Source organism: Xenopus laevis, chromosome 7L, assembly GCF_017654675.1.
Source record: "Xenopus laevis strain J_2021 chromosome 7L, Xenopus_laevis_v10.1, whole genome shotgun sequence".
NCBI lineage: Eukaryota > Metazoa > Chordata > Amphibia > Anura > Pipidae > Xenopus > Xenopus laevis.
The window spans coordinates 25,068,941-25,141,029 of NC_054383.1; the positions used below are offsets into that span (position 1 = coordinate 25,068,941).

A 72,089-nucleotide genomic window follows, 5' to 3' on the forward strand; every position below is an offset into this window, starting at 1 on the left:
CACCAGACTTAAAGGAGAATTCAACCCTTTACCAAAAAAAAAAAAAGATTCAGGGATAACAGTTCATGGCAGCCATCTTCCGGGTCTTCGGTAAGCTGAGATGGAGTCCGGCGAAACGCTGCATGCGCACTTGGAGTAATTTACTGGTTTGCGACAACTGTGCATGCGTAGAAATGGAAGGAAATTGCCGAAGCGCCGGAAGAAGACACGGAGACCCCGAAGATGGCTGCCATGAGCTGCGATCCCTGAATATGCACCGAGGGATAAGTAAAAAGTTAGGGGCATTTGCCCTGGGGGGCAGCTAGGCTGGGGGGCGGAGGGAGGGGGTCTATGTGTTCTGTTGTGGTTTTGCAGGAGTCTTGTTGAGAACGCTTCTGCCAAGGCAGAGGAGCATAATAGCCCCCACTCATATTTATATAACGTATGGCCTTGAAGTAAATAGATTTGCCACAAAGGGGTTATTTTTTCATCACTGAAAATCACAAGTCTTTGAATGGACTCTTTGTAATTGTGTTACACTTCCCACAATTGCATGTTACTCAGCAAACATCTTATAAAGAAGAGCTTCATTTAACTGGCCCTGATGATTAAATGGCAGATGACGCCATTTTGTGAGCTTTATTATGTAAATATATACAGTATATTTTTTTATTTTTCAGGTTTCGGTGACAGGCTTTTAAGTGAAGTGAAAAAATTAGCACCAAAAGATGTCAAAATAAGAGTAAGTCATACTTTTATTGTCTCTCTATATAGTATATAGGTCTGCACTAGATGTTAAATGCCAAGCTTTCTGATGGTGTTTCTCTAAGCTGCTACATGGTCTGTGCCAAGTAAAGGATCTGTTCCTTTTTTAATACCTTGAGTCTTTGCCACAGCTTCCTCATACTCTGGGGATCATGCTCCACTTTGTTCTTTTAGTTCTGAGAATTCTATCTTGGCCTTGATCTACCGGTCACAGAGGAGGTTCACATATATTTATGTTTATTTGTATTTCTTTTAGATATCAGCTCCTCAGGAACGATTATATTCCACTTGGATTGGGTAAGCGCTCTTTTAATTTGAATGCTACAGATGCACTAGGTTTTAGCATTGTGATATGCAGCACAGGGAACACCATTTACTTCAGCCCATCTGTTTGGAGGCACTTTCCTACACTATTCACTCTTGCTCTGAACTGGCAACCAGTTTGCAGTCTCTCTAAAATGAGATTTGCACCATTGGAGCAGGCCATGATTCATTATATGGTGACAGTTCTCCTTTAAAGTTTCACCTTCCACACACTGTTTTCGGTTCAGTTGTTTTTAGATTGTTCTCCTGAAAGTAGGGATGCACCCTTAATTTGCATATGCAAATTAGGGGTGAGAAGGGGAAAACATTTTTTTACTTCCTTCTTTTGTGACAAAAAGTCATGCAATTTCCCTCCCGGTCCCTAATTTGCATATTCAAATTAGGATTCAGATTTAGTTCGGCTGGGCGGAAGGATTTGGCCGAATCCAAATCCTGCTGAAAAAGGCCGAATCCCAAACCAAATCCTGGATTCGGTGCATCCCTACCAGAAAGAAACATATGCAAATTAGGGTTTGGATTTTGTTCAGCTGGGCAGAAGGATTCGGCCGAATCCGAATCCTGCTGAAAAAGGCCGAATCCCGAACGGAATCCTGTATTTGGTGCATCCCTACCAGAAAGAAAGACTTTGTTCAATCACTTTCCATTTTTATTTTTTACCATTTTTCCATAATATTACCGGTACTTTAAATTTTAATGTTCCAGTGTGGCAGCTCAGTAATTCAGCTGCACTTACAATTACAATTTTGTAACATTCAGTTAATACATCTCTCAGCAGCATCAGTGGAATATTAGCAACTATTGTATCAATTCTAACAGCTGTCTGTAATGAAACTCAGGGATTCTGTTTAGGGACAAAGATAGGAAATGTATCAACTAAATGTATCAATTTAGAACAGTTTACAGGGTCGACGACCCCCCCCCCTCCCAGAGCTGCTTTAGAAGGTGAAAAATTACACTTTACACTTCAATATTAGAAAAACTGTCACACATAGAAAGTAATTGGGAAAAAGTCTTTATTTCTGGGGAATTATCTGAAACCAACTGAACTGAACTGAAAAAAAAATGTTGGAAGGTGAACATCCCTTTTAAGCCCAACATTATTAGTGAATCTGTATTTTGGGGGGAAATGCCTTTAGGTAATGTTCAATACAAATGGCAGCAGGCAGTATTCAGTGTTTACCATTTTTCCCTTTGTTCGCAGTGGGTCTATTTTGGCATCACTGGACACCTTCAAGAAAATGTGGGTGTCAAAGAAGGAATATGAAGAAGACGGAGCCAGGGCGATCCATAGGAAAACCTTCTAACGGCCCAAAAGACCCAGTCTCTTTATCTATCCACTAAGTTTAAAACTCGCTTTCCAGAGAATGAGAGTGTCCACGGGAGATGACTGTGGTGGGTGGGTGTGTATGTATGTGTCTGTATGCGCTCTCCAGCATGCCAAGAAATGGTTTCATGAGGGGGAAAAGATCTGATATTTATAAAGGCCAGCAGAGATCCAAGGAGAAGAAAGCCTTTATTCCATTCCTATTTATGTTTATTATGGCCTGATGCAAATAAGCACAGCAGGGTAACATACATGTGAGCTAGAACATGAAGGATCACACTGCAATCAGAGTATGTGCAATGGCTCGAGCTGCAGTCACTTGTTGAGCTGCACTTAAATCTCCTTCCTGGTGTCTAGATGATTTGCATTTACTTGAGTCTACAAAGCTAAATTGTCCTGTCCAACTGGTTTGAAAAACACAATTTTAGGAAATATTTCTACTGCATGATAATAAATGAACAGAACAGTTCAACACTTACAATTGTGTCTTGTTCACATGGCCTCCAGGTACCGGGACGCGAGGTCCTTCTCAGCGGGGTGATTTTATTTAAAGGGGAACTATCGCGAAAACGAAAACTTAATATAAACTTGAGCATACTGAAATAAGACGTTTTCTAAATATAATCAATTAAAAATTTAAATAATCAAGTTTATCTTGACTGTCCCTCTCTCAGCATCTGTTTCTCTTCATTCTGTCTTCATGCAGCAGTTGGGTGTCAGATATTCATTGACATTTAGATCCAATATATCTTATAGGGGGCTCCTTTTGCCTAGAATATGTATTAGAGCTCACTATAGAGTTCTGCGCGGGTCCATTGTTTGGAACCTGTACCCGCAACCTGCAATCCGCAACCCACATTCTTACCCGCTTGGACACACTACCCGACCCCGCAAGTACCTTATCCGCAAGCCGAACTATCGACCCGCTGACCATCAAGAATCAGGAAGTGCTGTCATTGTAAACCGGAAGTGACATCATCGGAAGTAGGCGTGAAAAAAAAAGAGTAAAAATCGCTATTCAGAAGACCCGCAGCCCGACCTGCAAACCCACAGAACCGCCGAACCCACGTCTATACCCGCACCCGGAACTTCTACCCGCAGGTTTTTGCGGGTACCCGACCTGCTGCAGGACTCTAGCTCACGCTATTAAAATTACCAGACATGTCTCTCTACACGCAGGATTTGTACAAAAGGCAGTTATTTTAAGATTTTTTTTGTACTGGAATCAGTTATTAGAGTGAGCTCTAATTTATCTGCTAGAAAAGGAACCGTCCCCCGTTAGATATATTGGATCTAATTGTCAATGAATATCTGACACCCAACTCCTGCATGAAGACGGAATGAAGAGAAACAGATGCTGAGAGAATAATAGTGAAGATAAACTTAATTATTTCAGACACGATGCAGAATATTTAGTTGATTGTATTCAGAACGTTTCTTATTTCAGTATGAGGAAGCTTATATTACATTTTCGTTTTCGTGATTTACTTTCTAGCATCTTCCACCCTTTTCCCAACACACGTTGTATCTTATTTGGAGCGTTGATTAAGCTGTTGCTCTCCAGCCCCTGTAGGATTCTGGGAAAAACCTCGGGAAAGCCGTGGCCTGGAGATCCATAATGATGTAGACTATTGACTTGTATGTGTAAATCCCCCCACTCCACCTTGGCATGCATCCCCGGCATACCTCTTGGAAAGTCTTGGAAGTGCTGGAGACATATGTATATTTACCGTCAGCTTTACACTAACGTAACATTTATGAACTATAAGTGCTCTTGCCTTACATATCCCAAAATAGATTTGGGCTTGTGGAGATGTTTGTAGATTATTAGTTCATCCATCCATTTGTAGACAGTGTTGTTTTATGACCCCCCGTCCCAGATATCGTATGTTGTAGGACGATAATGTCTAAAGGGCCTTACTAGAATGTGGGAATAGCAGCTATTTCCTTGTGTACAGAAATCTATGGGAGAGAGGATGGGCCAAGCTTCTAGCTTTGCCTGTCCTTTCCACTGAGAATCCCAGGACACTGTTATTAAACACATATGGACTGAACAAATCCTGAAATATTAAGCTTTCTGCATGTAACCTTAAGCAGCAGCACCTCCATGTATTTATATCTGTATATATTCGCTAACCACTAAGCAAATGCTAATAACTGACCATACCCACTGCTTGCCTGAAGCCTCCTGCAATGGGAATGGCTGTTTCCCTGGACTGCATGGACCACTGAACTACATAAGGCCAGAACATTTGTACCAGATAGGCCACAACTTAGCACCACACTGATTTTGGTGAGCTGGCTGTTATCAGGATTAGCTAGTTCTGTAAAATAGTTGCTGGCTAGATATTGTACGTGCTGCTGCCATCAGTATTTTTTGCTCTTAGTAACGATTCGGATTTTAACCGGTTTAAAGGATAAGTAAACCTTTAAAATAAGTGAATGTAAAATTTATGAGGGTGTTATTCTAAGCACTTTTGTCATTTACATTCATTATTTGTTTATTTTTTATTCCAAGATATTAAGGGATACATGTGCTGTGAATATGAAAGAGTTTTGTTACAACAGCGCCACCTGGTGGTCAGTTTCCGACTTTTCTGACCACCAAGTAGAGTCCTGCACGGAACCAATTTCTAAGACCCGAAACCGCAGCCCACGACCCAAACCACAACCCGCATATTTACCCACTTTGACCCGCTACCCGCAACTGCCTTATCCACAACCCGCTGACCACCATCAAACCGGAAGTGACACCATCAAAAGTGGGCGGGGACAGAAACAAGTTTTGTAAAATATAAACAATATTACATAAGATAAGAAATTTAGATGAGACCCACGGGTATAACCCGAACCTGAAAATCCTCCCCTCATTCCGCAGGGTAAACTGTGGGTACCAGACCCGCTGCAGGACCCTACCATTAAGTAGTCAGGAGAAAAAAGAGGCTTCTCTGATGTTCTTCTGCTTAGGGAAAGAATTACAAACCTTTCTCACATCTTTCCTAAGCAGAAGAACATCAGAGCAGCCTCTTGTTTTCTCCTGACTACTTGGTGGTTGGAAACTGACCAGCAGGTGGCACTGTTGTAACAAAATTCATATTAACAGTACATGTATCCTTTAATGTCTTGGAATCAAAATAAATAATGTAAATGACAAAAGTGCTTGGAATAGCCCCCTCGTCAATTTTAAATTCACTTATTTTAAATGTGTACTTATCCTTTAATCTACAATTGTATGAATCAAGTGGAGGGGAGAATATAATAAACCTTTCAGACAGTGTTCCGTGCAATGGGAGAACAACCATTGTGTTTGTATTCTTGCTTTGTACTGTCCACTTGTGATCGACATTCTTTATTCATGTGAATAATAAAAAGTGGCATCAGTTTTCAGCGCTCTTGCAGTTTGATCTGCTAATTGTGCACCAGCTGCAATGGCTGGGAACGTTGTGAGTCGCCGGTTTAGTTTTGTAGGTGCTGTTTCTTAATCATCAACAGAGATTGTAGTGCAGGATTGCAATAGTCTTGGAGGCAATTAGTCACCTTTTGTGTTGCCCTAAAACACAGTGCCCTGTGGTACCCACCAAACAGCTGGAATACGGGCACAATATGGGTCCTGTAGTTAAAGGCCTACAAGCAACTTTTACATAGTCCTAATTTATTTACGTTACTGAATTATTTGCCTTACTCAATTAAAATATCAGGTTGTCTCTGACCCTAGCTACTTTTGTTTGGTTATTGTCACTTTGTATTCAGGCCCTCTCTGAATCATCTTTCCAGCCTGTTATTCATATATCTGGTTGCTAGGAGCAGTTATACCCAAGAAACCAGTTGAAAGTGCAAACTGTCTTAGAATATAACTATCTACATCGCACCAAAAGGCCATTTTAAGATAAAACTGTCCATTCCAAATTGGACGTTATAAGAGAGCCATTATGGAAGCCAAAGCACCTTTATAGAGAGGATTCCCTTTTCTAACATTTCTTCCCACAGGATCAATGTTGGACAGACACCCAGATGGCAGGACAGTGCATGTTCAGGCTGCATTGCTTAGAGCAGGGGTGTCCAACCTGCGGCCCAGGATAGATATGAATGTGGTCCAGCTTGAAACGCTCAGTTCCCGAGGAAATGCCATAATAATATAATAATAAGTCTATTTAATATCCAGGTGTCCCATATTCCAGTGTATAGCTCCATCTGGTTATCCAACTGGTACTGTAGTTCTTTTCTGTGTATTTTCTTTACTTTTACAAATCAAAAATGTTTTGTGTATTTCATGTGCGGCCCCAGACAGTTTTTCTTTTTCAAATGTGGCCCGGCGAGCCAAAAGGTTGGACACCCCTGACTTAGAGGCACATTTATTATGGTTCGAATTCATGTGAACTCCCATGAACTCTAAATTTAGTAATAAAATTGAATTTTTAAAACTCAGATGAATAGAATCGAACCCGTAAACTCGAATCGACTTCGATTTGAATGTAAAAACTTGATTCAAATTTCTCCCAAAAAAACCTTGAATGTCAGGAAGACTGCAAACAACTCAAAATTGATCCCTGGACCTCTCCCATTGACTGAAACAGCAATTCGGCAGGTTTTTAGGTGGCGGATATTCACATTTGAGTTCCTAAAGGACCAGAGTATGATAAATCTTGAAATTCGAATCTGGAACTCAATTTGAATAACTCCAATAACTGATAGTTTTGAACATAAAAATTAAATTCAACCCTTGTTAGTATGTCCCTACAGGTCAAGGCACTGCTCAGATTCATGGAGATTAGTAGGCCGGTGACAAACCTCCTCTTCTTCAGGGCGACTAATCTCCCCGAACTGCCTTCTGCTAGCTAGAATGTAAATCGCCAGCGGGATGGCACTCGGAAGTTGCCCGAAGTTTCCTCGTGAGGCAACTTTGTAAAATGAAGCGTTCCGAGTGCCATCCTGCCGGTGATTTATATTCTTGCTAGCAGAAGGCAGTTCGGGGAGATTAGTCGCCCGAAGAAGAGGAGGTTTGTCGTCAGGCGACTAATCTCCCCGTATCTGAAAGTTTGCCCTAACCCTTAAGGTGGCCATAGACGCACAGATAATATCAAAAAAAAATTTGTACGATATTCGTTGCGTGTATGGTGGGAAAAGAGCCAATCGATATCGGCAGAAGACTTGGATATCGGTTGGCTCGTCGATTGGGCTGGACGGAAAATTTTGATCGGGGCCTTTGAAGTCACCCAAACATCATCCATTGTTAGTGCTGAATCGTCAGATACTATTCTAATTCTATTGTTTCTACCTGTATATCTGACGATTCAGCTCTACACGTGTGTATTGAAATGAACGATCTTTCTTAGAAAGATCTTTTCCAAGAAAGATTGTAATTGTTACGTCTATGGCCACCTTTATTGTGGACTAACTCCACTCACCTACCTCCCATATAAAGTATCTATACCTAAGCCAATCTTATCTCAGATCTTGTTTGTGTATGTATTGGGCCGCAAGTGTTGAGTGTGTAAAAGAAAGACTCTAATATTGTGTATTTACAGCACTAGAACTAATGTAGACTTGACCTAGAAACAGCAACAGAGTTGGTCCATCCAGGCATCAATTTCCAGGATTTTTTTCAATATACTGTTAAGATGTATATGCAAAGTACTGGTGAAGAAGATTCTGTAAGGACATTCAGTTGATAATGGACCCGACCTAAATAAATGCTAGCCTGGGAAATATGTCATTATGGAACAAAATAAAAAGCTTAAGTGTAGAATGGCTGCTTTATTTAATGGGACTTTGTGACAAGTAATTGCCCTGTGAGTGTAAAGGACTGACTGTATGTTATTACCATGGTTCTGCTGTTTTGTATCCAGTAGGGCTGCATATAAATTAGGGATAAACCAAATCCAGGATTCGGCCTCTTTCAGCAGGATTGATATTCAGCCGAATCCTTCTGCCTGGCTGAACCGAATTTTCACTTTTAATATCCTCATATTTTACAACTGGGGGTACTTTATTTATTATAATACACAAATTTCAGTGAGTCATGTGACAGAAATGACATCACTACTCACCGTTTATAACTGATGACATCACTAGTCACCGTTTATAAGGATATAATTTACAAGATATTCATGGCTTTTGTGTATTATAACAACTCTATTGTCTTTCTTAAGGTTCCCTGGACTTGTGTAATTATCAGTGTAAATGGAATGTATTTGCTGCAACATCTAACATAAGAACATTCCCGCCGTATGCAAATTAACCTGAGAGCAAGACCTCTAGTGAATTTGTGCTAGGCAGAAAGGAACACTAGATCATCTTCGCTTTGAATTGCTCACATTGGCAAAGTAACGCTAGTGGAAAGTCGCCAGCATTCGGTGCCCACAACGAGACTCTTAGTGAATTAGCGACTGAGTGGATTTTCGCCTGGCGAAGTGTGACGATGGGTGCAAAGCGGTCACTGGGGACTTTTTGCCGGTTAGTGAATCTGCCCCCCCAAGATTGAATTTCCCAGCTGCCCCAAGTCATGTGACTTGTGCTCTTTACTGCTGTACTGCAAGTTAGAGTGATATCACCCCCTCCCTTTTCCCCCCAGCAGCCAAACAAAAGAACAATGGGAAGGTAACCAGATAGCAGCTCCCTAACACAAGATAACAGCTGCCTGGTAGATCTAAGAACAACACTCAATAGTAAAAACCCATGTCCCACTGAGACACATTCAGTTACATTAAGAAGGAAAAACAGCAGCCTGCCAGAAAGCATTTCTCTCCTAAAGTGCTGGCACAAGTCACATGACTGGGGGCAGCTGGGAAATTGACAATATGTCTAGCCCCATGTCAGATTTCAAAATTGAATATAAAAAAAATCTGTTTTGCTCTTTTGAGAAATAGATTTCAGTGCAGAATTCTGTTGGAGCAGCACTATTAACTGATGTATTATTAAAAAAATGTTTTCCAAAGACAGGATCCCTTTAAATGGCACATCATTTATGTATTTAGAAAGTGTCTTATTTCAGTGAGATGAAGCTTATATTAAATTTTCATTTTCGCAATAGATCCTCTAACATTCTACCATGAAAAGAAAGCATTATCCTTTTCACCAACTATATCTATTTCTCAGTAATGCCAGAAACACACAACTGCAGAGGAAAAGGTATATAATGAGATTTTTATAAGTTAAGCACTCAAGCCCTACTAATTAAAGGAGCAGTGTAAACATTATTCATATCAGACACAGAATACAGTTCTTATGAAAACACCACGTTAAAGTGCTAGTCACATTTGTATGGTATAAAAGATTAAAAATTGCACGCAATGGATTATCCTGGTTACAGACAGCGAAGCTCCGTTATGTACCAAATGTACAGCTTTGAACAAATACATCCGAGTCATAAAAATAAAGACCTTTACAAACAAGGGATTAAAAACAGCATTTTACCGTTAAGTTAGGCCTCTGCACTGTGCAGCTTTGCAGTAAAGAATTCCCACAAGGTAAAAATGCTGTAGTTCAGCAAGAGCTGCACAATGAAATACACAGTATATACAGTACAATCACAGATTAAAAATGCACAATGGATATTGTCTGTTTCCTCCCCCAACAAATAGACAAAATCATCCAAATAGCAAATATGATTTTCATGTAAACAGGAGAAGTGCCTTTAAATAACTTTAAAGGGAATAATTCCCCCTTTTTGACATAAACTCGTTGAATTGGGAATATGTAGAATAAGGTGTAAACACGGTCTAAACTATATTATTAGTATGGCACAGACATTGCTGTTTCATCAGATTGGGAGGAGACCATTATAGTCTGCTTGTGACTCGCAAGAACCATTCTTACCCCCCATAGGCTGGTAGATTTGTTCAACTCCTCCCTCATTTTGGGTAGAGGATCCATTATCTAGAAACCCTTTATCCAGAAAGCTCTGAAATATGGGAAGACCATCTCCCATAGACTCCATTTTAACCAAATAATTGAAAAAAAAAAAAATGATTTCCTTGTTCTGTGTAATAATAAAACAGTAGCTTGTACTTGATCCCAACTGAAATGTAATTAATCCTTATTGCATTCAAAATAATCCTAAAGGGGTTATTTAATGTTTACATGATTTTTTATTTTGTAGATTTAAAGGTATAGCAACCCAGATTATGGAAAGAATTCTTATCTGGAAAACCCCAGGTCCTGATCACTCTCTCTCTATATATTTTTTTTTACAGGTCAGATAGTGTTTTTGCACTTTTGTTTTACATAAGCCCAATTAATGAGTTCACACCAAAAATAGGGTAATTCTTCCCCTTTAAGATCTACAGAACACCCAGAATACTGATTAAAGTGTAGCCCTAACCTGCTGGGTCAGATCAGAAGCAATGGCTAGTGCTTCCCACTGCAGTCAATGGAAACAAACCTCGGAGGCCCATGATGCTTTGATTGTTGCCATGACACCTGATGTGCCCTAAACATACATCACTTTGTTTCCCCACAATGCTATGGGCTTTAAGATCAAAGATTCTATGTCAGAATTAAAACAAGTTGATGCTGAAATGCTGCAGCCCTGATTGAAACAATTTCAGAAGCATCTGAAGGCACTAATGAAAACCGTCATATTGTCGCTTTTATTGATGCACCAAATACTGAATCCTCTGCAAACCATTTGGCCCCTGAATTTGCACATATTGCCAGAAAGTAATTCCATCCTAAAGTGCAGGCACAAGTCACATGACTGGGGGCAGCTGGTAAACTGACAATATGTCTAGCCCCATGTCAGATTTCAAAATTGAATATTAATAAATCTGTTTGCTCTTTTGAGAAATGGATTTCAGTGCAGAATCCTGCTGGAGCAGCACTATTAACTGATGTGTTTTGAAAAAAACATGGCGGTATCCCTTTAAGCAGAATCCAATTGAATTTGCATAATAAAATAAAATCGTCTTCCGTTGGGATAGTGTTGGGATAAAACCCATTTCCAAACTAAATCCTTTATTTGGTGCATCACTAGTTTCACTACAGAGCTCAGCCCAGTGTTTGCTCTGAATTCATTTAGATTTAAAAAATCCAGATTCCATAATTTGAAAGGGCCTCAATGTCCCTTGGGATCTCTTAAGTCCTGTCCCACTGGGTTTAGTAGGAGCCACTCGCTGTGAGGACAAGAGCAGCCTCCTATTCAGCAGAATAATAAGTGACTACAAAGAAAGGACTTCCCTAGGCACACGGCTGTTTCCAAGCAAATGCCATTTGGGAAATACATTTTACAGTGGGTAGAGAAATAGATATAATGTTCATAGGAATCCCCCGGCAGCCACATACATATCCAGTAGGAAATAATAGATAATGCAGCCTCTTTAACACCTTGATTGAACATTCAGGAGGAATCACAGTAAAAATCCATCTTCCCTGATCCGAGCACCAGGTAAGGGTACCAGAGATACCCACTCCGTTTCACATATTCTGTTTTTTTCATGAAAGGTTGTTAATGCTATAATTCAATTAGTAACAGTAACAGAATAGCTACACTTTTGCAGGTGGGTTATACAGTAATCAAAAGTTGCAAATTTTGCGTCAGGTCTAGTTACCTTTTATTTGGATTATTTGCATACCTGATTAAAAGCAAATATATGATTGGTTGCTAGACCTGGTGCAAATCCAATCCAGTTAGTCACTATATTCAAGTTAAGGTGGTCATACAGGGGCCAATAAAAGCTGCAGAATCAGCCCAAGATGACAGTTTATTGGGCCTCTCCAATGGCCTGCCTGACATATCTGGGTGGACATCTATCAGGCGGGTTGGAAAATCTCATTGAATGAGGGCCACATTGGCATGTACCTGTGTTCCTCTCCCAACTGGTCTTCCCAGGCCCTGATTATAATCCGATTGTTGGCCCCAGGGCCAAAAAGATAGATCATTCTGGTCTGGCCCTGAGCATTGGTGTCCAAAACAGGAAAAGATTCTCGAGGTCGGTGACCTAGATAAACAGGCAGATCATATTGTGTTTGCCCAGCCTAAGAGAGACCCAATATATATAAGTCCTGTATCGATGTATGTGCTGGTACATTATGATGATAAAAAATAAACTATAAAACCACCTATTAGTTTCACGTGATAAGATGAAGAGGGGGTCTCCATAGAGTATTTACTCACCACATTAGAGAAGTGGCACGGGTGCACCACCCTGAGCCCTCAGCATGAGGAGGGACAACCGTAAATGAATCTGGAGCAGGCACTCAAATAAAGGCAATCTTCCATCAAATGGTTGAAATCAAGTAAAAAAGATTTATTGTGTCCTCTGCCTTACACGTTTCGTGTTACAAACACTAAATCATAGGCTCATATACAGTAAATCTTTTTTTACTTGATTTCAAACATTTGATGGAAGATTGCCTTTATTTGAGTGCCTGCTCCAGATTCACCATATTCGTTTCAGTCAACTGATATTTCTGCATAAAACCTGGGTATGGAGAAGTTGTCACATGACTGGAGGAAGGGTTGTCTCACACACCAATCATAATACAGTATACAAAGGGTAGTCAACTGTCCTAAATAAGTTCACAAGATCAGCATACTATTATCCACACCAAACAAGGAGGATCTGCACTCACAGGTCTTAAAGATAATAAAAAAAAACAAAGTCTCCATATTTTGTAATAAAAGTTTGTTTATTATCTTTATAAGACCTGTGAGTGCGGATCTTCCTTGTTAGGTATATATTTAATTTTTAAAAATATAGTTTTAAAACTGTATACTCTTTAGCACCGTCATGAAATGATCATACGAGAGGAATGTACAGTATTATCATTGCTTCTTTAGGTTGTGAGCCAATGCTCCCAGCTTTCATAGCCAGTATCAAAGAATAGTGGGAAATTAGTTCACAAGCTGGAGAACCATTTGCAGACATTTCCACAGGAGGAGGAGGAGGAGGAGGAGGAGGTGATGCGGCAGTGATTGAGTAGCCCAAAACATATGAAGGGATGAGACCAACGTTGAATGGCTGACATATGTCATATGTGTTTTCCACAGGAGAGATACAATGTGGTTTGTTGTATATGAATACTTCCTGGATTTCATCTGTGAGGCAGGAATAGCAATTGTCAGTCATTGTTAAATACTTTCTTTTTTCTTAAGAACCATAAAAATATACAAAAATACATCAAGGTCTGAAGTAAACCAAGTTAATAATGTTCATATAGCTTTGACATATTGGGAAGGTGTATTTAGAGGCAAGGACTGCCTGTAAGACTTCACGGCGAGCAGACGCTTCCCTCGCAGATTAAAATGAGACCAGGCGAAAAGCTGGAGCAGAGCACATGTGATTGGAACAAAGACGAGAAGATAAAAGCATCCCTGACGGAGCGTTGTGGTCAGCACTGTGCTGGATTCCAATTGTGGTTCAGTGCTTATATTATTCATAGCGTCCCTCTGGAAGATGTCGTATCCTAAGAGGGGAAAGAAAGATTGCACTTTTAAAGGGCACATATACTCTCTTCTGAGTAATTATGAAATGTATTTTTTTAAGATGACATATTAGTGGTTTTTATACTCTACTTTGTTCATTCTCTCCTCATTGATTGAAATCTAAAGAAAAGTAATCAATGTAGAACCCCCATTTTATGTTTTTCAGGGGACCAGGAAAAAATTATGTAAAATCAGGGAAAATGTAAAATTAGGGAAATGTGTTAAAGTAACTTGTTCTTCAAGTACTGAAAGGATATAAGCACAGGAGTCCATTTTACTTTGAGATAGAATATTTACTGTGTTAATAACAAGGGTTAAGCATTGCAGTGTTAATGTTACACTATGGGGGGCAAGTGCAAGACTCTCTGTCAGTCACATACACAACCTAAAGCAATAAGTGATACAGGACTGTATAAGGGGCAGACTAATTGGAATTGATCATTTAGAGGTAGAACCATGGCAACATATACATCTGGTTAGTATTTTAATCCTATTTTACAAATAATAAGTCATACAGGAAAAAAAGCATTTTTTGGGAACATCAGGACAAAATTTTGATGTAAAATCCGGAAAAACATTACTTAAAATCATGGAAATGCACCCATTGAAATGCAGTATCGAGTGGGATCACAAAAAAAAATGTAAAGGGGAAAACTTAAAACCAGGGGACTTAAAATCTAGGTTTCACTGTATATGGCAAACCTGCTCAAGACAGCAATTATAGATGAAGTTGTATGCAGGGTATATGGCAACTGAAGGATATGTGCTATTGTTTGGGGAGTTGATGTCATTCGTGGGGTGCAAGTCTGTTGTTTTTTTCTTTTTTTCCCATGTGTATTTTGGATTCGGCCAAACCCCCGAATCCTTCGCGAAAGATTCGGCCGAATACCGAACCGAATCCTAATTTGCATATGCAAAACAATTTTTACTTCCTTGTTTTGTGACACAAATTCAATCAATTTCCCTCCCGCCCCTAATTTGAATATTAGGATTCGTTCATACGGGCAGATGGATTTGGCTGAATCGTGCTGAAAAAGGCCGAATCCTGGATTCGGTGCATGCCTAGTTAAAATCAAGTTTTTATCCAATAAATGGCATAAATCTGAAATGTCTAATTTAAGTTTTGTACAACATCCGCTGAGCCCCCTAACAAAAGCTTCACGGTAATGTTGTAAATAACAATGTTATGCCCAAGTGCACTATTAAAGAGAACAAGTATAGAACATTAATGAATGCATGGTTGTGAGTTATTCTACTACACATGAAGTGATACATGTTTGGCACGGTTATTTACTCTGGCACAGTCTCTGGAGCATTAGACACGCTGCTGACACTTTTTACTATGCTAAGTTTACATGAAGTTAGCTTCCATGGCTTTATAAGAATACTATAAAATAAATCTGTGCTATTTTTATAATACACAAAGCCATGAATTTCTTGTAAATTATACAAGATGACTAGTGATGTCATCAGTTAAAATCAGTGAGTAGTGATGTCATTCTTGTCACATGACTTGTGTATTATAATAAAGTACCCCTTGTTGGAAAATATGAGGATATTAGAGGTAACCTCGGAGTTCCATGACCTGTATAAAAGCACGAGGCCGAATTATATGGTCATGAAACTCCTCGGTAACTATATCAAATCCATAACTATATCCATATATTTTACAATAGGGGGTACTGTATTCACTATATTATGTCATGACTAGTGTTTTTGTATATTTGAGCAATACTGTTGTCATGTTGCGGTATAGGGTAGTGGATAAAATGCAGAGATAACAGAAACTAGAGATTATGGAGATGCTTTGTTATATATGCCAGCACTGTGGGCTGCCAGTTGAGTCTTCTTCTGCAACAAGCAACTTGGGAAATGCCCACTGCAATGAACACAAGTATCTCAGACAACATGTGCAGCTTGAGGGATCCATGCCAAGAATTTCAGTTTGTTACACCGGCTCTAGAACATTTGCAAATGATTTACCTGTGTAAACACAAAGCACCCAGGTGCCAATGAGAGGGGCGAAGGTCTGCCCAGGCTTAGTCACTAAAGCTACCATTCCAAATAAAAGAGCAGAGGCTGCTTGCTTTCTCCGATTCAACACAAAATCCTCATCCACCAAGTCTGTGATAACCAAGTTCAAGAGTTTGCAGGTCCCCTCCGTGAAAACCCGATTGCTGGAATAAAAGAAGGAAGCTCGTTATTTTTAATGAATGACAAGCAGTGGCTATAGCACAGAGGGAGTATTGGTAGCAACAACCAATCATTATGATTTTAAAGTCAAGTTTGTCCCCAATTATCAATCTTATTGCTCAAAAACTTTTCCCCTTGGGTGTTACCTTTGCCATAAGCTGTACCCCTAGGTTGGAACATGAAATTCAGTAGAAAAGAACATTTGTAGCATCAGAGGGAACTGACCTGGCTATAAATATACAAAGCAAATAGATCTGGTCAGGTCCGGCGAGAAGCATCACCACACTGAGGAAGAGCTTCAGTAGAAACAACCATCGCACAACGATGTAAACGCCGTACTTTTGGCACAGGGACAGGAAATACATGTTGTTAAGATGTGGGGCTATATAAGAAATACCTGAGAATTGGGAGGAACACAGCTGTATTAGAAGTTATGGAAAGCTGGAGATTTTCATTGAATATGTCAAAAGCAAAGAAAATGTGAAACATTCAAGTTGTATATTCTTAAAGTGGTGGTTCACCTTTAAAGGAATTGTTCAGTGTAAAAATAAAAACTGGGTAAATAGATAGACTGTGCAAAATAAAACATGTTTCTAATATAGTTAGTTGGCCAAACATGTAATGTATAAAGGCTGGAGTGACCAGATGTTTAACAGAACATTACTTCTTGCTTTGCAGCTCTCTTGGTTTCCCCTGACTGGTTACAAGGCAGTAACCAATCAGAGTCTTGAGGGGGGGGGGCACATGGGTCATAATTGTTGCTTTTGAATCTGATCAGCATGCCGAGGATCAGTTGCAAACTCACTGAATAGTTATGTCCTATGTGGCCCCCCTTCAAGTCGCTGACTTGGGGTGTAGGTGCATCTCAGGTCATTTTGCCTGGTCAGGTGCTTTCAGAAAGAGTCAGCACTTTAGGATGGAACTGCTTTCTGGCAAGCTGTTGTTTCTCCTACTCAATGTAACAATGTGTCACAGTGGGACCTGGACATTACTATAGAGGGTTGTTCTTAGATCTACCAGGCCACTGTTATCTTGTCAGGGAGCTGCTATCTGGTTACCTTCCCATTGTTCTGTTGTTAAGGTGGCCATACACGGGCAGATAAAGCTGCCGATATCGGTTGTTTGGACCGATTTGACAGCTTATCTGCCCGTGTATGGGGGCTTCCGACGGGTCTTCCCGATCGATATCTGGCCACGATATTGATCGGGAAGGTTGGATTTTTACCCGACCGACCCGTTGGAGCCGCTTGGCACATCGTAATTCGATCGTTCGGCCATACGGCCGAACGCTCAAATTACCCCCGATATAGCCACGCAGTTTAGTGGCATATTGGGGAAAGATCCGCTCGTTTGGCGATGTTGCCAAACGAGCGGATCTTTAAGTCTATGGCCACCTTTAGTCTGCTGGGGAGGAAGTGATATTACGCCAATTTGCAGTACAGAAGTAAAGAGTGACTGATGTTTATCAGAGCACAAGTCACATGACTGGGGGCAGCTGGAAAACTGACAATATGTCTAGCCCCATGTCAGATTTCAAAATTAGATATAAAACAATCTTTTTGCTCTTTTGAGAAAAGGACTGCAGTACAGAAGCCTGCTGGAGCAGTGCTATAACCTTATGTATTTTCCCATGACAGTATCCCTTTAACTTTTAGTATGTTTCATAGTGGCTAATTCTAAGCAAATTTTCATTTTAATGTTCATAAAAAATAAAGGTTGAGGCTGGAAATTAGATATTTGACAGGGTGATTAGTCCACCACGTAAAGAAAACCATACAATATCAGTACGTGCGTGGCCAGCATGTAGATACTTACTGTATATTAACAGATACATAATGCTGACAAATCTAATTTGACTATTTTTAGAGAGTTCACTTTCATTGTAGATTTTTTCTTTTCTTTAAGCAGTGATTAAAGTGGTTATTCGGAGTGGCAACAACAGAGAGATTATTCTCAAATGCTCACACACTAAGCTACATTATACTTACCAAGGAGGAATGAACCTGTGGACAGAGAAATACTATCAGAGAGTAAGTGCTCCAAAAAAAGGGGGAAGAAATTACTGTTGAAATGGCAGTGAAAAACCTGCAGGTGAAACAAAGTAAAATAAATAAATAAGAATCATACATTTGCAACCCCACAAAGCCTAATGTGCAAGGAACTATTACTAAGGATATACAACTGTGCTTACAAAAGCCACCTCTATATACAGGAGTCTGCATGTAAAGCTGGCCATGCACATACTGATATCATCTATGATACAGGAGAGTCTACACACATCATTAATGATATAATACGAGGCAACTGCTACAGGTACTGACATGTGGATAACTGTAATATGTTATGGATACCCAAAAGAGGGTTACATGTTACCTGACCACAATGGTTTGAGTAGACGCAGTAAACAAATAAATAACAAATTCATTGCAAGATGTGGGAAATAAATGAGCCCTGAGAGATAACAAAGCACAACATACCTGCACCAAATTCATGCTAACAAACCACAGAAAATTTCGGTGCTTTGACAGTTGTTTAAGATATTCAATGAGAGTGATCCTCTTCTCTGATGAAGCTGATGGTTCATCAACATATAATCTGTGAAAAAAAGCAGCTTTGTTTTAACATATTCAAACTGAAAACAGGCTATAATGTTACTATACCACATTGTACAGCAGCATTGCTCTTAGTACAGGGGCAAACTTATGCTGCCATAGACTTGTGATTTCCCCTGTGGGAATAGTTTAAGATATTAAATAAAAAAAAACACTGCATGTTATGTGTGCCAGAGGAATAAAATAATAAAGAAACTTCTGAATATGTTGTCTAGTAAATAAGGTATTTTGGCATATGGCACTATTTATATAATGACTATAAATCTGCAGATTGTGACTAATTGAGTGGCTGCTATAAGATGTGATAGACAGTCACTATATATTGGGCTTGTGTGGGGATGTTTGGGCCTCTGTGTACTTGAAATTTTCTGTGCAGAATTTGTTCTGATTCTTAGTCCAGATTTGGACTCAAGTTTGTAGAAACCCTTCCCCCTGCATTGTGTACATTGGTACATACACAGTCCATAGGAGGAGTTTCTATTAACTGATTGACCATTGTCCAAAAACAGAACTTCTTAGGGCTCACTTAGAGACAACCCCCACACAACACTTAAAGGGATTCTGTTATGATTTCCATGTGGTCGTTTTTATTTCTAAATTACACTGTTTACACTGCAAATAATTCACTCTACAATATAAAATTGCATTCCTGAACCAGCAAGTGTATTTTTAAGTTGTAATATTGGTGTGTAGGTGCATCTCAGGTCATTTTGCCTGGTCATGTGCTTCCAGAAAGAGCCAGTACTTTAGGATGGAACTGCTTTCTGGCAGGCTGTTTCTCCTACTCAATGTAACTGAATGTGCCGCAGTGGGACCTGGATTTTACTATTGAGTGCTGTTCTTAGATCTACCAGGCAGCTGTTATCTTGTGTTAGGGAGCGGCTATCTGGTTACCTTCCTATTGTTCTGTTGTTGGGCTGCTGGGGGGGGGGGAACGGGAGGGGGTGATATCACTCCAACTTGCAGTACAGCAGTAAAGAGTGACTGAAGTTTATCAGAACACAAGTCACATGACTGGGAAGAGCTGGGAAACTGACAAGATGTCTATAAACCCAAGTCAGATTTGAAAATTAAATATAAAAAAATCTGTTTGTTTGAGAAATGGATTCGAGTGCAGCCGTTTGCTGGAGCAGCACTATTAACTGATTGAGTTTAGAAAAAAAACATGTTTTGCAACGTATCCCTTTAAGGACCCAGAACTACCTAACCAGGTTTTCGTAAAGGTGCAGTCCTGAGACACATATAGATGGATGTATAGATACATAACATTTTACACTGCCTATTGCTTACAATGTACTCCACTTATAGATCTTCCCACAACCTTAACTGTTCTCTAGGGCAGATTCATATATATCTGTGGAGGGCAACAGAAGTAAAGTCTATTTCTATATATGTTATTTTTGCCCTTTATCTCAGGACTACACCTTTTGGAAGACCCGGGTTGGGTAGTTCTGGGTCCTTAAAGGAACAGTAACACCAAATTAGTGTTTTAAAGTAAAATATCATGTACTGTTGCCCTGCACTGGTAAAACTGATGTGTTTGCTTCAGAAACACTACTATAGTTCAAATAAACAAGCTGCTGTGTAGCAATGGCGGAAATTGAAAATAGCTATATGGCACAGGTTAAATATGGCTAACAGATAACACCATTATGTTCTACAGAGCTTATCTGCTGTGTAACCTGAGCCTTTTCTCCTTTGAATGACTGCCCCCATTGCTACACAGCAGCTTATTTCTATAAACAATAATAGAGTTTCTGAAGAAAACACAGCTATTTTACCAGTGCAGGGCAACACTGCATTATATTTTTTTACTTTAAAACACTTTCATTTTTTGCTGTTACTGTTCCTTTAAGTGTTGTGTGGGGTAGTCTCTAAGTGAGCCCTGATACATACAGTAAAGTTCTGCTTCATCTTTTTGTTTTACTCGTTAGTTCTTGAATAGTTTCACATATAATAGAGACGTTTTAAAATCAGCTGGAGTATGGTTTCATACACACATTTATGCTGTATGCTTTAAAAATAAAAATGTAATTATCTCATGTGACACGGTGTTGCATCTTATTTGGCACACATGGGATGAAAAACATGAAACCATCACAACAAAGCTTTGCTTATTTTCGATTTCAACCATCTGGGAAGAGTTGTTATGGAAATGAATGCAAACTCGTGCAGAGTAGGATTAACTTTGCTTTACAAACCTGTTGATACATCTGTGATCTCTTACTGAAATCCACTCTATGGTCCATAGCTGTCTACACAATATTACCCATGCACAGCCTTCTCAAACAAGAAATATCACTGAGCATGAAGAAGCCTTGTCATGTCAAGTGCACTATCTACACCACTGAAAAGAAAGTTCTGCTAGAAATATGATCGCTCCACACCATCGCCTATGTGCTTTTCCACTCAACCATTATTATTTACCACCTATCCCAAACAAAAGAGGTGAGTCTCTGTTTGACACTACAGGTAAGTAACAAAATGTATCCTTTTAGTTTGCACCCAGCGGATTAAGTTTAAAACCTTATATGACCCAAGGGTGTAATGTTAGCAACATAAAAACATACACAACACACTTAGAGGCACATTTATCAAGGGTAGAATTTTTGAATTCATATGAGTTTTTGAAAAACCTAAAAAAAATAGAGCTGGCACATTCCATAGCCTATGATTAAGTGTCCTGTAGGGACACGAAACGCATCAGGCTTTTATTTTTTATACAAGATGTAAATAAAGCTTTTTGTACTACTTTACAACTATTTTGAGACTCCTGGACTTTACTTAATTTAGTTATTTTTTGGGGTGACGGAATGTGCCAGCTCTATTTTTTTCGGTTTTGCATGTATGTATATATATATATATATATATATATATATATTGTAATATATATATGTAATGGTTTTTTTTTTCCTGCAAAAAAAACTTGAATGTCAGGAAGGCTGCAAACAACTCCAAACTGATCCCTGGACGTCTCAGCAATTTGACAGATTTCTGGTAGCGAACAGTCTAATTCGGGCGAGAGTATGGTAAATCTTGAAAATCTAATTTTGAATCGGATACTTGAATCGAATTTGAATAACTCGAATTGGACAGTTTTGACCATAAAAAACTAGAATTTAACATTTTTAAATTCAACCCTTGATACATATGCCCCTTAGAAAGCGATTTTTTTTTTTTAAAGAACTTTAGTATTTTTGGAACACATACTCTCTCAATATGGAATCCTGGTCAGCATTAGCCCTTGTTCCACCCCTGAATCTTTGTCTGAGCAGCCATGTTGACACTGTAAACCCGAGAGCAGAGATGGCTGCCAGGAGCACACAAAATATCCGAAAAGAGAAGAAATCTTCTTTGTTCCAAACGGTGTAGGATGCAAACACTGAGAGAGATCCAATAGCGCTGAACAGTGAACAGTGGAAGTTTAAGCTAGTCCTCTCCTTTGCAGATACAGCCAGGTCTGCTAGCAAGGCATTGTGATTGAGGTCCACCATAGTGAGGAAACTGTCATACAGGCACAGGCAGATAAGGAATTGTAATCCAGGATGAGCCCAGGCAACCCAAAAAGCCAAAAATGAAAGCGCAAACAAGGGCCCATTTTGGCTCAAGGCTTTCAGTCTTTTAAGCACCACTTCTGGTGTGGAGATATCTACACTGGGCCTGTAAAAACAAAAAGCACATGGTTTAAAAGCGCACGAAAATCCTTTTATGCAATAATCTTGCCGAATAGAACTGTCTCTGTAAAGATCATAAAGTCTGAAAACTAGTGACAGAAGTGTGTTCTGCACATACTGCTACTGAATACATTTTCTAATAATTACACTTGGAACTAAACCACAACTCTGTATAATACGCAAGATTAATCTGGATCTGAAGCTTTATGTCAGCACGCATAATTAGACCATTCATTAATAAGAAATGACAATGTTTACATACTTTGCACTTCAAATTTGCCATAATAATACAATAACAGTAATGATAACATGCACATAGCTTGGGCGGTATGTTTGTCACTAGGCAGATGTGCAGATATTACCTTTTAGGCCTTCGCTACTGACAAAGGATTGAATGGAATAAGGGCCTAGGACAGGGTTGTCCAACTGAAACCTACGAGTCAGATGAAGTCTACTAAGTGATTTTATAGCTCTCAGCTTGCCCCTGGGCCGCACCAGCATATCTGTGTGACATCATTTTATTATCCGGACCTAGGATATGTATTATACTGAATCATTTGTAAGGTTGGACATCGCTTGTCTTTGTTACTACTAATCACTAAAACTCATTCAGTTTCTTGTTGTTGTTTTGGTGATCACTTTGCTTATCCAACCTTGATCTACCTGCCTCTGCCCATACACTTCCTACCTGCTGGTGCCAGCAGCCCTCTTGAGATGTCATAAATTGGTACCCTCGCTATATGATAATGCAATCAAAACTGTACGTCACAATCACTTGTATACAGTGGGACTTATTTATAAATACTGGTCAAATTTGCACCTGGGCAGTATCCCATTGCAACCAATCAGTGCTTAGCTTTTCACAGTCAACTGCCAGTAGAACAATGAAAGCATGCATCTGATTGGTTGCCATGGGTTACTGCCCATGTGCAAATCTGCCCAGTGTTCATAGATAACCCCCAGTATCTTCAGCTTGCTGCATGACACTCAACACTGAATACTCGAGTGTTGTTATTAGATGTTCAGCCCTATATTGTTATTGAATAAACTAACTGGCTGAATTTAAAAGAATAAATTACACTTCTGTCAAGTTCCACCCTTCTTTATTACAATTTTATTTTGGTTATTTACAACCTTCAACGCCAAACAAAAAGAGAGCTGCCATGTGTGAATGGGAGATTTCCATTTTAGTTGTGAGTCATTAATTGCTTATTGTTTCAAATATTTTGTGTTGGTTTACAAGCAATTTCTAATTATTAACAGCTAAATACAAATATATATATATATATATATATATATATATATATATATATATATATATATATATATATATATATATATATATATATATATATATATATATATATATATATATATATATATATATATATACACACACACATAGGCAATTTGAAAAAAAAACCCGCACCACCCAGGGCTTTATGAGTGAAAAAAAACAAATTTATTCTCAACGTTTCGGCTCTAGAACTCGAGCCGTCCTCAGGAGAAATGTGCATACAAACAAATAGCTATTAAATACTCTAAGAAACCGCCAAAAGGTCAAAGATAAGTGATAAGGGGGGGGGGGTGGAAAACGTGACACACTCCATGACGTGTTATGTCAAAGTTCATTCTAAAGCGTATGTATCATCTTCAATAAATATATATTGTGCAGAACATATATATATATATATATATTCATTTTAGGGCAAAATAACTCACTGTTTTGTGTTGAGAAAGACACGATCACTAATCCAGCCAAACAAGGGATCATTTAAACTGTTCCAGATTAAAAAGATTGTCTGGAATGTAAAAGGCAATGAAACAGAATTACAACATAACTTAGACATAAATCAGAAAAGGTTAAGGAATTTCATTTATAAAAAAAAAGAAGAGCAAAGTTGTTAGGTGCTAAGCTAAAAATAACATATGACTAATTGGTTACACTATCCCTATAAAAGCGCAGGGTGTGATCACAGCGAAGAAAATGCAAATTCTGGGTCAACATTTCATAAAACAACCAACACATAACTTTTATTCCAAGGTAATACAGGTATAGGATTCGTTTTACGGAAACCTGTTATCCAGAAATTACGAAAAGGCTGGCTCCCCTAGACTCCATTTAATGCAAATAATCCAAATTTTTTAAATGATTTCCTTTTTCTCTGTAATAATAAAACAGTAGCTTGTATTTGATCCCATCTAAGATATAATTAATCCTTATTGGAAGCAAAACCAGCCTATTGGGTTTATTTAATGTTTACACGATTTTCTAGCCTTAGGGGCAGATTTATCAAAGGTCGAAGTTCGACATTAAAAAAACTTCGAACTTTGAATTCAAAAAGACCAACCGAATGGTGGTCGGAGGATTTTGGGGTCGAAGTGGACTGAATTCGGCCTACTTCGAATCGTACGATTCGAAGTAGCACTACTTCGATTCAAAGTTTTTTTTAACTTCGATCTTCCTAACTCCCCCAATTGCCTCCATACAGGTTCTAGGAGGAACCCCATAGGCTAAAACAGCACTTCGGCAGCTTTTAGGTGGCGAATGGTTGAAGTCGAAGTTTTAAAGAGACCGTACTTAAAAAAATTCGATCTTCGAATTTCTACGTTTTTTCAAATTCGAATCGAAGTTGGACTATTCCCTAGTCAAAGTACCCAAAAATTACTTTAAATTCAAAGTTTTTTACTTCGAAAATTCACTTTGACCTTTGTATGAAGTATGAAGATTAAAGTATGAAGATTAAAATTATGGAAAGATCCCTTCTCCGGAAAACCTCAGGTCCCGAGCATTCTGGAAAACAGGTCCCATACCTGTATGACAGATCAACCCTTTTCTTCCTAAACATGAAGTCCAGGGAGTTCCTTAAGCAATGTTTATGGACCCTTATATTTAAAAAATTGAATTACAATATCCAAAGTGGCTGTAACTAATTGGCTAATGCTGCGGTGTTTACCTACAGGCTGGAACAGCACAACATAATACAAATTTTCCTAGATCTACATCTACATTTTACCTACCTCTCCAATCCAGAAGGACAGTTTGTCGATTTTGTAAACTGACACAAAAGTGTCCACATAGTAAAGAAGAAAAACATTGTGCAGGACAGAAATAAAAAATGACAGCGAGCCGTATAGAACAGCCGTGGGGATGTGCAAAGCACCACAATTTGGTCTTAAGCCCATGGTTCAGTTCTTGAGTGACACACAGGGGTCATCTACGCTTTTCCATGTTGCTTGTGTATATACAGAGATCCCATCCTCCATCGGCCTGCAATACAAAATTCATGTAATAAAATACAACCGAAAAGACAGATTCTTCCATCTCACTTAAACGATATTAAAGGGGAACTCCGGTTTCCCAACTAAACTTTGATAAAGAGGCCCACATAACACAGAAACCCCTTATATATCCATCACAGTTACCTGTTTCTTCAAAAAGTATGAATAAATGCCATTTTCTATGCTGAAATCCAGCTGTTTCACAGTTTTTCCCTTTCTGCATCATTTGAAATCCTGGCAGGGAAGGAGGGACTAAACACTGATGTTACAAATTGTAACAACTTCTCCACAGCTTACAGACAGCATGCAGGAACTACATAACCCACAATGCATTGCACTGTGATGTCCTGTTCCTTATTGAAATCCCGTGTGCAGGGAATTGTGGGGTTTGGAGGATGCAGGCTAAGGAAAGATGGTTGTTGATACAAAGTAACAGTAGTCAGACAGCTCAGCAAAGTAGTCAGACAGATCAGCAGGAGAGCAGGGGGCTAGGCTTAGGGAACTGTTCCAAACCATTAAAAATCTTGAAAAGTCTGCACATTTTTTAATTGATGTATATAGCAAAGTTGCTTGAAATTATGTTTACTTTTCAAAAAGCTTAAGTTATGTTTGTGTGGAGTTCCCATTTAAAGTAAAAAAGAGAATAGTAAGCATTATGGGAATTTAAGCAGAAGGCATAATTTCCTTATTTTGGATTTCTTCATATGGTGGGTTTTCTCATACTGGTCACTTTGCAAAAGTTCACAATGCCAATCAGTTCCAAAACTCAATATGGCCAACCACTAAAGTCATGCATAATGTCAAAATGGGGGAGGTCATATTTAAGAGTTTGACATACAGTAGGTGTTAAATACGCATTGAACCTGGTAAATACTCCCTAAAACCACATTTTGCTGGATTATAACAGATAAAGTCCACCCTACTGTAATTTATAAAGGCATTAGATGTTGTGTAGAAATTCCATGACCATGTAAAAGCAGGAGCTTCTTGGTGATTTCTAATATCTCAAAGTTCTTTGCCTTTAAATGGTCTTGGGACATCTCTGTGACTTGATATCTTATACGTTACAAAAGGGGGGTTAGATATTCCCTATATAACGGTCTCTTGGTATGTTTTAGTTGAATGTGCTATGCTCACAAATAGGTGCAGAAAGTACAAAATGTAACAGGCGTCATATAGACCTAAGGTGGAAACTGTCCTAAGCCGTGTCCCACTGGGAGAGTCTCTGGTTATCTTATACTACAGTCTGGCCCTGCCTCTATATCTGAAAATTCTGGAGACTCCTTTAAGATCCTTATTTCGATGGCACGGTCATGCCCCGTCCCAGATTGGGGTTCCTGATTTTTCAGGTGAAAATTGACATTTGCATTAGACAGATAGTTTGCAAGTCATCACCTTTTTCTATTTTCTTCAAAATGTGTATAAGCACAACCTGAGAAGCCATTGTAGTGCAAAAGAAAAACGTATTTCCCAGTCTCATGCACAAGGTTTCTGGCAAACTTTTACACGGAGTTAATTACACAACATACCATTATTCATGAAAAGCCATTATGGTACAAGAAAGATGGCCACCAGTAACAATAGGGCACCACCAGGGCCGCTCCGGCCATGAGGCAAGGTGAGAATCTTGCCTCAGGCAGCACAGAGCGGCCAGTTACCAGGGGCGGCAAAAAGCCGCCTCTGGTAACTTTAAGAGCCGAATTTCCATTTTTTAAAACGGAAATTCGGCTCTTCTAGCGCAGCGAGCGCAATAGCGCTCACTGCACTAGCGATGCGGCATTGGGGCTGCTGCCTCAGGCGGCAGCAGCCCCTGAAACGTGCCTGGGCACCACTTCTACCTGCCTCTGTCCCTTAGGGCAGAGACACACGTGGAGATTCGGGGAGATTAGTGTCCTGGCGACAAATCGCCTCTTCTTCGGGCGACCAATCTCCCTGAACTGTCTCCTCGCCGGCTAGAATCTAAATCACCGACGGGATGCCAGTCAGAGCACTTCGTTTTCCGAAGTCGCCCAAGTTTCCTTGTGAGGCAACTTCGGGCCACTTCAGAAAACTAATCGCTTAGAGTGCCATCCCGCGGGCTAGAATGTAAATCGCAGGCAGTTCAGTGAGATTAGTTGCCCGAACAAGAGGCAATTTGTTGCAGGGTGACTAAATTTCCCCGAATCTCCACGTGTGTCTCTGCCCTTAGGGAATGACAATAATTAGCTTACAAACAAGAACACTCCAAATCAGTTAGCAGCAAAGCCCCTCTGGTATGTTAGTAGTTTGTATACATTCGTTTTTGTTTTGTTCTCTGCATAACAGAACGTGACACAAGACTAATAACTATCATCTGGGCCAATCAACTGGCAGCCCCTGAACCATGCAAGAAAGGTGAAGTTAACCAAATACGGAATCCTTGTGCAGTAATAGTTGACTGCTAGTGTGATAGTTGTGTAGAAAGAAGAGTTGAGTTACACATGGACACAGACAGAGGCTTGCCTAGCAATACTACAAAACCTCTGCAGGTAAATAAGCCTTTTATTAAAGGGGTTGTTCACCTTCCAAACACTTTTTTCAGTTCAATTGTTTTCAGACCGTTTTTTCAAAATCTAAGTTGAAAGTTGAATGTTCGTGTCTCTGGTGTTTGAGTCTGGCAGCTCAGTAATTCAGGTGCAGACTCTGAACTGTTACAATTTGCTACTACATTTAGTTGATCCATTTCTCAGCAGCATCTCTGGAGTATTAGCAACTATTGTAGTAATTCTAACAGCTGCCTTTAATTAAACTCTGAGGAATTCTGCTCAGTAGGGACGAAGATAAGAAATGTATCAATTTAAAACAGTTTACAGGGTCGGCGACCCCCCTCCCAGAGCTGCTTTAGAAGGTGAAACATGACACCTTACCTTTCAATATTAGAAAAACAGTCACACATATAAAATAGAAAGTAATTGGAAAAAGTCGTTATTTCTGGTGATCTATCTGAAAACAACTAGGTGTTTGAAGGTGAACAACCCCTTTAAAGGAAAACTATACCCCCAAAATGAACACTTAAGCAACAGATAGTTCATATCATATTAAGTGACATATTAAAGAATCTTACCAAACTGGAATATATATTTAAGTTAATATTGCCCTTTTACATCTCTTGCCTTGAGCCACCATTCCGTGATGGTCTGTGTGCTGCCTCAGAGATCACCTGACCAGAAATACTACAACTCTAACTGTAACAGGAAGAAGTGTGGAAGCAAAAGACACAACTCTGTCTGTTAATTGGCTCATGTGACCTAACATGTATGGTTTGTTGGTATGTTTGTGAGTGAATCCTACGATCCCAGGGGGCGGCCCTTATTTTCTAAAATGGCAATTTTCTATTTATGATTACCCAATGGCACATACTACTAGAAAAGTATATTATTATGAAAATGGTTTATTTACATGAAGCAGGGATTTACATATGAGCTGTTTTATGCAATATCTTTTTATAGAGACCTACATTGTTTGGGAGGTATAGTTTTCCTTTAACAAAGCCAGCATAATCTCACAGTTGTTATTTAGGCTAATGGCACATGGGGCCGATTCTCAGACTATGGATAATCGCAGGCCAAGAATAAGCCCCAACTGGAGCCATGATGTCCAGTCCAGGTGCAGGCACACGGATTTTGTCCGAAATATGCTGAGGCCAGTGATGGGGCTGATTCTAAGCTTGCGTTTATCCGCAGGCCAAAAATCAGACCTGTGTGGCTGTAGCCTAAAGCTTTGATTTTTATCTAATCCTAAGGGGGTTATTTATCAAAGGTTGAGTTGTGTTTTCCCGAAATATTCAAGTTTTTTGAGGTCCAAAACTCCAATTTTCGGGTTAAAAAACCCCTCAAATAATTCAAGCTTTTTCCTGCAGGAAAACTTGATCAACTAGAGTTTTCGGGTCTTCAACCCGAATACACTGAATTAAGCTTTCTCCATTCTAGTACTTTCTTACATTTTTCTTTGAGTTTGTAGGTTCATTCGAGGTTTAAAAACCTCACAAACTTCTAAAATTCAACCTTTGATAAATGACCCCCTAAATCTTGCAAAAGTTCCAGAAAACATCATTACAATGGTTTATGTACCCACAGCAGGGTGAACTTCCAGCACCTCGAGGATAACAATACCAACAGAGAAACGGAGCACAAGGCAAAGTTGTCTTGGAATTACACAACCACAAATTTACCACACCTGCTGATATAAACCATCACAACAGTCTCACCAGTTACATCAGCTTGTTTATGATGTTTGAATGCTCCAGGCTAGTGTCAATATCTGACATGCATTTACTTCTGCCGTGTATTCGAGATAAAATGTTACATTTTAACTTTGTGGGAAACATGCGCTCTGGACAAGCGCGCATTTTCACTCGCAGAAATGGTCGCCACTTTAAAAACTGTAAATAACCGCCATCCACGTGGCCACGCTGTCAATTTTTTTTTTTTGTAAAAAAAATGATTTTTGAAAATTATAATGAAATAAAAAGAGATAACTTAAAGAGTCAGTAGCACAACTCAATTTAATATATATATATATATATATATATATATATATATATATATATATATATATATATATATATATATATATATATATATATATATATATATACATATACATATACATATATATAGGCAGCTGGATGCCGGGCACAACTCGTGTAAGGGTAAATAGTGCCTGGGTGCATATAGCCCAAAGAAATAAATGCAGGAACGAAAAAGGCTCACACTCACAGGACTTATGAAGAAAATGAAGGTGTTTATTAAGCAAAAAACAACTCAAGTCGCGTATGCTTGGGACTTGGGGTTTTTCCAGATAACAGATTTTTCCGTAAGTTGAATCTTCATGCCTTACGTCTACTAGAAAATCATGTAAACATTAAATACACCCAACAGGCTGGTTTTGCTTCCAATAAGGATTAATTATATCTTAGTTCAGATCAAGTACAAGGTAATGTTTTATTATTAACCAGCCTATTGGGATTTCTAGTAGACTATGGGGCAGATTTATCAAGGGTCAAATTTCGAAGTTGAAAATACTTTGAACTTCGACCATCGAATTTAAATACTTCGAATTCAACGTTTTTTCAACAAATTTGGCAATCGATCGATCAAATTAAAATCCTTCGATCGAAAGATTAAATCCTTCGAATCGAGAGAGAGAGAGAGTGATTTAGAATCATTATGACTATGACTAATTTCACTATAATTATTATTAACATGCATTTTTAAAGTGGCAACATATTCTGCAGGGCAGCTATCATGGCGCTGAAAGAAAGGAGCCTGCTGAATACCCCTCTCTTTCACTAAACTATGCACATTCTTCTAAAAAAATAAAAGCAGTATTTGCCTGGAAACTGTATCCTTTCAATGGCTGCCAAATATTCACAAAGCCCCCAGACAAAATGGTAAGGAGGCAACCGCAGGCGAATTCTTTTTTCACATTCCATACGCACATGTTGTATCAGGCATGGCGTGCAGCTGGGCCTCAATAGAAAGAACTAACAGGGAAATTCCAACATTTGTTGGATAACGAAAATACAAATGGTTTCAGCTGCACCTACAGTTCCACATAACTTTAAAACCATTGAACATTTACACTTATTGTATTGGAAAGTTGCTTAAAATTACACATGATTTCATAGTTAGTGCAGTAAAGGTAAAGGCCTGTTATCCAGAATGCACGGGACCTGGGGTTTTCCATACCAGGGGTCTTTCCATCATTTAGATCTCCATGCCTTAAGTCTTCTAAGCACTACATAAACCCAATAGGATTGTCTAGTCTCCAATAATGATTAATTATATCTTAGACAAAATCGAGTACAGGTATGGTAGGGACCTGGGGTTTTCTGGATAATGGATCTTTCTGTAATTTGGATCTTCCTACCATAAGCCAACTAGAAAATCATGTAAACATTAAATAAATAGGCTGGTTTTGCTTCCAATAAGGATCAATTATATCTTAGTTTGGATCAAGTACAAGGTACTGTTTTATTATTACAGAGGAAAAGGAAATCATTTTTAAAGGTCCAGTAACATCAAATTTTTTTTAAAAAAACAATGAGTTATATATCACGGAAAAAAAACACCAAGACACATTTAACTTTAAAATCACAGTCTTAATTAAGAAATAACTTACTGAAACTCCGCTTGTGCTCCTCTTCAGAAAAGGCAACAATTCATTGTGCAGCGCTCGATTTCTCCTCCCTATCTCCGATAGAAGACAGGGAGAAGAAATTGAGTGCCGCATAATAGATCGTTGCCCCGCTGCCTTTTCTGAAGAGGAGCGTGAAGCGGAGTATCGGTAAGTTATTCTTAATAAAAATTTCGCAATTTTAAAGTTAAATATGTTTTGGTTGGTTTTTTTTAGTTATATACACACACATTTTTTACAAAAATTTTTTTTTGATGTTACTGGTCCTTTAAATATTTGTATTATTTGATTAAAATGGAGTCTATGGGAGACGGCCTTTCTGTAATTCAGAGCTTTCTGGATAACAGGTTTCCAGATAACTGATCTCATACCTGTAAATGGTATTGTTATATATTGTATAATATAGAGCAGGGATCCCCAACCTTTTGAACCTATGAGCAACATTCAGAAGTAAAAGGAGTTGAGGAGCAACACTAGCATGAAAAATGTTCTTTGGGTGCCAAATAAGTACTGTGATTGGACATTTGGTAGCCCCTATGTTGATTTTCAAACTACAATGAGACTCTGTTGGGCAGTGTACCTGGTTTTTATACAACCAAAACTTGCCTCCAAGCCTGGAATTCAAAAATAAGCACCTGCTTTGAGGACACAGAGCAACATCCAATGGGTTGGAGAGCAACATGTTGCTCACGAGCTACTGGTTGGGGATTGCTGTTATAGAGGAAAAAGGATATAATGTTTAAAAATTTGAATTATTTGATTAAAATGAAGTCTGTTGGAGATGGTCTTCCCGTAATACAGAGCTTTCTGGATAACAGATCCCATACCTGAATTAAAGAAGAACAAACCCTGCTTTATAGCTTTGGCCTGTCCAGAACCAGACCACTGGGGACCCCTTCAAACCAATCAGTTTTCCATACCTGGTTGTAGGGATGCACCGAATCCAGGATTCGGTTCGGGATTCGGACAGGATTTGGCCTTTTTCAGCAGGATTCGGATTTGGCCGAATCCTTCTGCCCGGCCGAACCGAATCCTAATTTGCATATGTAAATTAGGGGCGGGGAGGGAAATCACGTGACTTTTTGTCACAAAACAAGGAAGTAAAAAATGTTTTCCCCTTCCCATCCCTAATTTGCATATGCAAATTATGGTTCGGTTCGGTATTCGGCCGAATCTTTTGCAAAGGATTCGGGGGTTCGGCCGAATCCAAAAAAGTGGATTCGGTGCATCCCTACCTGGTTGTCAAAATATTGCATAAAAGGGCACCTGTCACCCCAACTGTTTCCCCCACCAAAGGTGTGGGCTAATAGAGCCTGCACTCCAGTTAGGCGAAAAATAGCCTCTTAGAGCACTAGGCCACCCGCACAGGGAGGGAGCCCCTTGTATGGACAGCCCATTGCTTGTGGGGCCATTTAAAAAAATATTTACAGGTATGGGATCTGTTATCTGAAAACCTGTTATCCAGAAAGCTTTCTCTGTAATAATAAAACATTAGCTTGTACTTGATCAAAAACTAAGATATAATTAATCTTTATTGGAAGCAAAACGAGCCTATTGGGTTTATATAATGTTTACATGATTTTCTATTTTCTATTTAAATTCGATGGTCGAAGTTCAAAGTATTTTCAACTTCGAAATTTGACCCTTGATAAATCTGCCCCATAGTCTACTAGAAATCCCAATAGGCTGGTTAATAATAAAACATTACCTTGTACTTGATCCAAACTAAGATATAATTAATCTTTATTGAAGCAAAACCAGCCTATTGGGTTTATATAATGTTTACATGATTTTCTAGGGGTGGTTCACCATTAAATTAACTTTTAGTATGTTACAAAATGGCCAGTTCTAAGAAACTTTTCAATTGGTCTTCATTATTTATTATTCCAAAGTTTTTGAATTATTCGTCTTCTTCTTCTGACTTTCCAGCTTTCAAATGGGGGTCACTGACCCCATCTAAAAAACAAATGCTGCGCAAGGCTAGAAATGTATTGTTATTGCTACTTTTTTTTTTATTACTCATCTTTCTATTCAGGCCTCTCCTATTCATATTCCAGTCTCATTCACATCAGGGCATGGTTACTAGGGTAATTCGGACCCTAGCAACCAGATTCCTGTAAAAGAAATCTGTAGAGCTGCTAAATAACTCAAAAAACACAAATAATAAAAAAATGAAAAGCAATTGCAAATTGTCTCAGAATACAGGTCCCATAACTGTGCATATATCTCCATATAATAAAAATTGGAGCACTGATGGGACAATGTTTCGATCCAAACAAAAGGTCTTCTTGCTGTGGCCGAAATGTTTTTAACCACTAATAAATAATTTCACTTATTCCCATGAGTGCTCCAATTTTTATTATATGGATACACGTTTCACTGGATGCACCTGGGCTATTGATTGTTGTTTGTTTGGGAGTGTTACTGCTACACCGGCTATATAGTTTCCCCCAAATATAAAGTTATATAAAGTGGCCACTAGGTATGCCACACCACACCTAAATAAGTGGAGTGGTGCCCATTCTCTGAAATGCTCATGCCTTTCATGGATTTTAGATGACAGCAAAAATAATTATCCCGAAATATGGCAAAAATTCAGTGAAAGATCAAACAGCTCCAAGCAGTATCTAAAAACTGGGCCAAAAAACACCGCTAAATACAGTAAATACTTTGCAGTTCAGAAATACTGTTTGGAGCTGTTTGATTTTTTTTTTTACCATTATGTATTCTAAAAGCCAGGGAAAAAATATCAGGATCTCTAAGACTATACAAGGGCATGTTCACACTGCAATATTATATATATATATATATATATTTTTTTTTTTTTTTTTTTCACCACAGATGAAAGTCTCTGTATGAGACCGAAACTTTGAGTAATAAACCTACCTTTTTGTACATTTATATATTTTGCATGTCAATTCTTTAAATCCTAGGAGTGCTGTCCTTGGTCCAGTGTATTTTTTTTGTACTAGCACCCAGGTTTTGTTGCTACACATGGTGTGCACCCTTTGGACTAGTTTATAAATATAGGATATGAGACCTCTGATCAGTACAAAGAGATTGGAATCTACTAAATAGCAGATCAAGTTGGATCACACACACAAGTACAGTAGTGATCTAGGAACTTTCATCTGACCTTAATGCACCTGAATGAAAAAAGTTATTGGTTAGGGATGCACCAAATCCAGGATTCGGTTTGGGATTCGGCCGAATCCTTCTGCCTGGCCAAACGGAATCGTAATTTGCATATGTAAATTAGGGGCAGGGAGGCAAATCTCAAGACTTTTTGTCACAAAACAAGGAAGTAAAACAATGTTTTCCCCTTCCCATCCCTAATTTGCATATGCAAATTAGGATTCAGATTTGGTTCGGTATTTGGCCAAATCTTTCGTGAAGGATTCGGGGGTTTAGCCGAATCCAAAATAGTGGATTCGGTGCATCCCTATTATTTGTAGACTTTCACAACAACAGCTGCAACTTTGGAGGAAGCAGGAGAGCTGTAGTCAACTAAACTGTCTGGGCACATGAATAGTAGGGTTTCTATAGTTGTTCCTTATTTCCATCGCACTGACATAACCGAATTTTTAACGAAACCAAAACACAAAGCTCATTACTTCCTATTTTATGTTGCCTTAGTCTCTAGACAATATCATCCATGTGACAGAGAAGTGAGGCAGAAAAAAAAGCCATGTACAGTGTGATCCAAGGTTTGGTTCTCCTCTGGGACATCCAGCAATCTGTATTAGACACTTTGTGCTTACTGATTTAAAGGAAAAGTAACACTAACAATGAAAGTGTTTTAAAGTAATGAGAATATTATGTACCGTTGCCCTGCACTGGTAAAACTGATGTGTTTGCTTCAGAAACACTACTATAGTTCATATAAACAAACTGCTGTGTAGCAATGGCCGGAATTGAAAAGAGGCTATATGGCACAGGTTAAATAGTGGATAACAGATAACACCATTATGTTCTACAGAGTTTATCTGCTGTGTAACTTGAGCTTTTTCACCTTTGAATGGCTGCCCCCATTGCTACACAGCAGCTTATTTATATAAACAATAGTAGTGTTTATGATGCAAACACAGCAGTTTTTCCAGTGCAGGGCAACACTGCATTATGTTTGTATCACTTTAAAACTATTTCATATTTTTGGTAGCACATTCGATTGCTTCTAAGGAGCTTTCCACGCACTGAAACTTTGCTTGCTATGCTGTACGGCAGTGATCCCCAACCAGTAGCTCGTGAGCAACATGTTGCTCTCCAACCCATTGGATGTTGCTCCCAGTGTCCTCAAAGCAGGTGCTTATTTTTAAATTCCAGGATTGGAAGCAAGTTTTAATTGCATAAAAACGAAGTAAAGTGCCAAATAGAGTCTCCTGTAGGCTGCCAGTTCACATAAAGGCTACCAAATAGTCAATTGTAGCCCTCATTTAGCACCCAAAGGACTTGTGTTGCTTCCCAACTCTTTTTACATTTGAATGTGGCTCATGGGTAAAAAAGGTTGGGGACCCCTGCTGTACGGTTTTATGCTTTTCACCTCACAGTAAAGCAAGACTGCTTCTACCACATCAACTCAAGGCATCAGTAAGTACAGAGATCATCTCCAGGTAAAACTGACTTTTATATAATGAAATCCAGGGCTGCCATCTGTGATCATGTTCCCAATACTATTAGCAGGGCCCTCCCCCAGGGAGCCCCAATTATTAGTGTACTGGTCACATGAGCTCCCTGGATGGTGGGCCCTGCCAACAAGTAAAATGGGAATCCAATAAAAAATGCCCCTTGTGTGTATAGTCACAACCAGGGTTGGACTGGGTCGACGGGACACCAGGAAAAAAACAGCCCCCCCCCACAGCCACTTGAGACGTTACTCCCTGACCTCCCCCAACCCAATCGTAAGAGATAAGCAGGTAAGCCTGGGGAGGAGGGAGTGTGGGCCCCTAATCCGGCAGCCCGGTGGGTCTGGACCAGGGTTGGCAGGTCTAATTTTCAAAACCAGCCAAAGTCAGCACAATATGTTTAGTGAAAAAAAGCCTTAAAATAAACGAATAGATGTGAAAATACGCCTTCTTCAATTTTCACTTTTTTCCATGAAGCAAAATCATAAAGATTCGCCCCCTTCATCAGGGACATAACTAAAGAGGGGGGGGGGCTCAGGAGGTACAGGGGCCCCACGAGGCCCTAATACACATACAATTTCAATAAGTATTGGTGAAGCAGCTCAACGTCCAACAGATTTTTGCCACCAAATTTTCTGAAATTGAGGAAAGTCACCTGGAAAATGGGAGAATGCTTAAGAGGGAAGGGAGACGGATACAAAGCCCAAAATCTGGTAACTGCAGATTTCTACACAAGTCAGTCCCATTGCATGCTGGGGATTGTAGTCTTACATTAAAAACTTCGCAAATTGTTAAACAAAAACAACATTACCCAACATACACTGGGAGACACTGGGCACATTAGGGCAAGAAAAAAACTTAAGTAAAACCAGACAAAAGGCCCAAAAAAGTAGCCCGAATTCGTACCTTGGCAAGTTTGTAGTTTCAAAAGATGTCTGGGCATTAAATTAGTAGCCCAATTTGGCTGGAAACTGCCAACCTGGTCCAAACATTGGTCACGACCCTTAACTGCACCAACCACAAGCCAATTATGCCAAAACTCCACCCATGGACCCCAACAACTCCACCCACTCTGCCACGTCCTGCCCTTCCAGGACTCACACATTTTGGGGTCCCCCTCTGCCAGAGGCCATCGACCCCAGTCCCTACACTGTTCCACATGATATCAGACTGATGCAGGCAGAGCAGTATTTATCATGAATACACACAGTCACACACATCCTCTATATTGTACATCTGGTACAGGGAGGATGCCATATGGAAACGGGCGAAACCATTCCAAAAACGGGGCAGACCAAACATCTCAATAACTCAACATGCTTAAGTGCAGGATCCAACAACTCCCGGGCAGAGCCCAAAAACTGTCTGAGGGTGTCCAGCTGTTGCAATAACTAACAGCCTTCCCTTCTACAGAAAAGCTCTCCGTAATTGCTGTAAGTTGTATTTCTCCCGCTACCCCAGAACTTCATTTCCCAGTGTCCAAACACACTCACCCCCATGTTTAGGTCCGGAACCCTGAAATCTCCTCAGGCCGTGGGACCGTCGCTCCCCCGCTACCTCCTGTGATACTTCACACTTCCTCTTCCCCTCAGCCGCGGTACTAAGAGCCGATGGATAAGAACCCGGATGTGAGAGTGTGTGCGTCAGTGCTGCTCTAGCTCTGCACGTAGTGGGGCCGCCCTGGAGCAGTTTCTCAGCCTCCTCCATGTGAATCCCCCATGTGAATCCCACGACGACCCTGTGGCTTCTACTACTGCTGTAGTTGCTCCACCATGATAGAATACTGTATTCTCTGATGGCTAAAGGCAAGTGCTGTAACTACGCCTCTGCATGGGGTTTGGTGGAATGTGATTAAACGGATATATATATACTTCCCTATTGATGTAATATGAGGCTCACAATTGCCTGTGTCTCTGTGAAGCAACTGGAGCTTGGGGGGTATCCCTCAATTTCACTTACACCGTTGCCCCAATATTCTTTCTGTGCCTGAGGCTTTTCTGTTCAGCAGCTCTCCAGTTTGCAATTTCAGTGCCAATCTGGTCGCTAGGGTCCAAATTACCCTAGCAACCACGCATTGGTTTGAATGAGAGACTGAAATATGAATAGGGGAGGCCTGGATAGAAGGAAGAGTCATAAAAAGTACAATAACCAGACCTTACAGATCATTTGTGTTTTAGATGGGGACAGTGACCTTCGGTTGAAAGCTGGAAAGAGTCAGAAGAAAACATAATTGAAAAACTATAAATCAAAAGGTCAGTTGAAAAGTTGCTTACAATTAGCCATTCTATAACATACCTTGCCATCATGTAATTACCTTGGTTTTTTTATTGTTTTTTTACCCTTTGATTATTTTGGACTTTTGTGTAGTAAAGATCTGTGTCTCCAAAGATGCCACAGTAGCTCCCCATCTTCTTTTCTGCTGATTCACTGCACATGCTCTGTGCTGCTGTCACTTACTGAGCTTACGGACCCACTCACAATATATACTATAGTACATATAGAATAAATATGTCACAATATAAGGCTGATTAGTAATTAATACAGATAATTACTACATGGCAGCACAGAAATTAGTGCAATTAGCATCAGAATTTAATAATCAGTCCTGTAGCATCAGCTTATATTAGAGACAAACCTCATTTTCTGCTTGATAATTAGTGACGACTACAGCCGCTCAGAGCCCACTGAGCATGTGAGTGTCACAGACACTTTCCAAGATGGTGACCCCCTGTGACAAGTTTGAAGTCCTGGATCATTGCTGCTATTGACAAGCTGAAACTTTAGGCTGGTGCAATTAGTGCAGTATATAAAATATGGCTTTAGCCATATTCATTTTTAGGGTTTAGTTCTCCTTTAAGGCCTCATTTGCCTAGGCATTGTTGCTTCAAAAGTGTTAGACAGAGTCACAAGGTGTAACTGTGTGGCTTACTTTATATTGATGTGGAATTGTAACATACCTTCTCCATCAATTCTGCAATGTGACAAAATCACACATTTTTATGTTTGTTTTTACTAAGGAATAGCACACAGTCTATTTACTTAAGGAGCTTTCGTTTTACTAATATATTTGCATTTTGTAGCAGCAATTAATGTAATACTTTTACACCTTTACAGCATTAGACTGTGTACCAAGTACAGTACAAAGAATATATATATCTTTGTCTAGTTGCACTCATGCTGTTTGTGAATTAATTCCATAGCACCAGCTATACAATAATGTTGTTTGTATGGGGACATCAACTATAGTAATAAATAATAGTTACAGAATGAGATACAGGTACAGATACATCGGACCAATTATCCAGAATGCCTGGGGTTTTCCAGATAAGGGGATTATTTATCAAAGGTCAGGTAGATTTTACCCAAAGATTTGAGTTTTCAAGGGGATTTTTCAGTCAATTTTTCTGTTTTCTTTAATAAAAAACTCAAATATTTTGAGATTAATTATACCCTTAAACTGAAAATAGCTTGAATCTGAAAATACTCGAGCTAAAACTTGTCAATGTCCTGTAGAGGTCAATGGCAGAGGTCCCTTCAATCATCTGAAGATTTTTTTTTTTGGTGGGTTTCACTTGAAAACTCATAATTTGAGCAATTTGAGTTTTTTTCCGCTAAAAAACACGATTCATTGTAGTTTTCAGGTTCTTGACCCCAAATTCACTAATTTCAGTTTTTTACATTTGAGTGTTTTCATAAAATAGAAAACATTTAAGTTCATTCAAGGTATAAAAGAAACCTCACAAACCTCTAAAACTCGACCTTTGATAAATAACCCCCCCAGTCTGCTAAAAAGTCATTTAAACTTTAATTAAACCCAATAGGCTGGTTTTGCCTCCAATAAGGATTAATTGTATCTTAGTTGGGAAGAATTACAATGTACTGTTTTATTTATAGTGAAAAAGGAAATATTTTATAAAATTTCGAATTAGTTAATTAAAATGGAGTCTCTGGAAGATGGCCTTCCTGTGATTTGGGAACTTTCTGTATAACTGATCCTATAGCTGCATTTGGATTTGACAGCCCAGCTCATAAGAGTGTACAGGCTGGTTCTCAAACTGAGAATGGGGCTTAAAGCAGCGGCATGTGGAGTGGCAATTTAGTGTGACAGTTGGGGAGTGGCAATTTGCTCACCTAGAAACATCTGAAAGCCAAGCTTAAAGGTACAGTAAGTTAGGATGAACTTTGGAGTATAGTACACTTCATTTATGTATTTGCTCAAGAATAAAATGTACATATTTTAGTTGTTGACGTTGGAAGCAGGTCCTGGCAATTTAATTTTACGCTCCCTTTGTGGTTGTTAAACACCTGTTAGAAAGGTAAACAGTTTAAGACAGTTTGACGGCCTCAATTAGAAATCTATTGCCAGTGTGTCTGCTTGTTATATTTAACTTTGCATGCTGCCAAGGATCTGTAGTTTGAAGAAAAAATGAATAAATTCCAAGTTAAATTAACATTAAGAACAGAGAACGCGCCTGTGCGAATGTGTCGGTGCGCCGTGTGTGCATGCGTACGTGCATGTGCACAATGTGTTTTCACATTAAGAAGCTAATGTGGGTGCGGATCTGGGTTGGCGGGGCCCATCAGGTTTTTCCCAGTGTCCCGCCAGCCCAGTCTGACCCTGAGCTTTTATATTGCATAAAAATGATTGTTTGAAAATAATGAATGAGTTTGAAAATCAACTTTTCTTGCAACCTACTGGGGCGGCGATGAGTTTAGGTGTCACAGCTTCATATACTAATGCATACATGTGTGAATATAAAGTAAATATTATTTATGGTCATTATTTATTCTAAACACCCCCCTCCCCCAACAGCCATTACATATGCTGTTGACCTAATGCCTCTAGTGAATTCCCTCTACACTCCTAACCTTATTTTTATTTTAATTTTCTTTCTTTTTTGGACATTCTTTTTTATATTTCTTATTAAATGTTTTAAGTTGCTCACATGAGTTCTTTGGACATTAAAGGTGGGAAGGTGCAGCTATATGGGTCAGTGTTTTTCTTTCTCCCATGTGATCATTAGTTATTCTACTTTTCTTTGAGTGGACAGGAACAGAGCAGCAATGCAGACCATTTGTGGAGGAGATAAGTAGCCACGTTAAGGTGGAACTAAATTATGATACAGAGAGCAAATCCAGTTTTTGGATGTAACAGTTTACAAAAAGGAGGGTAACCTAGAGACATGCATTTCTACAAAGCTAACAGTCAGAAGTACAATGTTAAATTATATCATCGGAAACAGTTGTTCAAATCGCTTCTGAAATCACTTTGATACACATTGATAGTGACCACGGGCCAATATAAGCTGCCGACAGACTAAGTTGCCAGTTTATTGGGCAGTGTATGGGGTCCTCCGATGGGTTTCATCCGATCGATAACTGGCCAATATTTGGGCAGATGTCAATCAGCCAGGTTTAGAAATCCCATCAGATCGAGGGCTGTCAGTTTGTTAAAGTGGTCCTCTTCTTCCTGCTGTTTTGTCGGCATTGTGATCCGATCGTTGGGCCCTAGGGCCCACAAGGATCAGCCCAATATTGCCCACCTCAAGGTAGGCATATCGGAGAGAGATCCACTCATTTGGTGACCTCTGCATGTATGGCCACATCATCTATGGTAGTCTTTATAATGAAATGTCCCAATTCAATTGATCGTCATTATTATTTATTTATTTTTTTAATAGTTTTTTCATTATTTGCCTTTTTCTTCTGACTCTTTCTAGCTTTCAAATTGTAGGGTCACTGACCTCATTTAAAAAACAAATGCTCTGTAAGGCTACACATGTATTGTTTTTGCTACTCTGCATTACTCATCTTTCTATTCAGGCCTTTCCTATTCATATTCCAGTCTCTTATTTAAATCAATGGATGGTTGCTAGCGGAATTTGGACATTAGCAACCAGATTGCTGAAAATGGAGAGGCGCTAAATAAAAAACTGAAACACTCAAAAACTCCCAAGTAATTTGCAATTGCAAATTGTCTCAGGATATCACTTTATATATCATACTAACATTAACTCAAAGGTAATCCACCCCTTTAATGTATATTGATAAGATAGTTTACCTCTTAATATCTTTATTAGTGTTAATAGGAGGTGTATTATATTATCCTACTGGGTATTGTGGTTTCAGAAGGCATCCATCTTATTAAATGTGATTAAATTCTCTGAGACAGGGTTCGGGTGAGAAATTGTGGCAAGGGGAAAACAACAGGATTAGAAGGAAAACATAAATGTACATGTCTATTTAAGTTACAGTATAAATAGCATCTTTGTAATAATACCTGTGCGGCGGGGTCGTCCGCCGCGCCATCGGCGGGGACGGCCGCCGCACCATCCTGTCCTCTAGCCGCGCCAGCGTGTATGCACGCAAAGGCGCGAAATTCAAAAGTATTTAAGGCCATTTTTGTCCACAGCACCTTGCCCGTGATAGGATTTGTTTCTGGTGCTTCTGAGCTTAAGCTATTTTTGTCTGAACCTGTTTGTGATTCCTGTTGTGACCCCTGCCTGGCTTTTGACTATTCTGACTTCTGGATCCTGACCCTTGCCTGATTACCAACTACCTCTTTTGATTAACCCTTTGATTGACAACCCGGTTTGACCCTTGCCTGCCTGACAACTCTTGATATCTGCCTGCCGCGACCCAGCCTGTCTGACGATTCTCTTGCCTGCTCCATTTGTACCGTGACCTTCGGCCCAAAAGACTATCTACCTGCCGTGCCCCTCTGCTAGCCAGAACATCTTGCCTTGTACCCCTCGTTAAGTCCAGGTGGCACCCAAGTAAGCGGAGGGCTCCTCCCGAAGCCCAACAGTGGTCACACTACTGGTGAAGCCGAGCCGAGACCAGGGTACTTGGCACCTGTTCTGGTATTGGGTGCCGGCCGTGACAATGTTCTTATGTCTAAAATGCCCGTTTATATATAGATAGTAGTGTATCCAATATATGATATTATGTCACATAAGGAATCATATAAGGAATATCACAAAATCCATTACACGTATTTAAAATCACGTATACTAGCAAGAAGAACAGTTATAAGGATATTATTTACCAAATATTTATGGCTCTTGTGTATTATATAGTTAACAAAGTACCCCCCTCTTGTAAATTATAAGTATATTATAATTTACATAGGAGTTTCATGACCATATAAAAACACGAGGCCGAGTGATTTTATACAGGTAATGGAACTCCGAGGTAACTTATAATATCCTCATATTTTACAACAGGGGGTACTTAATTCATTATAATACACAAGATTCAGTGAGTCATGTGACAGAAATGACATCACTACTCACCGTTTATAACTGATGACATCTGTACTCACCGTTTATAAGGATATCATTTACAAGATATTGACGCGTTTTGTGTATTATAAGATTACAATACACATAAGCCATGAATATCCTGTAAATTATATCCTTAGAAATGATGCTTGGTGATGTCATCAGTTATAATCAGTGCTCAGTGATGTCATTTCTGTCACATGACATGATATTAGCAGTAACCTGTCTAAAAACGATATGGTCATGGAACTCCATAAATATGAATATCTTATATTTTATAATAGTACTGTACAATATATGTATATGTATATATATGTATTCCACATCACTGTTAATTACCTTAAAATAGTAAATTTTGCAAATAAGACCATAAAACAGAAAATAATATTTATTTATTTAAATATTTATTAGGCTTAAACTTCAAACACAACATAGACCCTTTGCATTCTAGAGTTTGTGGCACTGTGAGAATTCACTGCCTGGGTCACAACTTCACACAGTAAAGGACAGTGACATCCAGGTAACTTTAAACAGAAATCTGTCTGTGTTATTCACAACTGAGGTTTTTTGAAGAGAGAAGATTCTTGTAACACAACCAAAGTCAGACTGAGGGGGTCCAGGCCCACCACAGCAGGAGCCCACACACCCCCACCAGTTTTTTTTCTTTGGTGTCCCACCAGCTCAGTCCAACAGTGGGCACAACAATTTAACAGCAGCTCACAGTTCTTGTTCATTAACAGCCTGGTTTACTGGAAGACTGACCACATCAGTCTTGTTCTTTGCATCCAAGTTCTATAACCTTTTAGGCTTAGTCGACCTATCCATAATTGACTTGGCACAGAAGTATCTCCCACCTCCTTGATGTAAGACTCTTCCAAGAGTCAAACCTGGAACTTCCTGGTTATTGGCTGCTCTCCTTACTCCATACTTCTTGTTCTACTGTATCCAGGTGCAGTTCCAGTTTCAAAAGATAAGGCAGCAAAAGCATTTACATCATCTCTATGGATTATTCATAACGTCCATCAATGATGTGTTACTGGTTTTTAGCCTATTTAACCACAAAAGGGTTAATGTCCAGCTATAGGAATAGAGCATGTGTTACATTTGACTCCAACACACCAGGCTGGGCCTTCACCAAATGGAAGAAATGAAGGTATGGTATAGTGCAACTACAACTCCCATTTGCTATTGTGATTGGAAGACAAAATACAAGGGTTCCAGGAGGTTCTTGCAACAAAAAAATAGAATAGTTTATTTGTCCAAGACAAATGATCCACAGGTTTTCTACTTACAATCCACAGAGGCCCAAGCAGATAATCACAACATGACTACAACATGTCTCTCGGAGACAGCACAGCGGAACTCCCTGAGGTGATAGTGTAACACCTGGATAGCTACACCCTCAGTATCTCAGCACCGTGACCTGGGTCCCACACATTGGATCAGGGAACTCACTAGCCCTAATTCCCTATTAGGCCAGTCTTGCCTGAGGGGAGAGCTACCTCCTTGCTATCCCTTCTAGTTGGAGCCAAGCTGCTCTTGCTACTTTGCCTACCTATGTTACTCTTCTAGAGAGTACTATAAAAGGTAGTATCCTATCTCTAGCTGGCCTCTTTCTCAGGGTCTCTGCTCACGGACTTTACTCTTTTGAGGTACTGATCCTATTAGGAGAGAATGGCTTTACTAAGCCTTGTTGTACCCAGACTCCCTGGAAACATCCAGCTAGGTCCGCAACCAGAAGCCAAAGAGGAAGATCCACTCCTTCTCACTCACTATACCAAAGGATGACAGGAAGTGGTCACAGCATTTCTTGGCCAATAACTGGGATATGCACATTACAACTAGCTACATGGGCATCTGCCCAGCAACTAGGGAGATGAGGAAGTGTAGGGATTTAAAGCCATAGGGGCACATTAACCCTATGGGTCCCTACAGACAATTAAAGCTAAGTTCCATATCTCATCAAAGTATAGAAACATATTTTTTATTTAAACCAATTGGACAGTTAGACTTCTTAGCTCTTCTCATTGCTGCTGTGATACATTTCTAATTTTTTTCTTCTTTGGCTCATCTCCATTTTCTTTATTTTCTTCTTTTTGTTTCTTCTTCTTCAGGAAGTGGTCTTTTAAGACACTTCTCTTTAATTACCCCTTTTGGACTTTTTGGCTCTGAATTCTTATGTCTCTTGTCAGTGGTTTCTGAGATCTACAATAATAAAAGACATGCTTGAAACGTCATCTCATTCCGAACTTCAAAATGTCAAATCACTACATGTATTATACCTAATATATAAGATAAAGATATTACCTGTACCTCTGATAACAGTCTTTCGGCTTCTGAGGACTTTGACGTCATTTTATTGTCTCCTATCCCATCTATCATTATTGGGGTCTGCAATGATTAAAATATGATTTGTTGGTAAAATATTTAGCAGCTACCATAACAGACTGAATATGGTTAGATACATTTTATACTGTAGATGGCAATACATAGTTTGCTAATCAATCAGAAATACTTTGAAAACATTACCTTCTATAAGTCAGCTCTGTCTGGTTTAAATCTTTTGTCATCTGGCAGGTTGTCCAAAATATCAGACCGTGGCCTTTTACAGACTTTTCTTGTACTTTCTACTTTTGGAATGTTCTTTTGGGAAACTGGATCTTCTGTGGGTATAATATATGTTTCCCTGGCTTCCAAAATATCACACAGTGGCATTTCGAGGTTTCTCTCTCTACTATCCTCTTTTGCAAACCTCTTTTTGGGAACTGGACTTTCTTCAGGTTCAACGGATGTTTCTCCAGTGTCCAAAGTATCTGACCGTGGCCTTTTACGGCCTTTTTGTCCACTTTCCTCTTTTGAAAATCTCTTCATAATATTCTTTATTTTCTCATCTATTTTCTTTACAATGTTCTATTACAGAAAGAATTAGTATTAGTTACATGTATACAAAATTAGTAGTTAAGATTAAAAAAAGGGATATGTCTATAAAGGCCATCATTTATATATAATAACATTCATAACAGCCTGAATGTTGCTCAAACATTCCAAGTACCCGTACCTACAATATAGGATTTCTTTGAACTAATCACCTTATAACATTTTTAATAAAACCATAAATCCACAGGATTACCTTTAACATGGAAGTTATTGCAAAGCCAGATTGTTTGCCAGTGCTTGGCTGTTCAGAATCAGCTGTAGATAAAAAGCCACGTTTCTTGCTAGTGATTGGCTGTTTTGAATCAGCTGTAGATGAAATGCTACGTTGCTTGCCCGTGCTTGGCTGTTCAGAATCAGCTGTAGATGAAAAGTCACGTTTCTTGCTAGTGATTGGCTGTTCAGAATCAGCTGTAGATAAAAAGCCACGTTTCCTGCTAGTGATTGGCTGTTCAGAATCAGCTGTAGATGAAATGCTACTTTGCTTGCCAGTGCTTGGCTGTTCAGAATCAGCTGTAGATAAAAAGCCACGTTGCTTGGTAGTGATTGGCTGTTCAGAATCAGCTGTAGATGTTTTTAAAGAAGATGATACTGTGCATGTCTGCTCATCCGGGGTTCTTTAAAACAAGAAAGAATGATAAAATCAATGGTTCAGTCCATATTTTACCAAATTCACAACTTTCCTTATTTAACAAATGTTAATATCACCCAATGGGAAGATGCAGTATTGCTTTGAAAACACAAACAACTTGCCAAGATGAGGGTTGACACAACAGTTGCCTTTTTTAGAGAAAACACAGGGTAAAGAGCACATACCTGATATAGAACAGCAGGTAGGCCTCCTGCTTCAACACTATCTTGATGTCTACAGATGTCACAGAATTGTCGTTCATTTTGTACCAGTTTCCATTGGGGCCCTGCAACAGATCAAGGCAAATTATTTACACCGGACACAAAAAATACAGTTGGAAAACAAGTGGAAATTACAGAAAGGTTGGTTTTTAGCAATATTCACACATGGCATAAATATTGGTTAGTGGGAAGGAAAGGGAATTTAGTGACAATATTATGTGGCTATTGGACATTTTTCATATTCTAGCCAGTGATTTGGAGACTAATCTGATGAGATGGAGCCATAAGCTAGGTATTTCTAATACAGTGCAAATACAAATCAGATATCTTAGAATAGTTCTATCAGGGATCATATGTAAAAATATATATATGCAAAATACATCCCTTAATTGTTTCCCAGACAAGATCACTATGAATCTGGTTTCTTACCTTCACATAGCAGAAATAATGTCCACTATTGCAGGTTGTTCCAGCGTGGACAAGAACGGCATACAAATTGTAAAGAATTGGTGTTCCATTTGGCTCTGAGGTGTAACACCGGAGATCAAGACATTCCGGATACGCTACACTCTGTGCATAATGAATTGGGAATAAGAGAGAATTATTCATATGTTGCTTAACTGTTGATGAAATCATTCTATATTTGCCAGTATATAAAATCTATCTCATGCCCATATGAACTAAATCCAGACCTTCTAAGAATTCCAACAAATAACAATAATTTATTTGAATTTAACTCACAAACTCTTACACTTTTTGTAGCCCAAATAGGTAATTATAACAAATAAATTCATATTCATTATAGATCATTTACATGTGAATAACTAGGTATCTATGTGCATGTAGAGGACCTATACTGGCAGAACTTTACATCACATCCTAGTACTTACCTTTTTAATCTTCCCATTACTGAAAATGTCGAACCTGTTTAGGCACAGGGTTAGCACATTGGATGGTTGGTGAACAGTAACTGTTTTTAATGCCGTAACCATTTGATGACACCTAGAAAGATACAAAAAGCACAATGTCTGATTAGCACCAACCTTTGTAGCCATTAAACATCCATCAAAGGAAAAGTTTCAAATGAACATTTACTTTTTTTTTATACCCTGACCTACTCTTGGGGGCCTATTTATCAACAGTCTCATTTTCGTGGGTTTAGAGCTTTTGACTCTAAAACTAGGAATGTTGTGAGATTTATTTTTTAAATCTGAATCAAAAAAAGTAAGAACAGAGAATTACTCTGAACTCTGCGCTAAAAAATCCGAATACAAATGTATTGTTATTGCTGCTTTTTATTACTCTTTTTTCTATTCAGGCCATCTCTTATCCATATTCCAGTCTTTTATTCAAATCAGTTTATGGTTGCCAGGAAAATTTTGACCCCAGCAACCAGATTGCTGAAATTGCAAACTAGAGAGCTGCTAAATAACTCAGAAACTCTCAAAAAACTTTTAAAACCAAATGCAAATTGTCTCGGAATATAACTCTCTATGTCATAATAAAAGTAAATTGAATGGTAAACAAAGAAAAACAAACCCAGATAAGAAAAAGGAACTTACTTGCTGCAACGGTAGCTGCATTCTCCTAATTGCTCTGGCTGTACATATTGACACAGGGCTTGGTTAATGCTGTTTGACATCTAATATTAAAAAAAAGAGAACATTAGCTTCTTATGCAAGCTAAAATATATAACAAATAAATATTATTGTATCTGGAAAATTGATGTACCCTAATATCCAGCTGTATGTCCATAAACTGATCATAGGTGTCAGATGCCTCGGTACAGTTCAGACACGTCACTGCAACACAAGAAAACATTATATAAGCAAAACATATCAAAGGGCTTAATGTTCTCCTTTTAAACTATATTCAATGAAGATAAAAATAATAAAACATACTGAAAATGACAAGAATTTGAATTGAAACCCACAATTACTACAATGGAGAATTCGCTCACATAACCTCTTTTTATTACCCACATTCATTTTGGGGGTAAAAAGAGTCATATAATGTACCTGACAGATTTCTCTGTACCATGGGGTTGTATGCTAATTATGGGGAACATGACTGTAACCCCCTTTTCTCTTTCCTAGGAGCATTATTCTTTTATGATAGAACAATGGTTTTTCAATGAGGCACTGTGCCCCAACGTATATGTTGTTTTTGAAATCACTAATATTCTGATGGGTGGAAACAGATAGTACAGGTATGGGATCTGTTATCTGGAAACCCATTATCCAGCAAGCTCTGAATTACGGGAAGGCCATCTCCCATAGACTCCATTTTATCCATATAATGCAAATTTTTAAAAATGATTCCCTTTTTCTCTGTAATAATAAAACAGTACCTTGTACTTGATCCCAACTAAGATATAATTAATCCTTATTGAAAACAAAACCAGCCTATTGGGTTGATTTAATGTTTACATGATCTTCTAGTAGACTTAAGGAATGAAGATCCAAATTACGGAAAGATCAGTTAATTGGAAAAACCCAGGTCCCGAGCATTCTGGATAACAGGTCCCATATCTGTATTATATTTTTTTTTTTAAAGTTTTCAAAGCTTACCTCTTGAACGTAGGCATCCCTGAAACGCCTGAGAAATTAAAGTTGTCCTTGCATATTGGCTAAAAGAGAAGAAAAGATATTAGACAATAGCTAACATACAGGGATGGCTGATATTATTGATCTGTTTTTGCAGTTTCTTTTCACTGCCCTTACCTGTCGCTCAGACAAGCCTGTTGCAGTGCATTGATAGTATAGCGAAGGAACTCATGGGCGTCTTCTTGTTGTCCCTGTATGAAGTGACTAGCAATATCTAATAAGACATGAAAAAAAGAGTTAGATTTGGTGTTTTGTAATAGATATGTTTGATATTTATTGAATAATATATATTTGATAGTAATAATGTGTTTTAGATGGAGCCCTTTTTATAGCATTCTTTATGAATGAAATGTTTGTTGCCAAGTGGCCGATTTATTGTCCCCAGCTAAAAGTCATGTAAAAGTCAATGGCAGATGTCCCTTATACAACTGATATAAGAGGGTTTTGGGTATTTTTGACGCTGTCCTTTGTGCACAAAAAAAGTAGCCATTTTCAAGACTTTTCCCATTTGTGCTTTTTCGGTTCAGATTTTTTAATAAATTTCATGGATTTCTTGGTTTTAGAAAAAGCAAGTTAAGTTGTGGTTTAAAAAACCTAAACTAAATTTCAACCTTTAATAAATAGGGCTCCAGGTGTGTATGGTTTGTTCCTAAGGGGCAAATTTATAAAAATGTGAGCTTAGAGCTTAATAAATAAAAACTAACCTACATTCTAGTCATTCCTATGGGATCTTTAGCATTGTATTTATCAATGGGTGAAAGTTATAACTCACCATTAGATAAATATGGTTATAAAAATAGGAATTAATTAAAAGTGGGTGAGTTTTTATTTTTTAGCTCTAAACTCATATATTGATAAATCTGCCCTAAACGTGTTGACACGGATGTATACTCACTGTATAGGTTGAAGTAGATATCAACTGGCACAATATATCCTTCTTTAGGTTTATCCATAACCTTAGTGATATGGTTCTGCATTAAACACATCATGCAGAACCCCCTTTGGGAACCTGAAAAGAAAAAAATAGAACCGAAATGTAAGAAAGCTGTGCTCATTTCTTTAAATGTATCTGATAATTTGGGAGAAAGCAGAGATACTTCCATACTTACATGTCTGAGAATGCTCAAGGGAAAGCAAATAATTGGCCAGTGGCGGTGTATAAGTTAAGCACTGCAGTACTGAATTCATGTAACATGTATTGCCCAGATTTTGTAGACCTGCTCCAATGGGCGACTTTCCATTCCACGTCAGAATGATATTTCCATTTGGAAAAAGATTATTTGGTGGATCGATATTACTCATGGTAAGTATCTAAAAATAAAGAGAGAATGACAAGTTTAGCAGAAACACACAGAATTCTCATTTTCACAGTAGGTTTTCCAGTCTGCTTTAGGTATAAACATTGATATCTTAAGAGGTAATGCACAAATGATCTGAATGGCATTGGATCCTTAGCAGTACAGTATGGGACGTGTTAGCCAGACTTTGGGTTTTCCTGATAATGGATCTCCATAACTAAATCTACTAGAAAATCATGTAAACTTTAATAAACCCAATAGACTGGTTTTGCCTCTAATAAGGATTAATTATATCTTAGTTTGAATCAAGTACAAGGTACTATTTTATTATTACAGAGATAAAATCTGGATTATTTGGATAAAATGGAGTCTATTGGATACGACCATTCCGTAATTTGCTTTCTGTTTAATGGGTTTCCGGATAACTGATCCCATACCTGCATTTACGTTTAGCTGGTTTGTGAATGAACAATAGTTTTAAACAGAGGTTTTAGTAGAAACAAAATATAGTGAAGTATCCATAAAAAAGTGGTCAATATCTCAGTCCTCAAAGGTGACTTTTTTCCCCCCAATTTACCTTTTGTTTTTAATTTAGTTTTCTATATTGAATCTATAAAGTTTTTTTCCTTTTGTGTCTCCTACACTCCTCCTTTAACTCAAGAGGAAAAAAGTGAATAAGCTAAACCAACCTGTCTCCAACAACAGCTGGATTGTTATGGAAACAAAACAAGATCATTGTGACATCACACATTTAGGGTCTATTTATGCTGTTTAAAATTAAATTTGCTAATAAAAAAGGTGTAAAAAGCTGTGTGAAGTAAATGGAGACTTTATCAAGGTGTGTCTTATTTTACACTGTGCCAGATTTAACGTTGTTATTTTACAAGGCTTTCGGTCTTTGTAAGTAAGTTTGACGGAAGTTGACGGAAGAAAAGCTGTGTAAAATATTGGTGATGTGTTTGCCGAATTATGTTGCCATTTTTTTTATACCAAATAATAAATCTGCCCCTTAGTGGCATTGGTATTACAATGTATTTGTTCTATTTTCATGGACACATATGAATCTATCTATATGTAACTTCTATCCATCTACCTATCTAGCTATTGCTTTCCATGATATATCAGTCCTGTAAATAAAGATACATTAATATCTCTTTTTAAAGTTAAATATTTAAGCAAAGTAATTCTTTCTACCCTCTATTAAAATTCCCTCAATTTACCTGTAATTAGTCTTCTATATAAAATTGATATTCTTAAAATAAAATAATTTTCTCCTCTCGTTTCTCCTAAACTCCTCCTGTAACGAAAGAAAAAAAACAAATGAGTTAAGCCAGTGAATCTCCAACGGCAGCTGGGAAACAGCATTGTGACATCATTGGTTTAGTTTCCCGCCCTTGGTAGTCATGGAAACAGCATTATGACATTATTTGTTTAGGTTTCCTGCACTTGGCAGTCATGGAAACAGCATTATGACATAATTTGTTTAGGTTTCCTGCACCTGGTAGGCATGGAAATAGCATTATGACATCATTGGTTTAGTCTCCATACCCTGTGATGTAATAATGTTTGTTTTCGTGGAGTATTATAAATTATATGATTCCCAAATAATATAATCAAAGAGATTGTCATCAAAACAATTAATTTATGATGGACATTATCCCAATTACTGTGTGTCCACTGGGTTATACACTTGTATAAGAAATCCACGCAGTCCCATTTTGAATATGATAAATCATACAACTGACAGATAATCTTAGCCGCCACTAACTAAAATATATAAACTTAAATAGGCCAAATGTCTTCTTACAGTCGCTTAGCAAGACTATTAAACGTTATTTAAACTAAGTTGTGCATTAATATGCAGAATTGTAGTTATGTATTTAGGTTGCATATTACTGAAATTTAGAAATCCAAATGTATCCCATGCTTCTGAAATAAATGCTTTTATGTTTTATGTCCAACAAATCACTCCCATTAATCACTTATCAATAGTGTACATGAGACCTCTATTACTACTTATTGCTGGCTTAAATTGTGATGTGTGTGGCAAATTATGTTGCCATTTTTTTACACCAAATAATAAATCTGCCCCTTAATGGCCTTATACCATGGTATTACAATGTATTTGATCTATTTTCATGGACACATATGAATCTATCTATATGTATCTTCTATCCATCTACCTATCTAGCTATTGCTTTCCATGATATATCAGTCCTGTAAAAAAAAATACTAATATCTCTTTTTAAAGTTAAAGATTTAAACAAAGTAATTCTTTCTACCCTCTATTAAAAGTCCCTCAATTTACCTGTTAAATTAGTCTTCTAAAAAAAATGAATATTCTTAAAATAAAATTTCTTTCTCCTCTCGTCTCTCCTACACTCCTCCTCTGACGAAAGAAAAAAGCAATTGAGTTAAGACAGTGAATCTCCAACAGCAGCTGGTAAACAACATTGTGACATCATTGGTTTAGTTTCCCGCCCTTGGTAGTCATGGAAACAGCATTATGACATCATTTGTTTAGGTTTCCTGCACTTGGTAGTCATGGAAACAGCATTATGACATCATTTGTTTAGGTTTCCTGCACTTGGTAGTCATGGAAACAGCATTATGACATCATTGGTTTAGTCTCCCTACCCTGTGATGTCATAATGTCTGTCTTCATGAAGTATTATCACACACATGATAATAAATTATATGATTCCCAAATAATATAATCAAAGAGATTGTCATCAAAACAATTAATTTACAATGGGCATTATGCCAATTACTGTGTGTCCACTGGGTTATACACTTGTATAAGAAATCCACGTTGTCCCATTTTGAATGTGATAAATCATTAAATTGACAGATAATCTTAGCTGCCGCTAAATAAAATATATAAACTTAAATTGGCCATGTCTTCTTACGGTCACTTAGCAAGACTATTAAACATTATTTAAACTAAGTTGTGCATTAATATGCAGAATTGCAGTTATGTACTTAGGTTGCATATTACTGAAATGTATAAATCTGAAATAAATGCTTTTATGTCCAACAAATCACTCCCATTAATCACTTATCAATAGTGTGCATGAGACCTCTACTACTACTTGCTGGCTGAAATGTAGACAAATCCATTGCCAAATAAAAAAAAGTGTTTTACAAATGACAATTAGGGATGGGCGAATTTTTTCGCCTTGTTTCGCTTCAAAAATTACGCCCATAGGGCAAATTCACTATGCGCCGAAGCGCCTAACGCTAGCGTCAATTCGCTATCGTTGGTCATTTTCGTTACTTCGCAAATTCACTAACGAACGCTTGCGTAAATTCGCTAGTGTTACTTCGCACCCTTACGCCAGGCGAATTTTAGCTGCCGCTAAATAAAATATATAAACTTAAATTGGCCAAATGTCTTCTTACGGTCGCTTAGCAAGACTATTAATCATTATTTAAACTAAGTTGTGCATTAATATGCAGAATTGCAGTTATGTACTTAGGTTGCATATTACTGACATGTATAAATCTGAAATAAATAATAAATGGTTTTATGTCCAACAAATCACTCCCATTAATCACTTATCAATAGTGTACATGAGACCTCTACTACTACTTGCTGGCTGAAATGTAGACAAATCCATTGCCAAATGAAGGGTTGACATGCCTACGTGCCAATCCTTGCAGACCTCTGTACTTGTTTTTCTGTACGACCCTGTACTGTCTTTTCTTAGACAACCTTGCAAAAGCAGCATCATGTACCATAAACAATGTTATCAGCTTGCCTTAGCCAAAATATCTCAGCTAATACGCACGCACATATTTGTCTGTTATTTCTCTCTTTCCAATCCTGAATGCTGAACCTATTACAAGACATATACTTTGCTAATACTTCACTATATTAGGATGTCTTTGCTTATACCCTATATAAGCCTATGTTTGGACTACAATAAACGGAACTTGTTATTCTGATCCACTCGTTGGTGTTTCTTGGTGCAAGTTCCCCGGATCCGGAATACGAGGCATTGTTGGCCAGACGAAATCCATAGGCTCCAGTAGCAGTTGGTTCTGTTTCCCCAACAGTCTGGTGTCAGAAGCGGTTACAGTAAGCGGCATGGAAAAGGTAAGCAAAAGATCTGTCTTTTAGACGATATTTTTCTTGCCATACGTATATGCTGTATTCTTAGCTTTTTGGGGAAACAAATAGCTTTTGGTGAGCTATTTATATAAGGAAATCCCTGACGAGGGATTCAATAGGAGTTCAGAGTTAACTCCAGGTTTAGGAGTTCAGAGTTAACTCCAGATTTAGGAGTTCAGAGATAACTCCAGGTTTAGGAGTTTTGGGTAAACTCCAGGTTTAAAGAAAGGGGCCCCCGGTTGATATATATTGTGACTCCTGGAATGGATTTCTGCTCTGACGTCACTGCCTTGTATTCAACTGCATGTTGTATGTGTCTGTCTTTTACTGTTTGTATGTTCTGACAACTTTTCAAAGTATTTAAGGCATATTTTTGTTTTGTATAAATTACATGTAAAACGATCGCTATATTAAGGACCCTTGCTCCCAAGACAGCCCGTAAATTGTCTTGATCTATTGCGATCGCTTTCCTCTGTTTCTTTTTGACGTCTTGCTTGTGCTCAGTAGTAGTATTTGAGTTTAGAAACCACATGTTCCCTATAAATCACTATTAGTGTACATGAGCTCTGCCATCCAGAGACAGGCTGTATTTTTTATTATTTCTGAAATCTAGGATATAAGTTGTAATAACCACGTCTATAGTATTCTTTCAAATACGCAGTCTTCCTTAGGAACTCTGCAAGTTGCATGTAACACTACATACATTTAATTTTAGTATTTCTATCTGCCCTTTCTTCTTTTCTCACTAAGAAACTCACTACTTATTTGGTGCAAGCAAACAGCGTGTTTTACTTCAATATGGGTGCGAAAAATTCAAAGAAATTGCCACCACCCATTAATGGTGAAACCTGTAAATTCCAAGGAGTCGTGGTGGACTCACAAAGAGTTTTTAGTAAAGCTCAAGAGTTTGTAGTAAACTCAGGTTTTGCTACTTGAGACGGGTGATCCTGTAAGGTTGCAGCGCTTCCGTACTGTTCTTTACATGTTGTGCATGTCATAATTGTCTTGTTATACCAGTAAGTGTTTTTGTGTTTTTGTCATTAATTGCATCCTAAATATTTTGCAAGATTAAGGATTACCGCTGAACTAAATTGACAAGGTTTTGTCGGGACCTTCCATCCCAAAACAGCTTACCCTTACTAAGCTTTCTTGCACTATATTTACCAATTATCTAAATGTGTTGCAATATTAAGACTTATCTCGGAAATGGATAAAAGTTTTGTCGGGACCTCTGATCTCAAGACAGCTTTATCTAGCTCCTGATTCATTTCAACCTATTTATACTGTTATTCTGTGAAATTTTCCCATCATGGGAAGTAAAGGTTTTAAAGGTCTACGGAGAAATGTGTAAACAATATGTGTATAGGTGTAGCCCCACAGGGGGATTTTATGTAGACCCATAGGTAGATAAAATAGCAAGATGGGGAGAAGTTTTTTCTATACTGAACATCTTGTGTCAGTGTGGTTCTTCTGGTGTACACCCATAATCTAATTAGGACGGGAATAGATATCCTCAGGACTGTTTGTGTCCTTATCAATTTTAATGCCCAAAGTGAGGCTGCAGATTTTGACTGCTCATCAGCTGATACAAAGGACACAGGTCGACCAATAGAGGACGGGACGGAGACTGACCACCTCCGGGACACGGGAAGACCTATTTTTATAGTTTCTTACTCGTGTCAAACCTGCTATTATTGTTCATACCTGTTGTCTAAATCGACTCCTGGCAACCAGGAACAAGGAGCCTGCAGCTCTTTATTAAACCTGTATAGAGCTATCTATTACCCGGGTTTGTGTTTTATGTTTTGTGATATTCTCTTTCCGAGAGAGTAGAATTAGATGATTAATGTGTGTGGTATCCGGACGTCGATAGGACGCTGAAACAACTCTGTATTTGTACATCATAATGATAAAGGTTTTGTAGAGACCGCTGAAGCATGGTTCAAAGTTGCTAAATGTTTACACAAAGAATTTTGGTCTGAACGAAGAATAATCGAATCAAATGGGAATGTTAAAGTGATGTATTAGAATCTCTAGCCCCACAAGAGTTGAGTGGTTGTAACTCATATGTATACATAGAGCCATCAACTCCCTATGCGAGGAATGTTTCCCGTAATAAGAGCAAAGGAGAACAAGAATCAGAAAGTGACATAGAAGAAGGTTAGGTGACATAGAAGAAGGTTAGTTAGGTAAGTGACATAGAAGAAATTCAGGAAAGTGACATAGAAGAAGGTTAGGTAAGTGACATAGAAGGTCAGGAAAGTGCCGTAGAATCAGAGGAAACTAGAAAGCAAAGAGAGGAACAAGAAAAGCTGCTAGTAGAAGGGTTAAGTTAGAAAATAGAGAATAGTGAGAAGAGACAATTCATCTTTCAGTGCTGAAAACAGCAGCGCTGATACAGGCACTTCTCAGCCCCGCAGCCAAGCTCTACCCCGCCCGTAAAGAAAAAGGGGGGGGGCGGGCGTCCCTGCAGCACTTCTCATTAACACAAGACAGAAAGCTCATTCCATGGACAGCACCAAAACTTAGAAGGATTTTTCAAGACGTTCCACAGCCCCGTACTAACCCACACAAATTTGGACAGGAACTCTTGTTTATCCATAGTGCCCATAACACTAATTGGACTGATATGTTCGTTGTAATCATACGTGTGTCTGGTCCAGCGGATTACCAACATCTGCTAGCTAAAATGAATTGGGACACTAACCCTGCTGACTCAGCCCAAGTAGGGGTCCCGTACACAAGCTGCCTTTCTTATCAGTGCCCCCATCCCTGACAGTTTCATAGGTAGGGACATCCTTTGTAAACTAGGGTGCACCATATACTGCATTCCGGATTGAGTGTTTGTGTCTGTCCCACCCCAGTAAGTGTCTGAGATGACTAATGCCCCAGATACAGCAAATCTTCTGTCACTAAAAGCAATGTCTAAGGAGGAACCTTCCGTACCTCCTGAATTACAATGTGTCCTAGGTGATGTATGGACTTTATCACTGACGGATATCTAGTTGATGTCATCCATCCCACCTGTGTCCAAACAAGTAGACCCACGGCCCCCCTGCCCAAAATCCCATAGCACCCACTGTCCAGCAGGCCCGGACTGGCAATCTGTGGGTTCTGGCAAATGCCAGAGGGGCTGCTGTATGGTTCAATAGAAAGGTACCATATAGTGGGCTGGTAGGGGGCTGTTTGGGCTGGTGGGGGGCTGTTTGGGCCTCTGTGTACTTGGAATGGTAGGGCCTATTTTGACTCCCAGTCCAGGCCTGCTGTCCAGGGTGCAAGGAGAGGAGATTCGCCCAGTCATTCAAGGGTTACTTGACAGGGGACTGTTAATTCACAAGATCAGCCCATCTTGCCAATTAAAAGCCCGGCAAGAATGAGTGGCGTTTTGTTCAGGAGCTCACAGCAGTTAAAGTTGTTATTGCATCCCAGCCGGTAGTGCCTAATGTGACTACCAAAGCAGACTGCAAAACTCCAGAAGGTGATGTTTATTTTTTGCGCTTAGGAGATTGCCCTGTCGCACCCCGTGCTCTGTTACCATATTTGGTTGCTGCCTCACATGGTCTCACCCACATTTCAAAAAGGGGGAGGTGTGATGCAGTATCAAGAGTGTGGTTTGCCCCGGGTTCTCATCTATCGCAGCCAAATATGTACAATAAATGTACCCATTTCAGATATTGCAGATAGATTCAACAAATCTGTAAAGACATTGGGATACATCAAATGTTTCATACACCCTGACAAAGTGAGGTACATGGGTTTGATAATGTAAAAGATGAACCTTTGTTAAATCCATATTGTGAATTGTTTTTTGATGGTTCTCGCTACTGTACCAAGGATGCTAAATATCATATGCTGTTGTAACATTTGTTTGATGTTTTAGTTCAGCAGAATCTACCTCCACATATGTCGGCTCAAGAAGCTGAGCTACAAGCACTCATCACAGCATGCACACTAGTGGAAGGTCAAAGGGCGAACATCTTTTCTGATAGCAGGTACTGTATTGGTATTTGTCTCGACTATCTTCTGATTTGGAGGGCCAGAAATTTTGTGACATCATCAGGTAAACCAAGTAAGAATACAAATACAAATTTAGTAAAACAGCTATTGTTAGCATTACAGCTTCCAACTGAGGTAGCCATTCTTAAAGTACAAGCGCACACAAAGCTTCAAACTCCAGAACCTACAAAGAAATGCAAAAGCTGACGAGAGAGACAAGTCAGCTGCCCTCTTGCCTACAATGATAGTAAGTTGCATCCAGAAAGACCATAAAGGGCTGTTGCACATGGATATCCTGGCTACAATACAGGACTAGGCCCCTGACATGGAAAAAGGAAAGTGGTTGAAGCTGGGAGCATCCAAGGATGACATGGATCTATGGAGAAATGGTGTATTATACTGTCTATCAAAAACAGTGTATGCTAGGATGGCACACCTAACTCATGGACTTGCGCACTCAGGTAAGAATGCAATGGCTGCTTCAGTTCAGAAAAGTTGAATAGCACCTGTGTTTCCAGCATTTGTTGCAAAATATGTATTTTCTTGTGTTACCTGTTTACGTCATAATCCTGGTCAGATAGTCAAATCTCCGAGACAGCACTTTGCTAAACCAGAATAACCCTTCCAGCAATTACAAATAGACTATAGCCAACTGCCTAAATTAGGTACATATGAATATGTACAAGTATGTATTGACATGTGCTCAGGATGGCCTGAGGCATGGCCAAGTTGCTAAGGCTACAACTAAAGCAACTGCTAAGAAACTTTAAATGAGGTGATGTGTAGGTATTCTTTACCAACCTACATTGAAAGTAACAGGAGTACACATTTTACAGGGCAGATAATGTCTTAAATAAAAAATAACCCTCAGAGTTTTGGGAAGGTTGAAAGCCTAAATGGTGTTATATAGAATAAAATTTAATAGATTCTGAAGAAACATTAGAGTCTTGGGTTAACTTCCTTCCATTGCTTTGTTTTAAATATGCACCAATCCAAGAGGCCCTTACAAACTGTCACCAAATGACATTCTGTCTGGGTCAGCCCTAAGAATGGGATTGTATATGTAGCTATTGTACAGAAATGTCTAAATGAAATACACAAATATGTTTTTGATTCTGTTCCAGATCCAAATGTCAATACTGGTTCACACTATCTTAAACCGGGTGACTGGGTAGTGATTATAAAGCATGTGAGGAACAGCTTGGACCCAAGATTTTAAGGTCTTTTCTAAGTGCAATCAGTAATACCTACTTCAGTAAAATTACATAACAAAGATATATAGATACATGTTTCAAAATTGTAGTAGAGCAAGTGTACCTGACAAGCATGTATTTGTATTTTAAGTACTACTGATTTTTGGTTTTGTTCATATGTCCTCTAGCAAAAGTAATTTTTATGAACAATCAAATCATTACATAACTTTACAAAAAAAGAATAACTAAGGGAACCAATAAAACTAATTGTTGGGTGTGTGGCATTAGGCCAACTGATTCAATGGGACTACCCATGGTAGTTTTCCCAATTTCTGCTCATACATTAGTTTAACAATAACAATTATTATTTATATACGGCTTGGAAAATAGCACTATTAAAGCATTAAACATGTTTAAATGACACATGGAAAATAATGATTGGTCTAAGTGTGTTTTTACAGGCAACTAAAGATGAAGCTAATGAATTTAGCATCAAGCAGAAGATGGTATTTATAAAACAACTCTTAATTTGACAGATACTAACTTTAAGAAAAGTATAGAGTTTTGGAACCTATTCTATTCTAGAATAAAATTAGCTATTTATTGATTAATTACATAGAAATCTACCTACTACTTTATATGTGGTACATGGCCTTATGTTTGGTTACCAGAGAATAGCTATGGTACCTGTATTATTGCTACTTCAGCTCCTGCCATAGCAATTGTAGATTAGGATAATGTAACAGCAACTATTTTTTTTAATATCACGCCACAATCTTCTTAAGAGAATTGTTTTACGATAGTAAGGTTTCATATTTTTTGTGGAATTGTAAATAAGATTAAAGAGTTACAATATGAAGCAAGGGCAATTAAGCATAAGGGGTGGAACCTTTTTAAAGGTTTCCAGTTTAGTAATATATTTAGTTTTACTTAAGCAAGATAGTGTTTTCTTGTTCATGGTTTTCATCATATTGCTATAATTTTATGCCCTTTATAAACTTACTGTGTTTATAATTTCTCAAAGTACAAAACCTAATGCTAAACATATCTACCGTGTCAGGATTCAAGATCCTGATTCTGAAATTCTTTATAAAAGTAGTTTCTAACATTATAATTTGTTTACTTCTATAGATAAACAACTGAGCATGTGGAAGATTTTGGCAATCGTTTTTCTTGCTACATGATGATGATTTCAAATGAACACTCTTTATTGATAATTCGAAATCTGTGATAGATAGGAACCATTCTTATTTCACAGCTCCCTTTAATTACGGACATCTTTTCCATGTCTCTATCTAAAGCACTTTAAAGAAAATGTTTGCGGACACCTGTCTCTACAAGAACACGACTATATCATGGAGATGCAAGTATACTAAGTTCATCACTTCTAAGAACTATACTTGGGACAATACCTTTGCAGATGCCTTTATTCAAAACATCTTTTCTAAACGGCACTGGAACATGGATAAAGAGACTTATGTTTACTAAACGCAATATTTCAAAATACATGGCATGGAATCTTTTGGGTGTTGGTTGAATTAGAGATGTAATACTTCATGATAATTCTTTTAGTTTGTATAGTTAGGCAAATAACAAGATTGAGATGGATTAGGAATTCTCCAGCATGTAGTTGTGTTAATTCTGCTGGTCAAGAATGAGTTCTTGGTTTTGAAGACAGGCCTAGCCCCTCTTCAGAGCATAGTAGTCTCAATACGGTTATTTGCATTTAGGTGAGTTTATAGTTTAGGTTAATTTTACTTATTGCTAATTATCAACTCCCTATTAGGGATGTAGCGAAGTGTTCGCCCGAACTTCGACCGTTCGCGGCCGCCGAATGTTCGCGAACGTTTGGGAACGTTCGCATTTTGAGTTCGCGTTCGACCATTCGAATTCCTTCGACCGCTAAAAATCGAACGATTTCCATTCGTTCGAACGATTGTAAGCATTCGATCGAATGAAAAGCATTCGATCGAATGAAAAGCATTCGATCGAATGGCTTCGATCATTCGATTCGAATGAAAATCCTTCGATCGAACGATTAAAATCCTTCGTTCGTTCGAATCGAACGATATTAGCGGGTGTTCGAAGTTCGCGAACGTTCGCATTTTTTGCCGGTGTTCGCGAACGGCGTTTGCGAACACCAAATCGGCAGTTCGCTACATCCCTACTCCCTGTTTCTCTGTGTCATTCACTTATTCATCATCATACTGACACTGTTGCTGCATAGCGCAAACACACTGATAAATTTTATGATACTGTTGTTAAAACTGTTGCTACCAAACACAGATTAATTTCTTTAGGTTCTCAGTTGCAAGATGATTTACAGCACCAATAGTATGATGTTTTCACTGGCTAGTCTCCTACTGTTTCTCAAATTATGCCAGCTATATTTTATCCTATTTTTGTTGTTACTGTTATACTGTTCTTGTTTTGTTTAATTTGTATCTCATTTGTTCTTTTCGTTCTCGTGTTAATTCTCTTATTCATACTGCTGAGCAATCTCAAACTATCCCTTCTTTATGACCACCTCTAGAACCCTGCTTAACTTTGTATTCTTTGTCTTATGATCATGTTGTGATCAAAGAGGGGGTTGAAGGGTTGACATGCCTACGTGCCAATCCTTGCAGACCTCTGTACTTGTTTTTCTGTACGACCCTGTACTGTCTCTTCTTAGACAACCATGCAAAAGCAGCATCATGTACCATAAACAATGTTATCAGCTTGCCTTAGCCAAAATATCTCAGCTAATACGCACGCACATATTTGTCTGTTATTTCTCTTTCCAATCCTGAATGCTGAACCTATTACAAGACATATACTTTGCTAATACGTGACTATATTAGGATGTCTTTGCTTATACCCTATATAAGCCTATGTTTGGACTACAATAAACGGAACTTGTTATTCTGATCCACTCGTTGGTGTTTCTTGGTGCAAGTTCCCCGGATCCGGAATACGAGGCATTGTTGGCCAGACGAAATCCATAGGCTCCAGTAGCAATCGGTTCTGTTTCCCCAACACCAAATAAAAAAAAAGTGTTTTACAAATCACAATTAGGGATGGGCGAATTTTTTCGCCTTGTTTCGCTGCAAAAATTACGCCCATAGGGGCAAATTCGCTATGCGCCGAAGCGCCTAACGCTAGCGTCAATTCGCTATCGTTGGTCATTTTCGTTACTTCGCAAATTCACTAACGAACGCGGGCGTAAATTAAATAGTGTTACTTTGCATCCTTACGCCAGATGAATTTGTGCAATGGACGTAACTACGCAAATTCACTAACGCGCGCATTGTACTGAACGCTACCTTTTACACTAGACTTCCTTCGAAACCTCGCAATAGAGTACATAGGGATTGCTTCAAAAAAAGTTCAACTTTTTTCTAAGTCCCAAAAAACGCTGGTGTTTTTTCTATATTATGGGTGATAGGCTGAAAAAGATCAAAACATTTTTTGGGGCTCCCCTCCTTCCCCCCTACATTTCCAAACTCATGGCAACTTAACTATACAAAAAAAATTTTATTTGATGTTTTGAAGGTTTCCCAGGCATTTGTAGTGATTGTACGTATTCCTCCACTGAAATTTGAATTTGGCACCGTATGCAAATTAACCATCGCTAGTGTAACTTCGCTTTGCTTAGCAAATCAACGCTAGCGCAACTTCACAACCTTACGCTACCCCTGAGCGCAACTTCGGATTTTAGTGAATTTGCGGAGCGCTGGCGAAACGAAGTGTGGCGAAGTGCGGCGAAGTTACGCCTGGCGAAACTACGAATCTTAGTGAATTTGCCCCATAGACTTGTATGGCTTTGTGCATCAAAAAAAAAACAACGCACTATATACACAGGGTATATCAACAGGGCGAGATTTACATAGCGGGCACCCCTAGGCCCACTGCTGTTACAGGCTGGTTCTGAAACTGAGAATGGGGCTTGGAGCAGCGGCAGGTGGATTGATAGGCAATTTAGTGTGACAGTTGGGGAGTGGCAATTTGCTCACCTAGAAACATCTGAAAGCCAAGCTTAAAGGTACAGTAAGTTAGGATGAACTTTGGAGTATAGTACACTTCATTTATGTATTTGCTCAAGAATAAAATGTACATATTTTAGTTGTTGACGTTGGAAGCAGGTCCTGGCAATTTAATTTTACGCTCCCTTTGTGGTTGTTAAACACCTGTTAGAAAGGTAAACAGTTTAAGACAGTTTGACGGCCTAAATTAGAAATCTATTGCCAGTGTGTCTGCTTGTTATATTTAACTTTGCATGCTGCCAAGGATCTGTAGTTTGAAGAAAATGAATGATAGTATTCCAAGTTAAATTAACATTAAGAACAGAGAACGCGCCTGTGCGAATGTGTCGGTGCGATCTGGGTTGGCGGGGCCCACCTGGTTTTCCCCGGTGTCCCGCCAGGCCAGTCTGACCCTGAGCTTATATATTGCATAAAATTGATTGTTTGAAAATAATGAATGGGTTTGAAAATCAACTTTTCTTGCAACCTACTGGGACGGCGATGAGTTTAGGTGTCACAGCTTCATATACTAATGCATACATGTGTGAATATAAAGTAAATATTATTTATGGTCATTATTTATTCTAAACACCCCCCTCCCCCAACAGCTAATACATATGCTGTTAACCTAATGCCTCTAGTGAATTCCCTCTACACTCCTAACCTTATTTTTATTTTAAATTTCTTTCTTTTTTGGACATTCTTTTTTATATTTCTTATTAAATGTTTTAAGTTGCTCACATGAGTTCTTTGGACATTAAAGGTGGGAAGGTGCAGCTATATGGGTCAGTGTTTTTCTTTCTCCCATGTGATCATTATTTATTCTACTTTTCTTTGAGTGAACAGAAACAGAGCAGCAATGCAGAGTATTTGTGGAAGAGATAAGTAGCCACGTTAAGGTGGAACTAAATTATGATACAGAGAGCAAATCAATTTTTTGGATGTAACAGTTTACAAGGAGGGTAACCTATTGACATGCATTTATACAAAGCTAACAGTCAGAAGTACAATGTTAAATTATATCATCGGAAACAGTTGTTCAAATCGCTTCTGAAATCACTTTGATACACATTGATAGTGACCACGGGCCAATATAAGCTGCCGACAGACTAAGTTGCCAGTTTATTGGGCAGTGTATGGGGTCCTCCGATAGGTTTCATCCGATCGATAACTGGCCAATATTTGGGCAGATGTCAATCAGCCAGGTTTAAAAATCCCATCAGATCGAGGGCTGTCAGTTTGTTAAAGTGGTCCTCATCTTCCTGCTGTTTTGTCGGCATTGTGATCCGATCGTTGGGCCCTAGGGCCCACGAGGATCAGCCCAATATTGCCCACCTCAAGGTAGGCATATCGGAGAGAGATCCACTCATTTGGTGACCTCTGCATGTATGGCCACATCATCTATGGTAGTCTTTATAATGAAATGTCCCAATTCAATTGATCTTCATTATTATTTATCTTTTTTTAATAGTTTTTTCATTATTTGCCTTTTTCTTCTGACTCTTTCTAGCTTTCAAATTGTGGGGTCACTGACCTCATTTAAAAAACAAATGCTCTGTAAGGCTACACATGTTTTGTTTTTGCTACTCTGCATTACTCATCTTTCTATTCAGGCCTTTCCTATTCATATTCCAGTCTCTTATTTAAATCAATGGATGGTTGCTAGCGGAATTTGGACATTAGCAACCAGATTGCTGAAAATGGAGAGGCGCTAAATAAAAAACTGAAACACTCAAAAACTCCCAAGTAATTTGCAATTGCAAATTGTCTCAGGATATCCACCCCTTTAATCTATATTGATAAGATAGTTTACCTCTTAATATCTTTATTAGTGTTAATAGGAGGTGTATTATATTATCCTACTGGGTATTGTGGTTTCAGAAGGCATCCATCTTATTAAATGTGATTAAATTCTCTGAGACGGTTCGGGTGAGAAATTGTGGCAAGGGGAAAACAACAGGATTAGAAGGAAAACATAAATGTACATGTCTATTTAAGTTACAGTATAAATAGCATCTTTGTAATAATACCTGTGCGGCGGGGTCGTCCGCCACGCCATCGGCGGGGACGGCCGCCGCACCATCCTGTCCTCTAGCCGCGCCAGCGTGTATGCACGCAAAGGAGCGAAATTTAAAAGTATTTAAGGCCATTTTTGTCCACAGCACCTTGCCCGTGATAGGATTTGTTCCTGGTGCTTCTGAGCTTAAGCTATTTTTGTCTGAACCTGTTTGTGATTCCTGTTGTGACCCCTGCCTGGCTTTTGACTATTCTGACTTCTGGATCCTGACCCTTGCCTGATTACCAACTACCTCTTTTGATTAACCCTTTGATTGACAACCCGGTTTGACCCTTGCCTACCTGACAACTCTTGATATCTGCCTGCCTCGACTCAGCCTGTCTGACGATTCTCTTGCCTGCTCCATTTGTACCGTGACCTTCGGCCCAAAAGACTATCTACCTGCCGTGCCCCTCTGCTAGCCAGAACATCTTGCCTTGTACCCCTCGTTAAGTCCAGGTGGCACCCAAGTAAGCTGAGGGCTCCTCCCGAAGCCCAACGGTGGTCACACTACTGGTGAAGCCGAGCCGAGACCAGGGTACTTGGCACCTGTTCTGGTATTGTGTGCCGGCCGTGACAATGTTCTTATGTCTAAAATGCCCATTTATATATAGATAGTAGTGTATCCAATATATGATATTATGTCACATAAGGAATCATATAAGGAATATCACAAAATCCATTACACGTATTTAAAATCACGTATACTAGCAAGAAGAACAGTTATAAGGATATTATTTACCAAATATTCATGGCTCTTGTGTATTATATAGTTAACAAAGCACCCCCTCTTGTAAATTATAAGGATATTATAATTTACATAGGAGTTTCATGACCATATAAAAACACGAGGCCGAGTGATTTTATACAGGTAATGGAACTCCGAGGTAACTTATAATATCCTCATATTTTACAACAGGGGGTACTTAATTCATTATAATACACAAGATTCAGTGAGTCATGTGACAGAAATGACATCACTACTCACCGTTTATAACTGATGACATCTGTACTCACCGTTTATAAGGATATCATTTACAAGATATTCACGGGTTTTGTGTATTATAAGATTACAATACACATAAGCCATGAATATCCTGTAAATGATATCCTTAGAAATGATGCTTGGTGATGTCATCAGTTATAATCAGTGCTCAGTGATGTCATTTCTGTCACATGACATGATATTAGCAGTCACCTCAGAGTTGACCTGTCTAAAAACGATATGGTCATGGAACTCCATAAATATGAATATCTTATATTTTATAATAGTACTGTACAATATATTTATATATATGTATTCCACATCACTGTTAATTACCTTAAAATAGTAAATTTTGCAAATAAGACCATAAAACAGAAAATAATATTTATTTATTTAAATATTTATTAGGCTTAAACTTCAAACACAACATAGACCCTTTGCATTCTAGAGTTTGTGGCACTGTGAGAATTCACTGCCTGGGTCACAACTTCACACAGTAAAGGACAGTGACATCCAGGTAACTTTAAACAGAAATCTGTCTGTGTTATTCACAACTGAGGTTTTTTGAAGAGAGAAGATTCTTGTAACACAACCAAAGTCAGACTGAGGGGGTCCAGGCCCACCACAGCAGGAGCCCACACACCCCCACCAGTTTTTTTTCTTCGGTGTCCCACCAGCTCAGTCCAACAGTGGGCACAACAATTTAACAGCAGCTCACAGTTCTTATTCATTAACAGCCTGGTTTACTGGAAGACTGACCACATCAGTCTTGTTCTTTGCATCCAAGTTCTATAACCTTTTAGGCTTAGTCGACATATCCACAATTGACTTGGCACAGAAGTATCTCCCACCTCCTTGATGTAAGACTCTTCCAAGAGTCAAACCTGGAACTTCCTGGTTACTGGCTGCTCTCCTTACTCCATACTTCTTGTTCTACTGTATCCAGGTGCAGTTCCAGTTTCAAAAGATAAGGCAGCAAAAGTATTTACATCATCTCTATGGATTATTCATAACGTCCATCAATAATGTGTTACTGGTTTTTAGTCTATTTAACCACAAAAGGTTTAATGTGTTACATTTGACTCCAACACACCAGGCTGGGCCTTCACCAAATGGAAGAAATGAAGGTATGGTGTAGTGCAACTACAACTCCCATATGCTATTGTGATTGGAAGACAAAATACAAGGGTTCCAGGAGGTTCTTGCAACAAAAAAATAGAATAGTTTATTTGTCCAAGACAAATGATCCACAGGTTTTCTACTTACAATCCACAGAGGCCCAAGCAGATCATCACAACATGACTACAACATGTCTCTCAGAGACAGCACAGCGGAACTCCCTGAGGTGATAGTGTAACACCTGGATAGCCACACCCTCAGTATCTCAGCACCGTGACCTGGGTCCCACACATTGGATCAGGGAACTCACTAGCCCTAATTCCCTATTAGGCCAGTCTTCCCTGAGGGGAGAGCTACCTCCTTGCTATCCCTTCTAGTTGGAGCCAAGCTGCTCTTGCTACTTTGCCTACCTATGTTACTCTTCTAGAGAGTACTATAAAAGGTAGTATCCTATCTCTAGCTGGCCTCTTTCTCAGGGTCTCTGCTCACGGACTGTACTCTTTTGAGGTACTGATCCTATTAGGAGAGAATGGCTTTACTAAGCCTTGTTGTACCCAGACTCCCTGGAAACATCCAGCTAGGTCCGCAACCAGAAGCCAAAGAGGAAGATCCACTCCTTCTCACTCACTATACCAAAGGATGACAGGAAGTGGTCACAGCATTTCTTGGCCAATAACTGGGATATGCACATTACAACTAGCTACATGGGCATCTGCCCAGCAACTAGGGAGATGAGGAAGTGTAGGGATTTAAAGCCATAGGGGCACATTAACCCTATGGGTCCCTACAGACAATTAAAGCTAAGTTCCATATCTCATCAAAGTATAGAAACATATTTTTTATTTAAACCAATTGGACAGTTAGACTTCTTAGCTCTTCTCATTGCTGCTGTGATACATTTCTAATTTTTTTCTTCTTTGGCTCATCTCCATGTTCTTTATTTTCTTCTTTTTGTTTCTTCTTCTTCAGGAAGTGGTCTTTTAAGACACTTCTCTTTAATTACCCCTTTTGGACTTTTTGGCTCTGAATTCTTATGTCTCTTGTCAGTGGTTTCTGAGATCTACAATAATAAAAGACATGCTTGAAATGTCATCTCATTCCGAACTTCAAAATGTCAAATCACTACATGTATTATACCTAATATATAAGATAAAGATATTACCTGTACCTCTGATAACAGTCTTTCGGCTTCTGAGGACTTTGACGTCATTTTATTGTCTCCTATCCCATCTATCATTATTGGGGTCTGCAATGATTAAAATATGATTTGTTGGTAAAATATTTAGCAGCGACCACAACAGACTGAATATGTTTAGATACATTTTATACTGTAGATGGCAATACATAGTTTGCTAATCAATCAGAAATACTTTGAAAACATTACCTTCTATAAGTCAGCTCTGTCTGGTTTAAATCTTTTGTCATCTGGCAGGTTGTCCAAAATATCAGACCGTGGCCTTTTACAGACTTTTCTTGTACTTTCTACTTTTGGAATGTTCTTTTGGGAAACTGGATCTTCTGTGGGTATAATATATGTTTCCCTGGCTTCCAAAATATCACGCAGTGGCATTTCGAGGTTTCTCTCTCTACTATCCTCTTTTGCAAACCTCTTTTTGGGAACTGGACTTTCTTCAGGTTCAACGGATGTTTCTCCGGTGTCCAAAATATCTGACCGTGGCCTTTTACGGCCTTTTTGTCCACTTTCCTCTTTTGAAAATCTCTTCATAATATTCTTTATTTTCTCATCTATTTTCTTTACAATGTTCTATTACAGAAAGAATTAGTATTAGTTACATGTATACAAAATTAGTAGTTAAGATTAAAAAAAGGGATATGTCTTTAAAGGCCATCATTTATATATAATAACATTCATAACAGCCTGAATGTTGCTCAAACATTCCAAGTACCCGTACCTACAATATAGGATTTCTTTGAACTAATCACCTTATAACATTTTTAATAAAACCATAAATCCACAGGATTACCTTTAACATGGAAGTTATTGCAAAGCCACATTGTTTGCCAGTGCTTGGCTGTTCAGAATCAGCTGTAGATAAAAAGCCACGTTGCTTGCTAATGATTGGCTGTTCAGAATCAGTTGTAGATAAAAAGCCACGTTTCTTGCTAATGATTGGCTGTTCTGAATCAGCTGTAGATGAAATGCTACTTTGCTTGCCAGTGTTTGGCTGTTCAGAATCAGCTGTAGATGAAAAGTCACGTTTCTTGCTAGTAATTGGCTGTTCAGAATCAGCTGTAGATGAAATGATACTTTGCTTGCCAGTGCTTGGTTGTTCAGAATCAGCTGTAGATGAAAAGTCACGTTTCTTGCTAGTGATTGGCTGTTCAGAATCAGCTGTAGATAAAAAGCCACGTTGCTTGCTAGTGATTGGCTGTTCAGAATCAGCTGTAGATGTTTTTAAAGAAGATGATACTGTGCATGTCTGGTCATCCGGGGTTCTTTAAAACAAGAAAGAATGATAAAATCAATGGTTCAGTCCATATTTTACCAAATTCACAACTTTCCTTATTTAACAAATGTTAATATCACCCAATGGGAAGATGTAGTATTGCTTTGAAAACACAAACTACTTGCCAAGATGAGGGTTGACACAACAGTTGCCTTTTTTAGAGAAAACACAGGGTAAAGAGCACATACCTGATATAGAACAGCAGGTAGGCCTCCTGCTTCAACACTATCTTGATGTCTACAGATGTCACAGAATTGTCGTTCATTTTGTACCAGTTTCCATTGGGGCCCTGCAACAGATCAAGGCAAATTATTTAGACCGGACACAAAAAATACAGTTGGAAAACAAGTGGAAATTACAGAAAGGTTGGTTTTTAGCAATATTCACACCTGGCATAAATATTGGTTAGTGGGAAGGAAAGGGAAATGGGAATTTAGTGACAATATTATGTGGCTATTGGACATTTTTCATATTCTACCCAGTGATTTGGAGACTAATCTGATGAGATGGAGCCATAAGCTAGGTATTTCTAATACAGTTCAAATAAAAATCAGATATCTTAGAATAGTTCTATCAGGGATCATATGTAAAAATATTTTTATGCAAAATACATCCCTTAATTGTTTCCCAGAAATGATCACTATGAATCTGGTTTCTTACCTTCACATAGCAGAAATAATGTCCACTATTGCAGGTTGTTCCAGCGTGGACAAGAACGGCATACAAATTGTAAAGAATTGGTGTTCCATTTGGCTCTGAGGTGTAACACCGGAGATCAAGACATTCCGGATACGCTACACTCTGTGCATAATGAATTGGGAATAAGAG

At 38.7% G+C, this 72,089-nt stretch overlaps 3 protein-coding genes and 1 long non-coding RNA gene across 4 annotated transcripts in view; 1 reads left to right on the top strand and 3 right to left on the bottom strand.

Moving 5' to 3' along the window:
- actr1a.L (ARP1 actin related protein 1 homolog A L homeolog) overlaps positions 1–2,870 on the top strand; it is a 16,649-nt gene extending 13,779 nt beyond the window's left edge. The window contains 3 exon segments of the mRNA NM_001093013.1: positions 660–721; positions 1,001–1,041; positions 2,270–2,870. Coding sequence (NP_001086482.1) covers positions 660–721; positions 1,001–1,041; positions 2,270–2,372 — 206 coding nt within the window. The 3' untranslated portion in view covers positions 2,373–2,870.
- A 10,598-nt stretch (positions 2,871–13,468) lies between these two features.
- On the bottom strand, positions 13,469–37,935 carry mfsd13a.L (major facilitator superfamily domain containing 13A L homeolog; the record flags this gene model as incomplete). Its single annotated transcript, NM_001094779.1, is given in 9 exon segments — positions 13,469–13,795; positions 15,798–15,991; positions 16,233–16,404; positions 17,996–18,092; positions 18,485–18,602; positions 21,830–22,279; positions 24,016–24,095; positions 25,315–25,564; positions 37,847–37,935. Coding segments are annotated over 8 exon segments (1,530 nt in total). The 3' UTR covers positions 13,469–13,541.
- A 7,663-nt stretch (positions 37,936–45,598) lies between these two features.
- Positions 45,599–46,783, bottom strand: LOC121395357. Its single transcript, XR_005962423.1, has 2 exons — positions 46,166–46,783; positions 45,599–46,027 (listed from the first exon to the last, which is right to left on the bottom strand). It is a non-coding gene; the product is annotated as an uncharacterized LOC121395357 (long non-coding RNA).
- Positions 46,784–46,893: 110 nt separating this feature from the next.
- On the bottom strand, positions 46,894–49,602 carry LOC121395766 (ubiquitin carboxyl-terminal hydrolase 36-like). Its single transcript, XM_041570050.1, has 5 exons — positions 48,985–49,602; positions 47,852–48,424; positions 47,387–47,487; positions 47,000–47,187; positions 46,894–46,916 (listed from the first exon to the last, which is right to left on the bottom strand). Exons 2-5 carry the CDS (start codon positions 48,056–48,058, stop codon positions 46,894–46,896), a joined length of 519 nt encoding a protein of 172 aa, XP_041425984.1. The 5' UTR covers positions 48,059–48,424; positions 48,985–49,602.
- Positions 49,603–72,089: the final 22,487 nt, after the last annotated feature.

Bases quoted from the DNA above. Each gene is read 5' to 3' on its own strand.
- LOC121395766 (XM_041570050.1), bottom strand. From the start codon at position 48,058: ATGATTTCATCAACAGTTAAGCAACATATGAATAATTCTCTCTTATTC. The intron at 47,488-47,851 runs GTAAGAAACCAG...GATCTGTTGCAG, and splicing joins ATTATTTCTGCTATGTGAAG to GGCCCCAATGGAAACTGGTA. The intron at 46,917-46,999 runs GTGGCTTTTTAT...GATTCTGAACAG, and splicing joins GCCAATCACTAGCAGGAAAC to CCAAGCACGGGCAAGCAACG.